Source organism: Synchiropus splendidus, chromosome 8, assembly GCF_027744825.2.
Source record: "Synchiropus splendidus isolate RoL2022-P1 chromosome 8, RoL_Sspl_1.0, whole genome shotgun sequence".
NCBI lineage: Eukaryota > Metazoa > Chordata > Actinopteri > Syngnathiformes > Callionymidae > Synchiropus > Synchiropus splendidus.
Window position 1 is genome coordinate 4028241 of NC_071341.1, and position 72089 is coordinate 4100329.

General features: G+C 42.7%; 1 protein-coding gene across 8 annotated transcripts; it reads right to left on the bottom strand.

Moving 5' to 3' along the window:
- Positions 1-216: 216 nt before the first annotated feature.
- On the bottom strand, positions 217-47739 carry nlk2 (nemo-like kinase, type 2). Of its 8 annotated transcripts, none has more exons than XM_053873438.1 (11): positions 46260-47739; positions 39431-39560; positions 39274-39329; positions 38374-38453; positions 38224-38309; positions 22346-22555; positions 20433-20612; positions 8078-8164; positions 1048-1246; positions 833-926; positions 217-394 (listed from the first exon to the last, which is right to left on the bottom strand). In XM_053873438.1, exons 1-11 carry the CDS (start codon positions 46712-46714, stop codon positions 340-342), a joined length of 1632 nt encoding a protein of 543 aa, XP_053729413.1. In that variant the 5' UTR covers positions 46715-47739; the 3' UTR covers positions 217-339. The 8 variants fall into 8 exon arrangements, with proteins under 8 accessions (XP_053729413.1, XP_053729412.1, XP_053729414.1 ...); XM_053873437.1 differs by having other exon boundaries at positions 38374-38480; XM_053873439.1 differs by having other exon boundaries at positions 20433-20534; positions 38374-38480; positions 46260-47738.
- Positions 47740-72089: the final 24350 nt, after the last annotated feature.

Consider the following 72089-nt stretch of genomic DNA (forward strand, 5'->3'; position numbering starts at 1 on the left):
AAAATATTGCACAGGAGTGCAAATATTTTTTCCAGCAACTGGGAATTGTCAATGGCATTTAGCAGAAAATAAATGAATAGAGAACAGGATGAGCATAGCACTGTTCGCACACATATTTACTTTATCATAACTAATGTACTGTTATGTGTTGGCATAAACCTGGACGTGACAGTTTTGATTTAAAAAAAATACATTTGGTCACATAGTCAAACATGCTTTTCTCCTTTTCCCGCATTTTGTTCATTCACACCACAGATTTGATCCATGCTCTCCAGTGAAATGCTACCAGAAATCAGATGAAGTTGGTGTCGTCTTCCCTGATGTCCTCTCTCACAGCAGTTAATCCCACACCAGTGGGGATGGAGGCATCTCAGAGGGTTGCGCCACGGTGGAGCTACACACACACAAATATGAACAGGAATTGAGTGGTATATGTCATTGCATGTGCGTCATTCCTACAATTCAAGTTTACACCATAAACATTTTGCTGGGTCTGACTTCAGGAGTCACTAGGTGCCATTATGTAAAAAAAATCAACCCTACACATCTATTTCAACCACACCTTTCAGGCTTTATGGAGGAAAAATACTGTTGTGTGTCTTTCGCCGGGTTTGCGTGAATAAGACTTTTATTTTCACTATGGCTGAAGTTTTGATGTGTGGTGTTTTGTTTTGTAGAAGACAGTCTAAGTGGTTGAATAAAAAGCTCTCCAAGACTAAGCAAAGATATTTCCAGATTGTACGGACTGATGCTTCCATTGTCTGTAAATATCACCCAGTATTTTGTGAGTTCTGACAGGTTTCCATGAGATCAAATAGATGATGGTTGTTACCTGATAAAGCTCTTGAAAGCAGATGATTGGGGGTTGATACACAGAGGCACTCGACTTCCCTTCTGCTGTTGCAAGATGAACTGATGAATGATCTCTAAGTAGAAAAAAAGACTTTTGCTTTGGATTTCTTTACATCAAGTGCACTTTTTTGTTTCACTTAAATATTTTTGATTTGGGAATTAGTGAATGGATAAGTATAGAAAACACAGTCTCACCTTTAACTTGTCTCACAGAGCTCATATTTTTTTCAAAACTGTCATCAAATTTAGGATTGGAGACTGGCTCAAAATCAGTGGTGTAAACACGACCAGAAGATGTGGTGGAACAGCATTTGCACATGCAGGTATGATAACGCAACCGTCCCTCATCCAGGTATGGGTGCGCCAGAGCGTCTTTGGCCGAGATCCGCTTTCCCTGCAAACAATAAAGACATGATGGGAAATTAAATTAAATTAATCTTCCTGGTGAAGTGTCTTTTTTGTGTCAATATTGTGTCTCAACAAATGTTAATCCTGTGACATTCGGTGACTCGACTTTCACGTCACATCAAAAAATGTCTGCCTTACTATGTTTGTCGTATTTTTTCTTAGCTTTGTCACATTTGAAATATGACACAGATTCCGTTTTTCCATTTGTGATTTTCTGTGGAATTGGTTAGCTTCTTGTCGGAACGAACTGAAGTTGAGAGTGTGGATTAGTTCAGTTGACCAGGGAGACGTGCATTCTGTTTAGAGGGAGTAAGCGGCTGACATTGACAGGAGCGGATTTGACGACAATGGTTTTTCAGGTAAGACTTTTAATTCATTCCAATTTAAGTTACAAAGAACACCAATTTTAGTCCTTTAGCTAGCTGTCGCAACGTTCAGTGCTATAGTGGACCTGGACTTTGACATTACTCCAGAGATTATTTAGTAGATGTAGTATTGACGAGAGTGTCAGTAATTTGTGACTTACTGATATGACTTTCCACTGAAAGCAAACAATAGATGCTTATCTCGCTAATGATTAAGCAGGGAAAGGGCTGTTCGATTCATCTTGTGATGTTCTTCACCCCAAGCTTGTGACAAACTAAACATCATGTACAATACAATTATTTACTACAGCAATATCTCCTAACGATTCTGGCTGCAAAGAACTAAATATCCAAATATCCAAATGCATAATCAATTATAATTGTCTGGAGAAGACTCCAAGCATTGTCGTGCAATATAAAAACACAACATGTTCAGAGTGTTTATCTGGAAAAGGAAGTGCTGAGATGGCGATAAAACTTTTGTCAGTGTAGTACACTGCAGAGGAACTAGGACCCAATATTTGAGGTGCAGATTAACTGTCCCTTATTGAACTATTCCAGACACAATTAGTTTCATGTTTCCAATATGTCCTGAGTAGTATAGTGTCACTGTAAATTTTTAAGAACCATCACCTTGCCGCCACTTGTTTAATAGTAATTATGAGGTTGAACCAGAGAGTGAATGACTGTCTCCATGAAAGTTGGCAGTAATATGGGAGCCAATACAACAACCTTAGGAGAAGATCAGGAAATACGTGTGTGTGGCTCTTCAAAATAGAAACTCGAGTAGTCATACTGACTGGAATGTCATTATGCCAGTGTCATACATTTTTGTGGTCAATTTCTTTCTAAAAAAATATTTTATGTGATCACATTATGTTATACTGGTCATTTTAAAAATTATTTCTGAATTCTGCACCAAAACTGTGTAGAAAAAAATTGTTTAAAAAAAATCCAGACCAAGAATCCAGACTGTAAAAGTATACACAATATTTACCCTCCCCTATACTCCTTCAACTGATTATCCTCTTGTCAATGTTCAATGTCATCAATTTATATATATATATATATATATATATATATATATATATATATATATATATATATATGGCTAGAGGGTTAGAGCTAAATTTGAGGATTTAAAGTTCAAAATAACCGAGTCAACATGATTTAATTTAAAGGACACAACTTCCCAAGTTCAGTCCCGATCATGATCCTCGACTATAAAAAATGTCAGTTTAAAATACTCCTGTTTTGTCATATTAGTGATCAGAAAATGCCCCTCTGAAGCTCTTTCTATTGCTCTCAGTCTGCCATGAGACATTAATCATAAATGTTCACGACAAAGGAGCCTATGAAACAAATTAAGCATGTTTTAACTTAATAACTGATCCAGTCACGATCCAACTGAACTGACGGACTGAACCTAAAGGCAAAACTCCGGGGAAGAGCAGTTATTAAACAGTCCAAGGTCAAACATCAGATGACAGTCAGACCAGTCAGACAGGCAACATGTTACAGGAAAAGGGCAGTTTCCAGGTTACAGGTTAGAGGGTCAACAGTACCACAATAGCAGTCCAATCCAGGCAGAAGTATCCAGACACAGGCAAGGCAGAAGATCCAAGGTACATGAGCAAGATACAGAGGTTGGGCAAGCAGACAAAGTAACGCTGGATAACTAGACAAGATGGCTACTAGATACTGGTACTGGTATTCCCTCCTGCGTCATCTGGACTTGAGGAGCTGCCAGACTGTGAAGGCAGGACCACCATCAATTAGTCACAAGAGTGGTGGGTGTTTATAGGAGGGCTGAAGTTAAGGTGTGGCTGGATGGTAGCCCACTTGATTCACACATACATTTACGGCTTTTGTAATTTGTCAAGGTCTCTGGCAAAAATGAAGTTGAGCCACCGAGCTCTGATTTTTTTTTTTTTTTTTTTTGCTGGAAACCTAGATAGCGACTCATGCCCATCTTGACAACCAATGACGAAAATAGACAAATGTGGTGCGTTGGAATAGCAGCGTTATTGACGAAAATGGATTCTGCCCCATCAAAGTTATGCTTCATTGGTGAGAGTTTAGGCGTAGGTGGGGCTATGCAAATTGTACCCATTCGTGACAATAAGCTTGAAATCTGGATGACCTAATTTCAAAAACATCAATAACTCAATACAGCATGGATGGCTTTTATTCATATTTCACGAGAATATTGAGGCAGCAGACCTTCAGAAGTAGGTCTGCTGGTCTGTCTGTCCCTGGGGTCCTTGAAGACGCAGGTAGCCTATGAGAATGCCTGTTTAAAAACTGGTTGACTGTACGTGCGTGCGCGCACATGCATGCACGGCAAATAATTTTCATTTATTTCCATAAAATTGTGGCGCAGTCACAAATTTGATTCAGATTAATTTAAATCAATAAAATGCACATACATATGAGTCTGCACTCGTTTTTCTCAGTGAATTTGTCGGGAAACAGAGCAGAGACCACTCAGGAGCGGGAGTGTGAATAAGAACCAAAATCAAAGTCAAACTGGTGAAATTAGTGACTCGTCTGGCTGTAATGTAACAGGTGTCGGAGAAGCTCAAATTAATTGCAGCAGTACAACGTTATAGCATGTGAACGAGCCGCAATTGGAGCCCCATTCATTTTATTTCGTGTTCTACAGAACGTAAACAAGGCGTTTTTCATGACCCCATGCACGATTCAATAGATTAAATGGTTGTGACCACATGAATGAATTGCCTTGTAACCAGGTTGGTACTCGCATGGTATAGGTGCAGCCATTTACCTTGCAGTGCAGGTGGACCCGCTCCAGCGGCTCCTTTGATCTCTGGTTGAGTTCAGTTCAGTTTGTTTCCCACCACGTTGGCAATGTTTGCACTATTTGTGGATGTGTTTACAGTTAATTAATAGTTGTGTTGGCTGGATTGTAGTCTTTATGTTTATTATTACTACATTAATGCTGGATTTGCATTGTGTAGGACACATTCCATTGTACACATTGTGTATATATGCATATTCATTATTGATCATTTCTTCTGTTGCAGAACCACACATACACAGATTAGACTCGAATGCCATCTTCGCTGCCCTACGTGACCCAAACCAGTCTGCTGACAGAAGAATACAGTCAGAGACAGCAGGACAGTATTATGCTGCAGCACTCGCAACATCACATGCCAACCACAGCCAAAGGACACCAGGAAGTTCAAGCGGAGGCGAGAAAGCTAGCACATTGTGACTAACCTTCAGAGGGCTACACCAGAGTCTAGCAGCTATGGTGACGACGATTTAACCAAGGTTGAGGATAAAGAGGACTGGCCAGCGCCACTGCCACCACCACCACCAGACAGCGATGACTATAGAGAGCAGATCATCAGATGGTGCACAGACTTGATCAACTGATGGTGGAGTTACAACTGATTAAGAATCAAACGATCAAGACAGTGAATAATAGCTTCACACAGGACGAGCCTCCAACATTCCTGAGTCTTCACAGCCGGTTAGGTCGCAATGGGAACCATGGGAAACGCAAGTAGACGCTCATCCTCGTCCACATCAGGTTTCAACCCACCAAGCTACGTTCCATCACCTTAATGCATCAGCTAGTTCCCAGCCTTTTGCACATCCTCCAAACCCGCAAGTAGCACATTATGCCAGAGCGCCTGTCCCTCAGCAGCCTTCATACCAGTATCAACCTGCAGCTCAGCCTACAGCCCTCAGAGCTACCACCTATGACGCGGCTTATGCACATCAGCAACCGGCAAAACGTTGCCCGACTGCCCACTCACAGCCCGTTCAAGCAGGAGTGCCATCTTATGCAGCAACATGTATGCCGTGGCTGAATGCAAACCTTCCAGTCCCTACTCGACAAGCTGCGGAGCCACAGGGCCAGTATGAATGCTTCCCAGTTCCACCACAGCGAGACCAGCAGTGTTAACAGAAGAAACGTAGAGGGACCCAGGCCCAACCATTCCCAACTTCATCCACTGGGATCCATTATTGCCCCAGTTCCTAAATCTGCATCCGCCAAATCACTAAATGATTTTAGACCCTTGGCATTAACTTCTCTAGTTATGAAATCGCAAATGTCAAGGAAATACTTCTGACCTGTGTTCAAGACCTGGATCCACTGCAGTTCGCATACAGGTCAGCCAGAGGTTGAAGACACATTAGTCACTCATGAGGGAGTCAAGACTTTTGCCAGTCTTATATTTATTGACTTTTTATCTGCTTTTAACTGCATACATCCACACATTTTAGCAGAAAGATTGAGGGACTTCCACAGCATCGATCCAGGTCTAATAGCCTAGCTAATGGACTTTTTAACTGAAAGCCAACGTGTGAGGAGTCAATGGTGTTCTGTCAGACCCTCTCGTCTCCTCCACTGGATCACCTCAAGGCAGCGTTCTCTCACCTATATTGTTTGTTTTGTACACGAACGAGTGTCGTAGCCAACGTGGGGGGCGTCACATTCTGAAATTTCCAGGTGACTCATTTATCGTGTCCTTGCTGAGCAGTGACGACCCTGACCATGGCCCTGCAGTGAGGGCATTCACAAACTGGTGTTCCTCATCTTATGTGCATCAATGTGTCAAAGACCAAAGAAATGGTGATAGACTTTCAGAAACAACTGTAAGCCACTCATTGAGGATCAAACCATCGAGCTGGTCTATAACTATAAATATCTTGGCACCAGCATTGATGGCAAGCTGTCTTTTGACTTCCATGTTGATGCTGTTTGTAAGAAGGCACATCAACGAGTGCATTTCCTTAGGAAATAGCAGAGTTTCAATGTTCATGAAAATGTTTTATTCCTGTTTTGAGTCCGTTCTGACCTTTTCTTTCAATTGTTGGTACGGCCTACTTTTGAGTGGGCACCGACTAAAAGAGCTCTATATGTCTATATAGCTATATGTTCACTGTACGCTTCAATAGTGCAATACGACAAACAGACATCAATAATTGTGTTGGGACATGAACAAGTCATTTTCGCTGGCAATCGATACACTGACACTGCCAAGTATATCTAGCCCCGTTTTAACACTGCAGTTGATCTGTTTCGCTAAAATATATACTACATTTATCTACAAACAACAAGCGAATACACATTTGTTTCCCTTAAAAAAATGATTTGATAACACAACAGAGACAGCAGTGAACACAAAATTGACTTACGACTTAAAGTCGAGTAAATATATCGCTGCTTCAGGATCAGAAGAAAAGGCCTTTGGAGCTCTCAGTTATTGCCAGACTGTAAATGCATCTACTATATTGACACTTGTCCGGGATTTTGATCTGTCATTCCATTTTTCTGCCATGATGTAAACAAAGGAACTCGGCTTGCTGCCGAGATCACTCTGCCATAAAGTGTCGTGGTGGGGGTGGTGTTGGGGCTGTGATGCCACTCTCAGAACACGCCTCCGGGTGGCTCGCCCAGAGGAAGTTACATAGTCCAAGGGAGCGTTAAACAGAGAGCTGAAGACTCTGACTCCGGGATTTTTGACTGTTCATATTGAAACCTGTCATTTATAAAATATTGAAAATAACCTATTTATGTCTGAATGTTATTCATTGTTGCTTTAAGTGTTTTTATTTGCTTTGAGGAAAAGAAAAAAAAATCCTATGCATCCAGCCTCCTTTTTGAACACAATGATATGTATTGGCGCAGATCCCGACACTTTTGCAGTAATGGAGAAGAAGAAATCAGTCACCAAGACACAATAACAGATAAAAGGTCCTTGCATACCAACAACATAAATAAATGGCACGAAACTGCTGAAAATTCAAAGGCAAATTTTCACAACACATCAGGAGGGATGCAATCACATACATGCACTCAGCACAAAAAAGGGCCTATGAGTTTTCCACGATCATGGATGGAATCGCAGAATTGGCTGATTTTGGAATTTACATCACATGTAGTGGAATTTGACATAATGCTGATGACTGACACTGTTGTCGTGAGGAAGAGGGGGTTGTGTCGTGTGGAGGAAATCTACTCTGGAGGCATAGTCGGCCTGCTGCATAGTCAGAGTTGTGTAGAGCTCTGCCTGTTAGCACGAGAGCAGCTCTCACTGTTTACATGTGTGGACACTGGTATTTATCCACCTTTCAGTGCCGACCTGGGCCTTCGTACAACAGCTGCAATTTACATTGGTATGAGCTCGATTACACATACATATATCACTACATTCGATCTCAGCAGCTGTTCTCCCTCAAACCTTGTCTTCATGATCGTTGTCTTCATAATTTTTATGTGTTTTGTCGTAAAGAACCAGATGCAAGTAAGATGAACTCAAGTGTTCCGCCAAGCAGCACTTTCACTCAGTGAAATGCTGGTGTGCAAGCTTGTATTGAAAAACAGCAAGTTTCGAAAAAAAAACAAACATGCAAAATGCAAAAAACAATAATCAATCTGGTGCTAAATGTCACATAACAAAGTGACTCACCGGATCAAACACCAGCATCCTACAGAGGAGGTGAACAGCTTCATGGGTTGCCTGGCTGGACAGTGTGTAGAGTACAGGAAGTGATGGCTGCAAACACAGCAACACACTAACATTAAAAACCTGCAAAGCATAGATATTGATGCAAATCAAAGGAGCTATAAGTGTGTGTGTGTGTGTGTGTGTTCTTGTACTTCTACCTTTTTGAGAACCGGTATGAGTTTTTAATCAACAGAGTGGGGACATTTTTTCAAAGTGAGGACATTTTGGCCGGTGCTCACTTTGTCAAGCCTCATTTTGAGGATTTAAAATACAGAATAGCTTGGTTATTATGATTGGGTTTTTGTTTTGCTTAAGAGTAAAGGTTAAGTTTAGAAACAACACAAGTGTGTGTGTGTGTGTGTGTTTGTGATTGATTATGTATATGTGTACTGACATTGTAACATTAGACATCAAAGTCAAATTACTCATTTAAAGGGGCTGGATATCAATGAACCTGAAGCAAACATGGCAACTGTATAGTGAAGCTCATGAATGCCACATACTTTGTGTCCTATGTAGTACATAAAGCATGATGATCACTGTTATCCTTTTCTGTCTTCTGTTCTCTTTCACAGAATCACTGTACTGAGACCAGTGATGCATCAGACAGATTCCTCCTTTACACGCAACGTGATATCATTTTCTCTACAGATCCTCAACTGACCATTGTGCTGTATGTTTCATCTGCTAAAGCAGTGCTTGCTAGTAATCTCTCTCTTGCTCAGCGTCGAAATGCATTTCACCAATTGCGTGCAATTTTTACCAGGGTAAAATACAGAAACAAGCTCATTGGGCCTATTCCAAATCCTTAATCCTTTAACATATAGTTATTAGTAATTTGTTTTTTCTAATGGTTTGTTTTGTAACTTGTTACTTGCTATGTGAGACATTCTAGTGGAATTACATAACAATTGTGCCAACAGTACTCATTTATTACAATATTTAATTCAAACTTTACAGCTCTCTTTCTTTATCTATCTATATATATATATATATATATATATATATATATATATATATATATATATATGGTGTCCATTCTCGTTTAACGTTTTACTTACTGTGAATTTGTCAACAATGTTAGCATGTGCCAGTGTTTTCTGCTGCACCTCAACGTGGACACATGGACGTCAAGGCATGTAGAGATACTTTTGTAACTCTTTCCTGTTATGATTCGCTTTTATTTTGGTCTCTGTAACTTCCGTTTTGTGTTTCCCTCTTTCCTGGTTAATGGCACAAGGCTAGAGTTAATGATCTCCTCAGCATCAAGAGCTTAAACACACCTGAACTACAGCAACGCGTGCCAGATCGACTCCATTTGTATCTCTGGTAAATTGGCTCTTGTTCCGTCATTCATTGTTCACTCATTCTAAAATCCTGGTTTTTGCTATATATATATATATATATATATATATATTTGAGTTTGCTGTTGTCAGGATGCCTGATGTGATCCATGCCTCACACCAAAGAGCACTGACAAGATCTATGACCAATAATTATCTACTTGCAGGAAGTTGGAAATTGTCATGTTTGCTGGATAAATATTGCCCAAGTTCAAATGATCTTAGACCCACAGAAGACTCAAACAAGCGAGAGTAAAAGTTAAAGATTTAATATAAAACACGAAAATAATACAAACAATGTAAACTGAAGGCGACGACACCAAAGCGGAGCGCGAAGGACAAACACGAAGTGAGAGGGAAAACCCTGGAACAGAAAACAGTTGTAAGCATACAACCCTGAAAAACAGGGACAACAGAAATCTCACTCGGATCTAAAACTCACAAGGCTGTAATCAAAACTAATGACGCTCGGTAGAGGTATAAATGCACACCCAAACCGAGGAAATAAACACCACGCAGGCAGAACTAAAGAAGCGAGCACACAAACACTATCACGGAGCAAGGGTAAGAACAGACGGGAGGAGAGAGAGACTAAGAGTGAGAGAGAGCACAGAGCGAGAAAAAGAGTGCGGAGCGAAAACACTGAGAATAAAACAGGGACAAGTGAACGGAGTAATCATCAGAGAACGGACTATCTGGCAAAAGCACGCTTCGACCGGGGAGTAGATATCCATGGGAGGACAATCAGCGGAATGAGTTCCAGCTGCATTAAGCTGGAAAGAATCAGATCAAAACAGGAAACACAGAACCGGGAACACAGGAAGTAACAAATAAGAAATACAAACAGGACACGAAACATAACAGAAATGTGCTCAAGACGAGGAGCGGGACCCAAGTGCAGTGATGAAAGAGTCACAGGAGGCAGACAGCTGGGTCAAATACAACAATTACAACAATACAAACGTACAACAAAAGGCGTCACCGAAGGAGGAGAAAAAGAAAAGTCCAAATCCAAAACGTCACAGAACCGGGATGAGTCCACAACGGAATAAAGTCCAACAAAATGCGCCATCAAACCGGGATAACGAATGCAAGCGGAGTCTGTAAATAGAGAGAACAAACACAATGAACAGTGAAACACAAACTAATACAATGATTGTCAAAGCGAACACACGATCAGGGAAAAGCTACAACAAAGAGAAAGCAACATGGAGCAAATAGACAAAACAAGGAAAAATACAAATCTCAGAGCACCAGGGTTTTAGAAAAAGTGAACAAAAGATAATTCAACGAATGGATAAATGAATGACGGAATGAGAGCAAGCGAGGAGAGGCAATTTACCAGAGATACAAATGGAGTCGATCTGGCACGTGTTTTTAAGGTCTTTACGCTGACAAGATTATTAACTCCAGCTGTGTGCCATGAACAAAAACGGAAGTTACAGAGACCAAAATAAAAGCAAATCATGACAGTACCCCCCCTAAGGAACACCTTCAGGTGTCTTACCCGGTTTACTGGGATTCTGACGGTGGAAGTCACTGAGGAGCTTCTGGTCCAAGAAGAGAGAGCTGGAGACCCACAACCTTTCCCAGTCCAGCAGGTACTCTACTCCATGACCACAGCATCTGACATTGGACGGATGGTCATCTAAGACAAGGGAGGGAGGAGCTTGATGGAGGGATTGAGAGAGCTTGGATGGGGTGCTTGGCTGCTGCGGCTTCGATGGCACGATGGGGTTCTGAGAAGGCGTCACCTATGAAGGCAATCTCAGGGGCAGGCGCTTGGACTGGAATCTGGGGATCTGAGGCTTGGAAGGGAATCTTGACTGGTCTGGCATGGACCACAAGCTAGAGTTCCGGGGCACCTCTGGCTTGGACGGCGCTGTGGTCATCTCGGTAGCCTGACCGGATTCTGAGGAAGTGCACTGCTGTCCATCGCACAGCAAGCGAAGTGAGTCCAACCTGGGTATGAGTCACAGGGAGTGAACGAGGGTTCTCGGGACGTACAGGACAGGTCCTAAGAAAGTGACCAACTGCACCACATTATCAACATAACTAATGAGCTAACCGGTACTGACGCTCCCGAGGTGAGAGATGTGTTCTTCCCTCCTGCATGGGTTCCTCTAGTTCTTCAAATATTACCAGGTGTAACGCAGGGACTTTGACCGGCAGGTGGAGCCAGGGAAACGCAAGACTGAAAAAGAGGTTGTAAATCCCTCCAACACTCTCTAAGGCGATTATCAATATTAATATCCAAAGTGATCAGGTCCTCTAATGACTCTGGTTGATCAGTTGGTCCTGAACCTCACTGCTTAAGCCGCTAATAAAAGCAGATTTGAGAGCAGGTTTGTTCCAACTGCAGCGACCCGGAAACGGAGAGAGAAATCTGACACAGACTCTGACTTGGGACTCTTTTTGCTGACTCAGTAACCGACTTGGAAGAGCATGAACAACTCTTGTAAGGAGCATCAAAAACACAACACATCTCAGAAGAAAATGCACGGAATGAGTCAAGAACCGGTGAATGAGATTCCCACAAAGACAGTGCCCATTGAGCCGCTCTGCCCCACAGTAAATTGATCACAAACGCGACCTTGGCACGGTGAGACTCAAAAGAACGCGGCTGGAAGTCAAAAACCAAGTTACAGTGCAAAAGAAATCTGGAGCAGGATCCGATTTCTCAAAAAAAAAAAAAAAAACAGGCAACGTTCCTATCCGCTTCAGAAACAGCGGAGCAAGCACTGGCTGAAACAGAGCGGGAAGAAAGCTGTTCAACTGCCAGCGACTCCAACTCCTTCAGAATAGTATGGGTCGTGTTTTCCAAAGTCCAAACCCTGGTGGCCAGAGTGCCGAGGGCGTTTTGTAAATCTTTCATTACTGCTGGGTCCATGATTTAGGCCAGATCAAAGTGTTGTTTTCGTAATAATACAAACATACAAGAAAAGGCGTCACAGAACCAGAAGAAATAAACAAAAGTCCAAATCCAAAGCTTCACCGAACCGGGAGAACGAATACAAGTGGAGTCTGTAAACAGAGAGAACAAACACAATGAACATTGAAACACACACTAACTACAGTGGTCGTCAAAACGAATGCATGAGCAGGGAAAAGCTACAACAAAGAGAAAACCAGAAGGAACGCGAAGAAAATAGACACAGGAAGGAAAAATACAAAACTCAGAGCACCAGGGTTTTAGAAAGAGTGAACAAAAGAACAATGAATGATGGAACGAGAGCAAGCGAGGAAAGCCAATTTACCAGGGATACAAATGGAGTCGATCCGGCACGCGTTGCTGGAGTTCAGGTGTTTTTAAGCTCTTTGATGCTGATGAGATCACTAACTCTAGCCGTGTGCCATTAACCAGGAAGGAGGGAAACACAAAACGGAAGTTACAGAGACCAAAATAAAAGCGAATCATAACAGGAAAGAGTTACAAAAGTATCTCTACAAGCCTTGATGTTCATGTGTCCACAGTAAGACAGACGGTCAACAAATGGTTCAGCACTGATGCTACTCTCCATTGGTGTGGTTGTCCTTTTACAGATGACTGTCAGAGCACGCGACAGAACGCTCATTGAGGTGCAGTCCACTTGAAATGATCCCTAAACCAAGGGGGTTCAGGAGCTGACTTGAAACGAAGTGGGAATTTGAAGTGTGGATAGATTTCCAGGATATCAAGGTACTATTTAAAAACAATGTTGGATAGGACAACAGGGACAATCTAGTAATGAAGACTACTCTTCCATTTCTTTACTTTCTCTGGTATCACACATTAGCAACCCAAACGATCTACCGTGTCTGACACCATGAACAATACAACATCTATGTCTTTATTTCTACTTAACAAAGAGCAATCACTGCAACATAGGGGCGAAGCCGCCTTCGGCTGCTCATTTGCTCTCCGTTGGTTCACCAAACCAAGTGAGTTTATCAGCGCTGATACAACAGGGTGTTGGCCTTTCATGGGAACTCTTTAGGCTGAAGTCACCGTAATTGATTGGATTGTTGAATGCGACGGCACTTGGAAGCTCCTGCAACACTCCTATCTTTCCTGTGCTCAATGCAGAATAAACCATATACTGTGACTTGTACATAACCTGAAGTCGCACAAGACTGACCAGCAGAAGTTACAAACCCAAAAACTATACTCACGAATGTGCAGCCAAATGCAATTTTTTTCTCCACTTTTTCAGCAATTCACCATCTCAGACTCAGGACATCTCTTTGCTTTTGCATACAGAGGATAGCAACACAACTACAATCATGATGAGACCAAGAAGGTAAAAGTGTATCAAGTGCATGTTATCGATTACCTGTTTTCCTGCTCACCAACACTTGAAGATTGTCACAGAGACCCATTAAAGTGCTTTAAAGACGAGCACTAACTGGTCACAAAGCATCACAAAAGAAACTACTCTCCTGCCAGCCTCAATTAGAGTATTTGGGTCGACACATGTCACAAGAGACGGTCTCAATAACGCCAGTTTAACTATTGTATTCTTCATTACTTTATTCATATCAATTGACTGCATCAGTCAATATTTAGTGCTGATGATGATGATCATGATGATAATGATGATGGTCATGATGATGATCATGATGATGATGAGGATGATGACCCTGTGAATGTTTGCAGCAACTTATGCAGCAACACAGACTCAAACCCAGTTGACTCGGGATTACATTGAGGGTAATGAACTTGAAACGAACTTCTGAAATGAAATGAATGTTTCCACAACCTTCACCTTCATAAGCATTTAACATCTTAAATGCCACTGCTCCTAGGATAGTTCATGATTGTTAGATATAGATAGAGTTATCACAATGGCACTAAATGTGTCATTTCAGCTCGCCTGCACCTTCCAGAATTGGAAGAATTGTTGAGTCTGATAGCAAGAGGGACGACAGTCTTACCTGTGGAACAGCCCCGGGAACAGAGTGTGGAGCTCACAGAACTGTTGCTGGAGAAGACTGGGTTCTGGCAATGATCTTTGTTCGTATGAAGCCACTTGGCCACCCAACAGTATTGGTATTTTTGGAAAAAAAATGTAGTTATTATTGATTTTGAAATTTTTATAGAGCCATTCCTTAACTTATAGCCAGAGTAGAAATATAGTCTTCTTAGAAGTACCATAACTCGGTTGAATTCTTGATCGGCATTAAACCACAGGGAACAGAGTGTTTCATTTCAAATCCATAGAGAGGAAGTGACAAATATAACTGAAAATTGTGGCTTTTTGGACAAAATATTTGACTGTTGACTGTGGCTTTAATATTCAGGCCACTTCAAGTTGTAGAAAGGCACATGCAAAAATTCCAGTCTAGTGGAAATTCACAATTAGCTCCTGTTGACTTGGAAACCACAAGGAAAATTGTCCACGCCAGGAGTGAGTGCCTGATCGGGTGTGTGCACAGGGAATACAGTATATTGCTTTTGGTTTTGACTGAAGTTTGTTTGGTATTCACAACACAGTAACTACTGGGTATTTAGCCAGTAACTCAATGGTGACAGAATCATGTTACTCAGTAATTACTAATCGTAATAAGGAGTGAAGTAAAATTCAACTGTGGTGAAATTACTGGGTATTTAGCCAGTAACTCAATGTTAACAAAATCATGTTACCATTGTTATTGTTGTTGGTAATTACTACTGATATTAAGGAGGTAAGTACAACGAAAGTGTGATCAAATTACTGGGTACTTAACTAATAACTTGGTATTTGGTAACACAGATGTGTTACTATGTATTAACAACTCTGATAAGAAGGTGAGCATCATGAACTGCGGGCATCTGAGAAAATTCCAGTCAAAACTGGTTTTGTGGAGGCAGAGAGGAACAAAAGTTGATGACAAGGGTGTCTGGCTAGCAGATGTAGGTTTGTTGGTTACACCAGTTTGGCTGCTGATGATTTTGATTTTCAAAGCACACAGTGAAGATCATTGTGTGCAGAGGAAACTAGTGAAGAGGATAACACAACTGCAATTTTGCTCCCCCTTTATTCAGGCAATGGTAGATGAGGTGTTCAGTGAGACATATGTGCCGAAAATAATGTGTGAAAGAACATTAAGCCAACAATTGGAAAAATATTCCAGTGCCAGTTGCATTGAGGCATTCTGATTTGAAGGCGAAAAGAATCATCAAATGTTTGTGATCTGTGCGAGCACAAAGTTGAAATGGACGGACTTGATGCTGTTGTTACTAAGTGAGCTATTTGACACTGCAAGAGGCTGACCAATGCCCGTACCACACCGATCGTATCAGAGAACAGTTACAAGCCAAATTGAAAGTAGGTATTCCTAGGTATAGGTAATCAGGGTATTTTTCAAAAGTATATTGATTTCACAGTGTTTAACAGCGTTTCTTTTTTTCTTTTCCCAAGCACGGCTTTGACTGCAGATGTCTTCATTCGTCAGCGGAAATGGCTGGAAGAAAATTTAAGTCGCTGAGAAAATAATTCACGCCTCTACTGAGGCAGCGCTGTTGTCCTGGTGACATTTCAGCATAAGGTCAGCTAACTTAAGCCTCCATGAACCTTTTTACATTGGAATTTAACTGGATGCACTTCCAGGCTGAACAATCTGATGTACTCTATTATCTACTACAGTTGACGCGGTTTGCGTAGTAAATGCAAGCTCCATTTATTTAAAGCGACTGATTGACTAAAATTGGAAACCGTCTCCTCCAAAACAAATATGTTGTGCTTTTGCTGGCTCTGGAATTGCCAGATATGCTCCACCGGGAACATCCTTATTTACAAGCTGGAAGCACACTCACTGTGTGTAACATTGTTTTGTCCACCAATGCACTTGCAAAGCACTTTTTGTGGTGTGTTTTACGGCCTGTTTACATGGCTCCAAATAGAGCTGGATCCGGTGACTGGATCTGGCGTTGCGGATGAAGTGTCTTTTGACACCAACCTCTAACGCACAGAGGTTTGGAGCAGGCCCTGACTCCGGCGTAATGTAAACGCTGGAGATGGGATTCAGTCTAGCACTGATGATTTTGCGCATGTAAACTATACCAAAATTCTCTCAGGAGCACAGTATTTTCTCCTTTTTTACAGCAAAATCCACAGCTCACTTTTCTTTCTATTAATTTATTTATAGAAACCAGACTAGGAATAAGTCACAATTCACAATAAAAGCAGGGAAGAGGGTATGAAAAGTCACCAGACCAAAAAGTCCACATGTTGACAATACAGCTTCATGACAATTGAGAATTAATATAACATAATTAGGGCTGTCGATGGTAACACAGTAAAAAATCAATGTGACCATGATTAACATGGCAATGTAACGTATCATGACACAGAAGTCGGAAACCCTAACACACCTGTTTTTGGCGAAGAATCAATTGGCCAACGGATTCTGAGGGACACGATGGAGAAAGACGAAAAAAGATTATAGGGAAAATTTCAAGAAAATTTTTTTTCAGAACGCTGAGGGACAGAACAACTGACTGAGCAAAAGTTGCATTGGTGCCTTGTACGCGCAAGTTCCGCCAACACAATAGCAGTTCCTTGTTAAAATACCAACTCAACACGAAATATCCAAAAGAAAGCACTACTTTGAATATCTGTGCGCCAACACTCCGCAGATAGAGCTGGGACCAGTTTCAGAGCAGATCGTTATTTTAAAAAAGGCAGTCAATCAATCAATCAATCAATCAAAAAACTTGTACATGACGACATCATCATGCCTGGGGCAGAACCCAGATTACAGGACGATATTGGCAACACATGAAACGAAGTACTTGTGTTAAAGAAAAAATGACAGGTGCTAGAGGGTACATGATGGACTAGACATTTTTTTTAATAAAAAAACAAACAAAACAAAACAATCTTTTTGACTAAGGACAACAGCTTGTTAAACTCACATGGCACTGCAATACCGGAGCACAACAACAAAAAAAGACCCACGTACAGGATCTTATGTCGGATGTGGCAGCCACCTCATTCAGACCTTTGGACTTCCATCGTCTACCCGATGTCCCTCCTCAGCCACACAGTGCACTGGATTAATGCAACGTTTGAGATAAAGGAAGCTGCTCTCTATGCTAAGGAGTTCATGGTACTCAACGGCAGTGCCATGTTGCAGGTGTGAGAGCTTGATTAACAGCAAGTCACAGAATACTGCGCGATATTAGTGCACTCTCAACGACAACAGGTGGCTCGCTGCTCACATCACAATATGAGCCACCACCTCATGCAGAGAGGGGGCCCTCAGAGCCCCTTGACGGTTGACATACCCCACCGTGGTGGGGTCCACCGCCATCAACTGTAACAGATTGATATGAGGTGTGGGATCAGACCATTCTCCTCCAACGCTGTCCCCGTCTAGGCCGCTCCCCTAGCCCAGGAGAGATGCATCCTTAAAGACGTGCATGTACTGATGGACACAGCCCATAGGCGCTCATATGGCTACAGGCACTCGTAAGAAACACCATTAGAGTTCCAGAACACCATGTCCATGCGAGCTACAGCGGACAGGCTTAACTACCTGTTCCTGTCCCGGACTGGGTAGAGGCGGTTACGTGCAAACCAACCAGTGCTGAAGCACACTTCTCATCAAGCCGATCTGCTCCAGCACAACATTTGCTTGTCTAAGAGCCGCACTGTCATCAGGCGATACTCGAGGAGGATCCCCAGGTATTGTGCGGAAGTCGTGGGTCGCAGTGCACTCTTTTGGAGATTAACGACGAAATCGAGACGTCTGATATGATTCAGCACCCTCGCCATATGCTTGAACGCCTCTTCCCTGGACGTTGCCAGAATGAACCAGTCGTCCAGGTGTGTCAGGAGCCTCAACCTGAGCTCCTGAGAGCCTCCAAAGCTGTGTCCAACACCTTGGAGAAGGTCCACAGAGCCAACGAACACCCGAAAGAGAGTTGGTTGAATTGAAAGTGATCACCCCGCAAATCTCAGATAATGTCTGTGACGCAAGAAGACGCGCAAATGAAAATATGCATCTGTCAGGTTCACACACTCGAGAAGCTGCCTGATCATGAGCATCCGTGATGCAATGAGTGTAAACCTTCGAAGATCCAAGATAGGTCTCAACTTGATCTCTTTGGGACGAGGAAATACACAGATTAAAACCCCGCCCTGCACTCCAGCGGGACTCCAGTAGGCAGGGTGTTATTCAAACTCTGAGAGACACCGTGGTTCCACTTCCGTCAATAGCAGTCACATGATGACGAAAGACCTGTGCTGCTTGTGGAGCATGCACAGTAACATCCAACAGATCCTATTCTCAGTAAATTTGGGTTCTGACCCAGAAACTGCCTTATTTGGTATCTTGAACACTTTGGACAAGATGGTTTAAATGTTAATATCGTGGTGGCCTGGGGTAAATTATAGCAAAGAGATGTATTTTGAGAGGAAATCTGACTCACAACTTTAGTGTGAGGCCTGGCTGAGGGAATTGGGAGGAATCCTCCACATTCAGACTGTGATATGAAATGTCCGGTAACTGCAGACATTTTGTGGTGTGTGGGGACCTATCTTGGAATATTTGAAACTATAGTTAACCCACTGAAGGACTATCTATCTTAATATGACTTGATGTACAGAAGTGGACATTAAACTGATATTAAGTTCAGCTCTTTGTGTGTATTTTGATTTACGTTATACGTTTTACGTTATAATCCGCATCAACATTCATCATTTTCATTTCTGTTTTAATTTATTTATCTACTTTTATCACTGTATGTATTTGTGATTACTTTGAATGTTAAGAAAATTAACAATAAAAAGTATTTAGAAAAAAAAAAGAAAGAATGATGACAGCGTCAATGTGAAAGGAAAAAAAAATTCACCCAAACTATGAAAGCACCCTACAGATATAAAATGCCAGCAAATTAAGCTGAAATAGAAAACAGATTTATTAAAGCAGCTGAGATGAATGCGACTTGAACACTATAAACGTTTGTGAAGTGGTTTTTGTACAGCTGAACGACAATGATCACTAAAATGAAATATTTAATTAATCACCCAACAACAAGTCGACCCGCTCTGCTTGCATGGTAAGAGGATTTGAAACAATGGTCTTTGGAAATCACAGTTATGTTTATATATGTGTTTGTTTGGTCGAGGTTAACATCCAATCAGGTGACAATCATCCTCATCCTCCTCATCCTTCAGACGGGGATTTCTGCGGAGTGTGCCAAAATAGTTCAGGGCCTATGTTAACTGACACTGAGGTTCACCGATACTTTTGATACTGTTTTGTGAAACCACTTTCCCTTATACCTTCGGGGGAAACCAAGTCAGGATTTTTAATGAACCACCTTTCTGAAATGGAGCACGGTGCAATAACAAAATGTGGTCAAGGAAAAAAAGTATGTGTTGCTTAGGTGGCTGGCAATTGTCAGTCCATGAACATTGAACATGATCGAGATTTGTCCTAATCTTTACAGAATTTATAAATAAAAATTACATATACCTCTCATACCTCTTTGAATAGTTTTGTGTTTGTCTAGTCTAATACACAGACTGACTCACTTACTCAGCAACAGTTCGTGTGTGTGTGTGTGTGTGTGTATGTGTGTGTGTGTGTGTGTGTGTGCGGGCATGAACTTGTATATGCTATACTTGTGGACTATTTCTTGGAAAAACATTTCTTATGGGGACTCAATTAGTGGATTACAACGTCAATGTAACTGGGACAATATCAGTGGTTAAGGTTAGCAATTTGTTTTGGATGGTTAGGTTTAGGGTAAGAGGCTATGGAAAGCATGAAAATCAATAAGATTTCACCGCAAAACGTAAAAAACATAACATGTGCATGCATGTGGAGGTCTGTGTGTGTGTGTGTGTGTGTATGTGTGTGTGTGGTTGGGGGGGGCAATTGAGGTTTCTCATTATGGCAATGAGAAACATCACAATGTCCCTGCAATGATAGAAAAACAAACGTGTGCCTGTATGTTTTTAAGTTACTATTTGTACGTATATATATATATATATATATTATACCTGCTTGTGTGGTCCGCGGAGAATATGTGCACAAGCACCTTCACATGCTGTTCTCATGGCCTCCATCGACGGGGTCCCCAAAAGATCAGTGATTAAGTCCAGCTGGTAATTATGCATGGGCACACGCACACATGCACACAAATATGCACACACACACACACACGCACACACATGCAAACACTCACATGAACACACAAATGCGCTACAGATAAAAAGGTCATTGTTGCAGGCCACAATTCACACAAAGGAGTGTAAAACTAAGAAGTTTAAAGCGCTGGTGACATTTCTTTGATAACCACCTGCGGGGAGGCAGAAAAGAAATAGGGAGGATATGCGGGAGCCTGATTTGGGATGAAGGCAGTAATGAAGGTTGGAGATGAAATGTGTTTTTCACCACAGCCATCCCTTTCATGTTTAGCATTTTTAGTTAACATTTATTCCTTCATTTTGGCGTTGCGCATATTTGCCCCCCCATTTTACCCCATCTCCCATTTTTCCTGCCAGTAGGCTCAGCAGACACACTGCCACTTTCGCTCTCCCCCTCCCTCTTAAACGCCTGCCAGAAGTTAACTGGCGTCAGTTTGTTGGTTTTCCTCACCCTCGTATGACCCTCTTGGCCTGTACTCCTGCTCTGGACTCCTTGTGGATTATACTTCTCCATACCTTAATCTTTTTCCAAGCACTTTGAGTTTGTAGGGTTTTTTTCTGACTGTTCTCCTATATTGTGTATCTGTTACCTGCGCCTCATTTGCTTCTCCCCCTCCAATCCTGTGAATTTCTTGTTTTGGACTTACTGTGCCTGGGACACTTTGTTTATTTACCCTGTGGGATTGTTCACTTTTGGTTTTATGGACTTTGTCTCACTCTAGGATGGAGGTCAAGTATTGTTCTAGTTTTGTTTGTTCTTTTTATTGTTAAATTGTGCTGGAATTGTCTACTGAACTCGAACCTCCTTCCTGCTACATGTGTCTCACCTGTGATTTTTCTGTAAACCCTAATGACATTTTGTTAATTACTACTCCAAAGGATGTCAAGTTATGTTTAAGTTTGTGGAGTGCTTTACTATCTACAATGCTAGAGTAGCAGCAGCCAGCTAGGGCTAAAGCAGCAGTAAGGAGATGGAAAGTTCAATAAGCACACAATTGTGCTTATTGAACTTTTGGATCTGCTCCACTCGACCGCTCCAGTAGTCTTCCAAACACTGATGTGTAATTTTAATGAATGGTGGATGGTGGGCCCTGTCACAGCTATATAGGTTGGTAGATGCAGGCAGTCTGTTTACTGACAGATTTTATTCCTGTGATCATCCCACAATGGGGAAATCTGTCTCAATATTGTTTGTATGTTTAAATAAATTGTTGGAACCCAAAAATATGTGTAAATTAACTTTTCCCAGGACACTGATTTCTGAGAGGAGAGAGAGAGGCATAGAAGCCTCATCTAGACCAGAGCTTTCGGTCTCTCAAAATGTTGTATAAGAATTATAAATAAGTCAATTATTTGATGTTTAGACAAAATAAGAAGCAACTGCATTTTTGCACACACATGAACTATTTGGGTGTTCAAATGATACAATTCTGATTTCAGTGAGGTTTTCAAGCCCCTCTGACATGTGTGCATGACAGTGAGCACACCGTAGAGCATTCTGTCACTGACATGACATGGCCCGCTGTTTTCCAGCCACTGCTTCACAGAACTCTTTTTAAAGACAGCATTTGGAGAGAAAACAAGTCTGCTTGACTTATAACTGCAGAGACACACTTATTTAATCATATTGCATGATTATACTGTAATATTAGAAGTCAAAATGTGTCACCAGCATTACAAATGTAGTACAGCAATTTACAACAGTGTATTTATAGCTGACAGAAATCTATCTAATATGGCCAAAGCACACAAAAGATTTTGTTTACCTGCTGGATGGGACTCTGGGCTTGGAAAAGGATACGTCGACCAAGTAGTTCGGCAAAAATGCAGCCCACAGACCAGATATCAATCGAATTCGTGTAATGGCGGCTTCCCATCAGGATCTCGGGGGCTCTGTAATATTGTGTCACCACCTCCTGAGTCATGTGCCGTGACTGATCCGACTCCTCCACCCGAGCAAGACCAAAGTCACAAATCTGGAAGACATGGTTAATCAGAACTTGGTTGTTTGAGGCACAGTGTGCTGGAGAATAATCTGATACGTCTCCTCAGGGACACTTGTTTTCCAGCACCAATGGAATGTTGTATAAAGACCTGCTGACACAGTATTTGGTCAAATTTAAGGAAAAGAACCACCATGCATAAACAGAATGTTCAGACAAGTTTAAGATTGTTGATATCTGATGGTGACAATAATATCTGTTTTGTCCAGCAAAAGGCCAGGTCATGATGATTTCGGATTAAGGGAAAAACGCATAACATCTCCAGTAATCGAACAGCCTATAATACAAAATATGGCCATGTGTGTGTGATATAGTGTATCGGATACGAGGAATGCCCTCGATCCAGTCTCCTCTATTTAATGTGTCTGTACTTTGAACAAATTGATGTTAAGTGATGCTGTTATGTTGATGCTGATTTGGAATAAACCAAAGCTTGCATCCCGCTACGTCTGTTCTCTTCCTGCTCTTGACAATAGGCCCTGAGGATTGTGGAACCCGCTGTCCGGACAACACAGTGCTACACAGCTATGACACCTGATCATATCCAACAATCAGAAAAAAAAATAAATAAAAACAAAATCTAAATAAATGTCCCACTATTCAGTCATGCCATTGAGCAATTAAAGGTCGGTCAAGTTTGAGTTGAGGAGACAGAGTGGAGTTTGAGTTGCAAATTGTCACAGACGTTTGGGCTTGGTCAGCAAACTAGAGGAAAAACTAGAGTTGCTGGAGGATCACAACATCTCTGAGAGGTCTGAGACAACACTCAACTCCCCATAACAAACGGCTTGTTGGTTGAAGCGATTCATGATCTTCATGGGTATATAATCAAAGATTATATTGCCCTTGCACGGACGAGGGTCATCAACCTGGACCCAAGCCATCTACTTGGCCAAATGCCAAACACAGCTTGAAAAAAATGATATATGTTAAGGTTGCCATACAGTTTAGAATCCCTTGGAATCATTTCATTCTTGTTTGAGGGAGTTTGTACACAAATATTTAACATTCATTATCCCAGTCTATTCTGTATTTAATTGAACGTAATTATTTTTAAGTGACTTTCTCATAGACATAAACATGCAACTGTTTCACATCAAACAGGGCCAGAGCAACTTGAAGGAGAGTGCGGAGGTTGCTGAAATGTGAGTGGATGAAGGAGAAACTCGAATCCTTAACATTGAAAATCTCCTCTTCCAACTGATTAAAAGGCTGCTTTTTGTCTACTCTAAATTCTATACTCTACGCTCAGGGCTCCTTGTCAGCTCTGCTTCATGACACAGTTTTCTTGCCACGCTCTTTAGCAACTTTTAGAAGACTCCTTCTTGCCGTGTCTCAATGCTGCCTCTACGTGGAAATTGGCTCCACCCGCTAAGAAACAATTCTGTGGTCAGCACCAAATATGTTCAGCTGCGTGACTCACTGATAGAGGCCTAGGCTTTGGCCAATTAGTCATACGGAAAAAGCATTACTATAAGAAAGTGAAAAGTGGTGGGTTCTGCCCCACTGCCAGAGTGCTAGTCAAGGTCTGTCGTGTGTAGGGAAATTGAAGTTGGGTGACCATTAGGAAGGCATCATTCACCATTATTTATTAATTTAAAGTTAAACAATATTTCAGACAGAGTCCATGAAGCACCACAGCAACTTCTGAATACATTGTCCCTCCAATTTCCCTCTAACCATTGTGTCATTTATGTGCACTGCATCACTTCCAGTGAAGGGTTGAGGATAATATCAAACTCATGAGGTAGTGGTACAGAGTCCAATTCAATTATAATAATGATCAACGATTCTGTTCCATAGCAATTCTCATTATTTTCATTGGGAATAAAGGAAGAGTAACAGGAAATTTAGTTTCAATAAATTTGAGTATCATTCTGGAGTTTAACAGTTCCATTTACGATTCTACTGACTCAAAACTAGAATGTAAACATTGTCAGTTTTGGGTTGTATACCATTAACAGGTTGTATACCATTGTAAAGAAACATTCATCTACAGTTCAAAAAAGTCAAAAAAGAATCATTGAAACCGGAATGTGGCATGCTTGGTTCATGAAGAACATGCAGTAGCCCAGTGAAGCCTGAACCATCAACAGTTGACAGAGATCTTTAATGGTCAATTGAACAGTTTAAAAACATTATCAAATCCAGAGCACGTAGATGTGCATCACCAGCACGTAAAAGACCACTATGCATACGTTCACTACGCGCACGCACTCACCCACACACTGCAAACATGCGGAACAGCCGCGGACAGTCTGCATTCTCGCCGTCATTTTCTATACCTCCTGCATGCTCACCTTCAAATTGAGTTTTGGCACTCAGGGGCCGGAAGTGAAGAGACAGCCCACGCTCAATGACTGGTCAGGTCAGAGCTGAGCTCAAGCAGAGAGCTGATCTTTTCCATTTGGCTACAATGCAATTACGTTTGTCTTTACTCTCTGATTTCATGTTTATTTCATCAATAGATGAGTTTCCCCTGGCTCAAAACTCAAACCACCACGTAGCACCTTCATAGCAACCGTTCTTAACTGATGCCACATTACTCACGTCCCTCTTGAATGTCAATTTGCAGATAAAAGTGGGCAGATGGCGACCCCTGTAGGGTAGTGCAAAACCCTTAAATCAGAGTTGCTGACTGTAATTTATATAGCATGAAGAAAAGAAGATGAACATTGTTTCATACATTCTATATGTACACATACAACATTTTCATACATGAATAAAACGTTCTCAAAAACGGACAAGCAAAAAAAGTTTAATGTTAAATTAGCATGAGTGACTGACATCTGTTGATTTGTAAACTCTTTTGAGTTCCAATAACTGATCTTAACAATCACAATGCTATGTTTTGGAGAGCCTTATGGAAAAAATACAGCAAGTGTTCACAGAAATCCCACACAATTTGGACTACACACCAAGTAACAACAACAACATCCAAGTACGAGCTGCTATTATCCAGGCTTTTCTCTTAGATGTGCCACTAGAATATCCTGCCCTGGCCCTGAGTGCAGCCGAATGAGAATGAAGTGATGACGCTGCCTCGCCAGTAGAGGCCCTGCATGCAACGTTACAGACTGAGAAGTTGTTCACGTTGGACACATGCACATACTTCTTATGGTCACAGTATGTTTTGCCTTCTCCCTGACAGAAATCATTTTCTTCTCTTTGAAGAAAACTAAGGTAAGTAATGTTGTTAACACTTTGTATTTGTAATGGCTCAAAGTGGTACTGACACCGTAAGAAAAGGTATAGTAATACAAACGTAGTCACAAAGTCCAGACATGTCCTGGAGCTGTGAGTGCTTTGTCCTCAGTTATTCTTCGTAAAAGGTTCACTAAAGGTGTCACCGTTACCAGAGGACCTTGTTGGTAAGATGCAATAGGTTTGTAAATATTGTATTTTTATTGCTGAAAAATACAGTATGGCCTGGAATATGGGGGATTCACTCATCAAAATCCTGTTAATTGTTAATTTGGATTGCTTCCATTGCACTCAAAATGCATTTATTTACTTGGCACACTCTAACAATCAACTTAAAAGCAAATAACCCAAATGTGTTTAACTTGTGTGCGTTTAAAGAACCTTGCACTGATATAGAGTTTCTCTTACATTTACGGTACCATTTGAAACTCAAGCAAAGTATGTCAATATAAAGACATACTGAAAAGCAGTTCCAGTTGTTATGCCTGTTAAATATCTTCTTGATAAAGACAGTAATCCTGTTGTTTAGGTTCCTATACTAAAAAGTGATGCAGGCTATGTTACAAGATGCAACAAGATGTCATGGACAAGGCAGTGCATGAAAATAGTTGTTTCCTCAGCAGGCTACCACTCATTTAAAGACGGCTCTAATTTTAAAGATAATGTTTGAATGTTGAATTTAGGAATCCTCTCCGACTATATTTAGATAACTTTGAGATTGCTAATCCGCTGGGACCAATGTGGAAGCTACTGATGGTTCGCAAAGATATTGTTGAGCTGGTGACTTCTTCACGCTTCACTGATTAGTCAATCCATTTTCTGGATTGCAAAATCTCAGAACATAGAGAATGAATCCAACAAACATTTCCCAACTACAGGTTTCGTCCAGAAAATGATGTTTCACTCTCCAGTTACATGGGACAGCTATGGTCACGTCATTTCCTGAAAATGCTCAAAGCTTGGTGCTTCAGCACAATGGCAATCAAAGTGCTGTACTTGTTGCATCCACTGCTTTTGTCCATGGTGTTGAATATAGTGCAGATATGGTCATTTGGGTTGGCAGTTGTGCTGGTCTTCCAGAGTTCAGTCAAATAACACACCATGCCGTCATCAATACAAGATCCTGTTCGTAACATTTACATATGAGTTGTGTGTCAGAGGTGGAAGGATGGATGAATGGGCCCCCAACCCATTTGTTCTGGAAAAGGTGGGCGCAGAGATCAGAAAGGTTAAGAACCCCTGATCTCGATGCTGAGAGAAAGCTTCTTGTCGATGAAATAACAAAACAGAATCCTAGTGGAGCAGATATTGCCTGGATATTGCCTGAAAATGGACTAGCCCGGACCTCCACTGAAGGAACGTTGGCCTGCTCTTTTTAAGACAGGTGAGTGTTTGAGGGGTATTTAAGCATAATCAGTGCAACAGTGACCCCTGTCAATTAAAGAAAACATGGTCATACACGATAAAATGGTTTATACATAGTTATAATTTTAACATATAAAATTATTTGTTATGTTATATATTTTTTCACAACTGTTTTATAGATATTCAAATAGCCACCACAAACCTTACAAGTGGACTTCTATGACACACTCACTTCTACTTTACTTCTAATGTGAAAGACCAACATTTACAGTAAATGGATGGCCGATCGTGAGAGTTTATTGTACTATTAATGCATTTAAAACAGTGCTCATCAATGATAAACTTAAATATTGATTTACTTGTTTGTTTTATTTTTGTACATTTGCACGGAAAAGCAGAATAGTGCTCTGTTGGTTTACTGTATGGCGGCACCATACCGGACGTAGCATTCATGGTCAAATTACATGACTATTTTGAACTGTTCCTGTCTTGCATCTCTCATTGTACCATTTTCACTTAAGATTGGTGACAATGACTACACAAGAAAAGCAGCATTCATCTTAAGTTTTCAAAAATTGGAGAAAGTAATGGATTTCATCAAAGCAAATCTTTTAATAGACATTATTTTTTATTTGCCTTGCAAAAAGTTCCCTGAACAAACAGCTATCTGCGGATATCTTTTTCTTGTTGGACCAAGCTGAGGAGGTCATACAGTTTCATTCCAGAGGATATTTATTGGAGCATGGGGAGTAACCTCACAGTCGAGTGTAGAATTACAGAGCTGCAACAAAAAAAGTTCAAATGAATAAAGGTTTTTAAAATGTGGTCCTCAGTGACGAACCTACACAAAGAAGTGTCCTACCACACAATGTTTTCGTTTCTTAATCTGTGTCCTCATGATATAATCCCGTCCTTGCACTCCATCAGATTTTCATTGTCAGCTCCCACAATCTTTGAAAAACACACAAGCAATATTGATATTACAACAATAAATAGTGCTTAGTTCCCGCATTTAATTGAGTCAGTTCTTTTTTGAGTTCCATCAGTTAAGTGTCCACAACGCCCTTTTTAGATATGGATTTGTGGTTCTCCAGTAGATATGGAGCTATAACGCACTGATGGCAAATACAGTATCTCATCTACTGTAAATGCAACTCAGTCATCAAGTGGTAGGCCATGTAAACTGACGGAGAGGGGTCAGCGGATGCTGAGGCACATAAATGCAAAAAGGTCGCTGAATTTCTGCACTGTCAATTGCTACAGAGCACCAAACTTCATGTGGCCTACAGATTAGCCCAAGTACAGTACGCAGAGAGCTTCATGGAATGGGTTTCCACGGTTGAGTAGATGCAACCAAGCCATACATCACCAAGTGCAATGCAAAGCACCGGATGCAGTGGTGTAAAGCAGGCCGCCACTGGAATATAGAGCAGAGGAGGCATTCTCTGGAGTGATGAATGACGCTTTTCCACCTGTCAATCTGATGGACAAGTCTGGGTTTGGAGGTCGCCATGAGAAATGGCACTGCATTGTGCCAAGTGTGAAATATTCAAATTTTGTCAATGAACAACTTACATTAAAAAAACATAAACAAAAGGCATTATCGAAATAAGCTTGAGGTTCAAAATGAAGTCAAATGTTATTGTCATCAGTCCGCTTTTATTTTGGTCCCTTGAGTCCTGTTTTGTTTTCTCCCGCCGTTCTTCCTGTTCCTGTGGCACACGGCTGGAGCCAGTCAACCCCTGATGACCTGAGTACAAGAGCACCTGGACTGCAGCAATGTGTGCCAGATCTCTCCTCTAGTTCCCTTTGGTAAATTGGTTCTCCTTGTTTGTTCTCTGTCTGTGCTCTAGTTTGCTCATTTTTGACTACACTCTTTGAAACCCTGGTGCCTGAGTTAGAGTTTAGTTCCTTCCTCTGTTTCCTGGTTTATTATGTGGTTTTACTATCTCTGTTCATTGTGCTTTTGTCTCGGTTCGGTTCGGTGACGCTTTCTGTTGGACTCTTATTCATGTTTATGGACTTCTGCCAGCTTGGTGACTCTGTTTTTGGACATTCAGACTTGGCTTTGTTTCTCCCGGGTCGGTGACGCTTTCTGTTATGTTTTTTGTTAATGATTAAAATTATTTGACTCGCTCCTGCCTCCTGTGACTTTCACCACTGCACTTGGGTCCCGCTCCACGTCTTGACTCGTGACAGTTATGTTTGTAAGAAGTTTTCTTCTTACTGACAAGAGTATCCAAACATGAAGGAAGATCTGTGGAACCCTTTACATTCAAGATTCGTGGGGAAAACGTGTTAGAATGTGAACAACACGACTAACGTTTCCCTGCATGAGAGGACTTTCTAGGGACTCCAGAACACCAGACAAATTAGCCAGAGGACAAAAATATTTAATTCACTTATCTGTCATTTTGAATTCTTGGGTCATCTGAGAGTTGCTTGCTCCCTTCTGCAACAACGGAAGAGGCATATTTACTGAACATGCGCCACAAGTGGCTTAGCATATTTTTCAAATTCCCGTGTGGAGTGGGGAAGAGTTGCAGTGTCCCGTCTTCCTTGAACTGGTACAGCATTAACTTCCCACCTGCAACTAATTTCTGATAAGGACCTGTGTCTGCGTCTGGTGGCACAATACAGATTTTTCTTTGACTAGATCCTCCTACAAGAGAATCATTTACATGTAATGCTCAACTCGAAGACAATAAATAGTGCCATTGAAAAAAAAACCATCAAAAACACAAAACAAAGAGGAAATCAATCTTCAAAATCTTACCAACATCCTTGTATAACATCCAAGCCCCCTTCAATGCGGTCATTTTGGTGAAAGTCACATCATGTTTTCTGGACAACTGTATAAATTGTAACATAGTAGCCTGCTGCTTAAGAAAACCCTGTGTGCAATGTGTATAGTTTAGCATTTGCATTTACTTTTTGTCATAGGTGTGTTTACATGGAAAAACTGTTCTGCAAAAGACTGCTGTACTGTCATTTTCTATGGGAAAAGAGCTGCATCTTCTTTTCACAGTTGCTTTTCTTAAAAATAGCTAAGGATCAACAAAAGTAAATAAATACAAAAGCAATCAGAAGCAAAGTAAAGCATGTTGAGAAGTTCAATCAAGAATTATTTTTTTTAATTGATTGATAATAAATCCTAAAATTTAAACGTCAGACAAAGAGCTACAGAGCTTCAGTCGGGTTGTTGCGTATTGTTTTCCAAACCTGTTTGATCTTTGACAGCAAAGAAGAACAACATTAATCGTAATTATTGTGATAATATTCCACCTGTAGTTCTAAGAAAAATTATACTGATATGGCATGACAATTTTGTGTTAATTCATCAAGAAATGCATTTAGCACGCTAATAAAACATAATGTTTAAACAATAATGCCAACAATCCTCACTGTTTCTGGGTGCCTGCTTAGACAGGGCACTCTGCAGCAAGGACACTAACCGCTACGCTGCATTCTGCAACTCTCCCTGTCATAACAATACACTATGGAGTGAAATATGTACCAAAGCCAATAACAAAACAAAGATTACCTTGAAAACAACCATAACAACACAGGGTGTTCATAAGGACTTCAACATTAGGGATCTCTGCTATGTCGAGTCGAAGTGTCTCCAATTAAACAGAGTTTCTATACATCTTCGTGCTGACATTGCAAACCATCAGATTTAGTCATGTGCAGTTAAAAGTAACTTTGTTTTCAAAAACATTTCGCAACTTACCTCTTTTCTCTGTGACATGTTTTGTTAAATTTGCTGTTTTCCGTAAAATTTGCCATTTTCCATACTTGAGATAAGCCGCAACGCTATAGCCTGAGCTCAGCGATACTTGGCTCAGACCTAACCAATCAGACGACGTGGGCTGAGCACAATGTCGATGTCAAGCGTGCAGGATGTGCAGGGAGTGGCCGTGAGCGCACATGGGATGACAAGTGTTACTTTAAAGGACCCATTGCTGCTGTGTGCAGCTGCCGTGTCGTATGAAGGTGGCGCATCGTTAAATTGTGTTGTGTTACAGCCCGAAAGCACATATTGAGGGGCGTGTAAGGAAGAGTGTGGTTTCATCATGCAGGCACTCAAACCAGGAAAAAGAGCACTCATCACCAGAGAACTTTGTTGGGTTGGTTTGTCGTATGAAATGATTAACTTTGACGTCGATGTACGTCTAAACTTGGGCATCCATTGATGAGTTTAAGTGACATCGTGGTCAGTTAACTAAAGGTTGCCGGCTTACGTCCCATGTAAGCCATGTATGTAACTCTTTTAGATGTAATCCATTCTAGCGTGAGCCAGTTCGGAATAAATGGTCTGTCAGATATCATCCAGGGCAAAACCTAAAACTGTTATATAAAGCAAACTTACTGGTTTCAGAGTTGTCTCACAGGAGAGGCTGTGTTTCAGTCATTGTGCACTGCCTGCTCTGCAGGCTGGTCTTTTGGTTAACTGTTAAAATGCTGTAGAAAACCACATGAAATAAACTATGCAGTTACATGACGGCTGTGCAAGTGTTCAGGCAACTGCAGCATGTCATGTTGAGTGCCCGCCCCAACTGAATTAAAATGACTCTGCACCGATCAACGACAGATACACAAGTTTTAGTCACAACACAGTGAAACACTGAACTTCTTATTTTCCTTTCGGCTTCTCCCTTGAGGGGTCGTCACAGCGGATCAGGGGCTCAGAGCTGAGCCTTGGTGCAGCCAAACAGTCTACTGCCACCTCTCCTAAACACTTCCACACCTCCACAGGTATATCGTCAGGACACACTGCCTTTCCACTCTTCATCCTCTTCAATGTCCATCTCACTTCAGCCTTACTAACGTCCTGATCTACGATGGTCACTCATTCTACACTTTCTTTTCTCTCATTTTCCTCATTCATCAGCTCATCAATGTACTCTTTCCATCTCAGCAACACACTTCTGTTATCAGTCAAAACATTCCCCGCTCTATCCGTGATCACCCTAACCTGGTGCACGTCGTTCCCATCTCTATCTCTCTGCCTTATAATCCTAAGTCTTTTCATGCTCAATGACCTCTATAAGTATGTAGGTCAAATGTGAATCCCCGACAGAAGGAGTGACCTTTGAACCTCGATTAATGTCCACTTTTGAATGCCCACAGTTAGTCAATACTTGGGTTTTTGGACATGAGACCAAGTGACCAAGGATGCTCTGAGAGTCCACTGTGCTGTGGGCTTCACTTTCAACACAGGTCTGCTCTTTCATGTATAATAATAATAATAAAAATGCATATACATAATACTTTAAATATTCTCTCATGAATCTTTCCCATGTGTCCTGAAAGCTCCAGAGTTCGACTCATATTGTTAATGTTTGTTTACCTTTCAATGAAGAGAATTTGAGGTAGTATGTAAAAACTACTCCCAAGCTAGACCCTTCATAACTGGCATCAGCATGGCCGCCATGTTTGTAGTCCTTCAAACACTTTTTCCTTAACATAGACCCTTTTTTTGTTTGCAGGCTGCTGTGAAACACAACGCATGTGGTTTATACAGTCGGGCATGCCTTGTTGATGGTAGAGCGGTGTTTTTATGGACGTCCTTGAAGGTGAAGACTACTTTGTAGTCCACACCCATACCTGACAGACAGTGGAGGGGCAGTGACAAGAAGTAACGTGGCAGTGGAAGTGGCTTGGACGACAGTGATGCTGGTGTCCAGGTCCAGATCAGCTGGCAGACTGGCTTCAGCGGCAGACAAAACACACTTATACCAGGGTAGAATCCCGACGGCTGCAGTGTGATGGACAGCTGGAGGTCGTGGATATTAGGTCGGCTCGTTGCAGACGCGTACATGAAGACCCCGAAACAGGATTCAGTCTTGAAACAGTGGTGTGATGCAACGTGTTGACAAACACTTGAGGAAACTGACCAATTTTACACTCAATAACACATCCAGAGAAGCTTGAAGTGTTTTATTCAGACTGAAACCAAAATACATGAGCACACTATTGATGTACAAAACTGAAAGACGTGCAGTAATTACTAGTAACAACAACTTGGTCTGTTTTCATGAAATTTAATCAAAAACGAATGAATGTTCATCTCCATCTCGTCTAACACATTGTAAATGCCCTACAGGACAAATTGTAAGACCACAACATAACATGGTTTCATTCTTGTTACTACTTATTATTACTTACTACTTATTACTTACAATTCAGCCAGTATTTCTTAAAACTTACGTTTCTCAAAGGTTGAAAAGGAGCAGGGACAAGTTCTCATTTCTGCCCCTCAATACCATTTTTCCTGAATTTCCTGAAATTCATGATTTTATCAGAAAAGACCATAGAAGAAAATCCCTTCTTTACACTCTGGGATGACAAACAGCAGATCTCTCCAGAAGCCACATGTGATATCACCTCAGAGGTTTTCTTGGACCGAAGATCTGTTTCACCAATTACTGCATCCACCTGTGAAATAAAGAGGAAAAAAATCGTAAGGAGTGAATATTTAAAAATGATGAACTGCTGCTATTTTTCATCACAGATCACCGCATCAACCGTCCTCACCTGGTCCAACCTGCCTGCACTTTCCTCTTCACCCCTTTGAATCTGTCCATCACTCACTATGACTGGTCTCTAAAACCTGAATTTTTCACTTCTTCTTCTCCCTCATTATCTCTCGTGTACACACGTTTATTGTTCTGCATCTACTGAGCTTCATTCCTCTCCTTTGCAGTTCGTACTTCCACAGCTTCTCCTCTCACCATGTCATTCCCGGTGTGATCTTCAGATCCACTTGCTTCTTCTCTTAGGAACTCTGGGAAGCTTCCTCTTGAACTACAAAGACCAGTGTAACTCCTGACGTTCTGCGTACCTTGCCATAAACATCCACAGTGTAAACACCACAGGCCAATGTTCTAGACATGTCCTGAGGTAGTCAGGACCTGTCTACCTGGAAGACCTGTCCCTCTCCACACAAAGTTTGCATCAGTTATAGAAAGGTGCTTCAGCTAGACCAGTGATTCTTAACCATAGGGCCGGGGCCCATGGTTGGGCCGCGAGTGCCTCCTAGAGGGCCGCGAAAAGTTTTGTTTGTTTTACACCTTTGGGCCACGAAGGCCACAAGATGCTCAGTTATAATACATTAGCCACATATTGTGTCAGTAGTGTGTCACTGTATTGACCTGGCAGCTGCAAATCTGTGATAGTTAACAACTTTGGAGAAGTTCGTAAAAAAAAGATAACGAAAGTGATGCCAACCCCTCCAACAGTAAAAACTGTTAATGTAAGCACCTGTTGAAGCAGTTTTGAAAATTAATTACAATATTCGATCGCAATACTTTCATTTTTTATTATTATTATTATTTTATTCAGAATTTAATTCAGTTTTTCCAATTTTCTCAACAGTTTGCATCATGGGTATTTTTTTCGTTTGTTCTTAACCTGGTTCTGGTGCTGGTTGGACTTTTCTATGACAAATATTTTTGCAATGATCACATGGTTTCATGTCATTTCACATGGTTTTGGTATATGTGGAAGTAGATTAAATATGGTTAATGATCGCGAATGAAATTAACAGTAATGAATCAGTTCTATTATTTGAATGGGCCCTGGGCCCATTTGTTCTGGGAAAAGTGGGCGCAGAGAACAAAAAGGTTAAGAACCCCTGAACTTGACCATGTACAGTATAAATAAACACACATTTGCACATACGCATTAGACTTTCTATCTTAATGAGGAATGTCAAGGACATAACGCTTTCCCCAGCTTCCAACTCTTTACTTAAACATCCAAAACAAATGGTTCACCTTAATCTTAATCTAAAATTGTATTATAATAACCTTGTTCTTTTACAGTTATTTACCTTCAAAATGAGGGTTGAAGAAGTGAGGACCAACCTAAAAAGCGTACAACCTAAAGCTCAAAAAAGTCATGACGCTTCACTGGCACTGGACAAAACTGAAACAGTTACACGACACAAATACAGAGTTGGACAACCGTACTGGAGCACTAAAATCAATTATATTAACATCGGAGCTGCACAACTTACCTGTTCAGAAGTAGGTCCCCTGGTTTGTCTGTCCCTGGGGTCCTTGATGACGGAGCAGCACTTCAGTAGCCGATGACAATGCCTATTTAAAAATGAGTTGACCGTGCGACACGCACATGCATGCACAGCAAATGAGTTTCAGCTGACTGGATAATGTTCAATATTTATTATCCTTCACCTTCTTCTGCCGCTTATCCGGGGTTGGAACGCGGAGGCAGCATTCGGAGCAAGGAAGCCCAAACTTCCCAATCCGCACAAACCTCCTCCAGCTCATCCCGGGGGATCCCGAGGCGTTCCCAGGCCAGACCGGAGACATAATCTCTCCAGCGAGTCCTGGGTCTTCCCCGGGGTCTCCTCCCGGTAGGACATGCCCAGAATACCTCCCCAGGGAGGCGTCCAGGGGGCATCGGGATCAGATGCCCGAGCCACCTCAGCTGGTTCCTCTCGATGTGGAGGAGCGGCGGTTCCACCCCGAGCTCCTCCGGGATGACCGAACTCCTCACCCTATCTCTAAGGGTGCGCCCAGCCACCCTGCGGAGGAAACTCATCTCAGTCACTTGTATTCGCGATCTCATCCTTTCGGTCATTACCCAAAGCTTGTGACCATAGGTGAGGGTGGGAATGTAGATCGATCGGTAAATCAAGAGCTTTGTCTTGTGACTCAGCAACCACTTCACCACGACGGTCCGATACAGCAACCGCATCACTGCTGCCGCTGCACCAACCCGTCTATCAATCTCACGCTCCCCTTTTCCCTCACTCGAGAACAAGATCCCGAGATACTTAAACTCCACCACTTGGGGCAAGAACTCTCCACCGACCCGGAGAGAGCAAACCACCTTATTCCGGTCGAGAACCATAGCCTCAGGAGGTGTGATCCTCATCCCGGCCACTTCACACTCTGCTGCAAACCGCCCCAGTGCATGCTGAAGGTCCCGGTCCGATGAGGCCAGCAGAACAACATCGTCCGCAAATAGCAGAGATGAAATTCTGTGGTTCCCGAACCGGATCCCCTCCGACCCCTGGCTGCGCCTCGAAATTCTGTCCATAAAAGTAATGAACAGAACGGGTGACAAAGGGCAGGCCTGGCGGAGGCCACAAAGCACATGTGGACTGGTTGGGCGAACTCCCATGAACCCTCGAGCACCCGATGGAGGGTATAGAGCTGATCCAGTGTTCCACGACCGTGCCGAAAACCACACTGTTCCTCTTGAATCCGAAGTTCGACTATTGGCCGAAGTCTCCTCTCTAGTACCCTGGAATAGACCTTTCCAGGGAGGCTGAGGAGTGTGATGCCCCTGTAGTTGGAACACACCCTCCGGTCCCCCTTCTTAAACAGGGGGATCACCACCCCGGTCTGCCAATCCATAGGCACTGTCCCCGACTGCCAGGCGATGTTGTATTTATTATTATTATTATTATTATTATCTATTATTTTGCATTTATATCAAAACTGAAAATACAGAAGTTGCTCTAGTCACTGGATCTGTTGGCATGTGGCTATCAAGTCATTTTTTCCCTGCCGTTATTTCCATGAAGATTTCTCGTCACGAGACGATTGACTGTGAGATGACAGACAAGTGGGTTCACCCTGCTTGTTCCGCTGTGGTACATGTAGAAACGGGCCTAGAGATGCATCTGATACAATGCAGAGTAAGCCCTGTCAGCGCACAAATATGGGGACACAAGGGCTGCAACTTACGATTATTTTCGTTGTCGACTAATCTATTCATTATTTTTTCGATCAGTCAGCTAATCGCGATTAGTTTGTTTGGACCATTTTGAATTTCTGTTTAACCTAAAGTTGCTTAAATCATCTCACTGTCGTACTCAGACACAAGACATTATTAAATAAATATATATAAATAAATGACACAATCCAGAAACATGTACTAACCCTGTGACGTATGAAGCATAAAACAGTTGATTGAGAGCTCCAGTTCTTTAAAACTGTGGCCTTTATTGGTCTAGTAGCACAGATGTGATGTGTGTGACGTCATTAAAAACACATCAATCTCCTCTTACAAGTTAGCTCCGCGCTAACCCACATGCTAGCTGTTAGCTTGAGGGTGTGCAGCGTCACAGACCTAACACGGAACACTCTCATCAGTCTACCATGGTGTTGAATGGGTTTGCTCATCCTTGAGACCTGTTATCCTCACAAACAAAACAAAACCACACTTTTGAACAATACGACCAGTAGCTGCTCAAACTCCTCCGTTACTGCGAATGTGAAATTTTCTTATTATTGCTTCTGAATAATAACCAGTTCTCAATGTCCATCCTGTGGCCTGTGTGTGTTTGCACCAGCCGCAACATCGACACACAGATTTTGACGTCGACTAATTTTTGTTGTCGGCGTAATCGATGATGTCAACCAATCGTTGCAGCCCTACAGGCCACCACTTCTCTCTCGCAGGCAGCAGCATGGAAGTATATCAGTGCCAGAAGATATTCCATGCACCAGCAGTTTGGGCACAGGATTTGTTTTTTGTCACAAGTCATCAAAACATCGATTTGAGTCACATTGACTCCAGTCCCACTTGCCCTTTCACAACATCTTCTGTCTCTACACAATTCCATGCAGACACACAACTAAACTGCACAGAGCTATAAGACCAGTGTCAACACATCAAACATCATCCACTTGAAGAAGACTAGTTTGTTGCTCTAAATCTGTGTCCACTGTCAATTGAAAATCAAAACAAATGTAAACAGACATTTTGGCGATCACTCTTTTAGAAATGGTGAGTGCATGTAATTAGGTTTACATAGAAAAAAAGCTGTATATATGTCAGATGTAGTTTTACAACAGCTTGCTATTACACTCTCTTATCAGTGTCGCAGCCCAAAACAAAAATACCTAAAATACATAATGCTGCTTGACTAATTAGTTAGTGTTCATTACATCGCTAGTCATTGCAGCCTTAAACAAACCTAACCTGAAGATACAGATCAAATGGACATAAATAATGTATTGTTTCTGCTATTAGATTAGAGTTTATGAATTGCTGCTTTTGTTGCAGTCAAGAGTTTCAGGGTCTCCTACCTTTAGCACACAGTTGCTGTTGACCAATAGGTTGCCAGGTTTGATGTCTCGATGTAAAATACCAGCCGAATGAAGGTATTTGAGTCCTGAAGTTGGAAGAATACAGTATTAAAATGTCCAAATACATTCAGAATAAAAAAAAATCCTTACCTCTGAGAATCTGATACAAAAAAACTTTGGCGTGATCTGAGCTCAGGGCCTGTGGTGACACGATGATTTTATGGAGGTCACTTTGCATCAGTTCAGTTACAACATAGCTGATTTAGTAGTTAAAACAAAATGTTCCATTGACTAGTGTGCAATTTACACCTAAACTTTATTTATGGGAGGAGGAGGAACAACACTAAATGAAAATTCATTAATTTAATTGTCATGAAAACAAATAAGTAGGGAAATGAGGCATGCAATCACAACAAGTCTGATCTTTTTAGGTATCTTTTTACGTCAATTACAATTACAATTACAAATTTCAACATCAGAGAATATTTGCCACAATATTGTCTTCATTGCTGTAAGTTGTAAATCAAGAGAATTACTGTGTGTTTTCAAGACCATGCTGAATATAGCTTAATATAAACAAAAATATATTGTACGTATTTTTTGTGTTAACAAAATCGTGATTTCTTTAAATGCAGGTGATGCAATTTTGCGACCATGGTGCTTCTTCACACATAGACTTCCATAATTCATGATGTTGCACAACCATTGTGTCATGCGGTTGATCTCATACCGGACCGTTTAGAACAATATACAAATTAAAACAACTCAGTCTGACACACACAGCTGCAGCAATCACGTGTTTGAAGACTGAAAGTAGTCAATTGTCAGTATGGTGTTGGAACAAAAACCTACACCCATCGCAACTCTATGAGGAACAGCTTGATTATCCCTGTTTTAAACATTCAGAATTGTTGATGGCATGAAAATAGGGGAGCTAATAGGAGACCTCGGGATTAAAACAAATCACGAATAGAAACCATACATCAAATCAACACACAACATTTTGTGTGTTGATTTGATGAACAGAAAAAAAGCATTGCTGAAGGATACATTTCTTCAAAGTAGTCGATATGCGGAGGTTGCAATATGTCCAGAGCAGAAAGAACCTGTGAAGCAACAGTAGTTGTTAGTTGTAAAGAAAACAGATGAACTAATACCAAAACACATAAATGAGAACTCAAAAAGTAGAAAAATGAAAATTACTTACATTTTCATGTTTAAAGAAGCTGAGCATCTTCAACTCTCTAAATACCCTCTTGCAAGAAACAAGGTTTTGGAAGACATTAGGCATTTTTTTGAGAGCTACTCGCTTTCCATCCCTGGGGTCTGTCACTGACCTGGAAGAAGAGGCAGACCTTACCAGCTTCAGAATTATATACTGTATATATATTCAGGATGTCCAATCTTGACATTTTGCCGATACTGTTATCGGCAATAATACTTGAATTCCGATATCAATGTATGCAAATGATTCCAGGCCACAACATATCGGCTGTCATGAAATGTACACATTAATTATTACTACCAGGCTTTTAGCGAGGAGGGCAGTGGCATAACATGAACAATTGGACGCCCAGTTTTGCTCAGCAGGGTGTCCAAAATGTCAGATTATTAGTGCCTGTGTAATGCTGTACTCATAGTGTCATCACACTGGTTTCCTTGAAAAGGGTGTTTCCGCCCAGTAATTTCGCTCAATATGACAAAATGATATAAATTCACAGATTGTCAACCCTTTTGCAGCCAAAGCTTGGTCATCACGGTCACCATGTAAGTTTACCGGTGTAACCTCACGGTTATCTGCATCTTGTGAGTTGAGTCTGCTGACGAGATGGAAATGAAGATAATATATATATTCCGGACTATAGAGCGCACCGAATATTAGATCCACCCACGAAAGAAGGAAAATAGATCCTTTTCGTAGATAACCCGCACCAGTCCGGTCCTGTATGTATGGGTGCATCATTTGATTCAGTAATATACCACATTCATTCAAATTGAAAAATGTGGCTTCTTGTGGTAAATATTGTTATACGATTAAACTGCGGTTAATTGAGATTAATTAATCACAAATTCTGTAATTAATTTGATTATTTTTTAATCACATCCCACCCCTAATATATATATATATATATATATATATATATATATATATATATATATATATATATATATATATATATATATATATATATATATATATATATACATACATACACTGTTTGAATGAATGAATGTTGAGAAAAATGTGTGAAAGCTCATATAAGTATATGCTTGTCTTGCATAAATACATGAAAGAGGAAGATCAAAACCGTAGACACTTGTAGTAAGGGAAAGAATTGTTATAAAAATATGTATTTTCTTTTAATTAATCAGGATCAGCCAAGTGAAACAACTGACCAGGAAACGCTGCATCTGAAAGTGTTGTGGCAATAGCTACAGCAGAGTTTATCTCTGTTAACGATTATTTGAGTCAAGTGATAATTTGTTGTTTATTAATTTATCAATTATTATTTTGTAAGATAGAAACAGTTTCATTTTTACAAATAAAGTTGTTAAGTCAGTCGTTGTCATTTGATGTCGAGAGGGGAATGGATTGGGGCATGGTTATGTGCTGGAGGCGGACTTTGGACGCCCAGTTTCAAAATCCTAGCTAAAAGCCTGTATTAAATCTTAAAAACACTACATGAACCAACATTACACAAAAGCATGGGACAGGGATGACAAGAATGCCCAAACCTTTTCAGCTTGCTAGGTACTTACAAATGATGTCACAATGACATACCAACCATAAAAATGCAAATATTTTAAATTGAATATTTTGTGTTGCTACTCTTTGTGTTTCTTTCACTCTCCCTGCTGGTTCAGAAGAACACGCTACAATTCAGAAGCAGATACACAATACGCACAGCAAGTTCAAACTGCAGAAAAACGCAACAAAAATATCAGACGAATAAAATTTAATCAGAATAAGTTCATTTTGTATGATAATGAAACAAAAGGGGAATAGGCTTTACATTTTTTCACATTGCTGTTTCAAAACAGGGGGTTGCATGAATGCAGTAGCATGAGTGCATGAATCCATATTACATAATGTAAATCTGTTCACTGGTCTTCTAAGTCTTAAAAATGGGGAGGATCGGACATCCAGTTTGGCAAGTGAGAATACAGGGTTTCTGGGGGCATCAGCAAATCCAATTTAATGCCCCTTTACATGCCACTTTAAACTATACTCATGCCCATGTCCAACTGCAGATACTTTCACATTAGGGATGGGCAACGTGGACAAAAAAATATATCATGATGAATGATGACATTTAGGCATTATTGATAGTTATCACGACAAACACATTTTCATTCTATGATAATTATCATGAGAAAACCATTTTCATTGTATTCCATGTGTCAGACACTACAGACTCTGTTGAAACCTTTTGTTTGAATGATGTCATGACATCATTTGTTTATGTTTAAATACAATAGTTAAAAGTGACAAGAAATTCAATGCTTCACATCTGTCGTAGAACCCGGTCGTATCCTACAAACTGCTCCTCCAGCTTTATTTAGGGGTTAAATTGAGCCGTCTGTCTGCTGTCCCCAATGTATCTCATGTCTCTTAACTGTTTACATTCACTACAGACACATTTCTTAGATTGAAGTATTATAATGTGAATTATTGTCGTTGTAATTACAATAAAAACTATGGCTAACGCAGCAGGAGACCCCTGCAGGTGTGTATGTGAACCAAGTCAGATGGCCAACTTAGAAAACCTATCAGGACCACTCCACTCCTCATAAAACAAACACATATCCAGAGACTTGTCCAATGTCAGTATCAAAAGTTTAAAACTGCGATCGTGAACCAATGTCCACCAAACTCTCCACAACTGCTTCAATTGGCATTCATGTAATTACGTCTCGAACACACCCCCATGGCGTGTGACCAAATAAAGAGCTGTTCGAGACAACAATTCATAACATGTAGTGACCCAACTTCATCGTATAAGTCGTTCCGCGCAAAAACGGTTGAAGACATTGCCAATATCTCATACATATTTCTATACATTTCTATTTGACTTTTTCCCCAAATCTCTCCTGGCACATTCAGAAGAAATTCACCATGTGAAGAACTCGATCAATCAATCATGAACCAGTTTTGTGTGTGTGTGTGTGTGCGTGCGTGTGTGTGTGTCCGTGCGTGTGTGAGGGTCATTTTATGTTTATTAGTAGAGAGCAGTGTTGGGCAAGTTACTTTAAATTAGTAACTTAGTTACAGCTACTAGTTACCTCATTCAAAAGCACTTTGTTTCTTCAAGTTACTCATTACTTTCAAAGTAACTAGTTACTATCAAAAATAACTTTTTTAAACTGTATTTTAGGGATGGGCGATATGGACAAAAAAGTTATAACGATAAATGTAGTAATTTACCACGATAAATCCATTTTAATTCTATTCCATGCGTTGTACACAGTCTCTCTTGAAACTCTTTCATGATGAAAATTATTGAATTTAATTATCTCAATACATGATCATTTACTTATATTCTATTCTCAAAATCATAATACAAACTGTCAGTCCTTTCTCTTGTGTGATGAAAATCATTTTCACAATTCTCTCTCCTACAGTGGTTGTTCTTCTTTGCCTTATTGAATATTTCACAAATAATTTGAACGTTTTAGAATTTGTTGATGGTCCCTAACTGATGCCAGGTCGTGCCGTGTTCGCGATCAGCAGGCTTTTAGCTAGGAGGGCGTCTAGGTGTCTGCTAAACATGAAAAAATGGACGCACGATTCTCGACCGTAGCTTGGCCGTCAGATACCACCATATCCCATGGTAATCTGGCGGCCAAGCAACGGTCAAGATTTGGGGGTCAATTTTTTCATGTTTGGCAGACGCCCAGACATCCTCCTTGCAAAAAGCCTGGCGCCGCACTCTCCAGCTCCACTGCGTTTGACAGTTGACACCGCCGTTTGACAGCTGTGGAGAGTGTGCTGAACTTTGGTTCACAATCCTAGTTTTAACTTATTTTTAATAAAGGGAACATTTGATAAGGACATTGGTCGACTCTGAGTCTCTGGATCGGTGTTCATTTTATTAGATGGTTCATATCAACACATGCAGGTTGCCCACAGCGTTGGCGCCTCGGGGAAACACCGTGGTGAAAATAGTTGCATATTGGACGGACCTCCGCTTCGGTATTGGCGGCGGCGTCCTCTTCCGCGTCCCCGATTAGGGCTCACTGGCTGTCGCGGTCCACGAGTGTAAGTCCAATGCAGCGAGTGTGTCACGTGTTTATCAAATTTATCGTGAGATGCAGAATTGTCATTGTGGAGATTGTGTTTGGCGATATATCGGGTAAGATAAAAATCACCCATCCCTACTGTATATTATAGCTGACCTCAAACATAATCATCTTAGAACAGTCACGACCATCTGGCTGGAGCGGGAACAGGCAACATTGGGACGGAATCTGGCCCATTATCGTTACTTATGCCTGCTGAACTACATAGTCAGGTAATAAAGGCTATCTATAAGCCATAACTCACTTCAAGTGCAATCCTATTACAAAGTCGCCACTTAGTGACCTAAAGGCACAATGGCAATTTGAGTGGAAGTGAACGAATGACAATATAGAAACTTTTGATGGGTATATTTATTGTAATCATTTAGATCAGACACTATACTTTTAGTGGTGCAAAAAATCCACTCTTTTACAGAACACTTAGTAGTAGCAGGAAAAAACAATAGTGCAAAACCGATGCTGATTATCATTTCAACAGCAACACAATTAAGCTTTTTTAAGTTGGCTCGATATTGACCGTTTAATTAAATCATTAACGTCAACATTTTAGAACACATATCTTAGCTCTCACAGATACATGCTCTATCAATTACAGTCGGATTTTAAGCGTAAACGTCCGTTGTGTTGTCTGGATGAATTACACAGATCTCTGTGCAGACAGGTAATAAGAAGGCCCTCAAGGGACTGTCCTCTAATGACAGACATGAAAATCAGTGTCTTTAAAACATATGAAGAACAATGTTAATGGTTAACATATACATGCAACCCCTTGGTGTTACTACAGCAAATAGTTTCTCAAATTTCTGTTCTCAATATTTTTCACAAATATTTTAATCAGATTTTTATTCATATTTTGTAATAGCTCCGCAATTACAAGGCTGATGGGCAAAATATTCATGTCACTTATAAAGTAGCTTCCCATGGTGTTACTACAGCAAATAGTTTCTCAAATTTTAGTTCTCAATATTTTTCATAAATATTTCCATCCATATTTTGGAATAGCTCTGTAATTACAGGACTGACAGACACAATAGTCATGTCATTTATAAAGTACCTCCCAATAGTATTATAACAGCAAGTAGTTTCTCAAATTTCAGTTCTCAATATTTGTCACAAATGTATTCATCAGACGTTTCTACATATTTTGTAATAGCTCTGTAATTACAGGTCTGTCAGACATCACATTTATGTCACTTATAAAGGACCTCTACATGGTGTTTCTCCAGCGAGTAGTTGCTCAAATTTCTGTCCTCAATATTTTTCACAAATGTATTCATTATATTTTATATTCAGTATCATCATAATAACAATTATGATGTTTCAGTGAAGCAGAAATCGTTAACTCATTTATGGAAATACATACTAATTCAGTCAGCTTATCACAGTTTCTGATATGAGGCCATTTCACCTAATTAAGAAAAAAATGATTTTTACAAAGATTTTTACAATAACATGAATATGTTGCCCATCAGCCCTGTATTTTCAGAGCTGTTACAAAATATGCATGGAAAATCTGATGAATACATCTGTGAAAAATATTGAGAACAGAAATTTCAGTACTACTCGCTGTAGTAACACCATGGGGAGGTCTTTAATGAATATGGTCATCACCAGTCATGTAATTACAGAGCTATTACAAAATATGAATGAAAATCAGATGAAAATATTTTTGAAAAATATTGGAAATAGAAATATGATAAACTACTTGCTGTAGTAACACCTTGGAGAGGTCCTTTATCAGTGACATGAATATGGTGTCTGTCAGTCCTGTAATTATAGAGCTATTACAAAATATAAATCAAAATCTGATTAAAATATTTGTGAAAAGTATTGAGAACAGAAAAGTGAGAAACTATTTACTGTAGTAACACCATGGGGGAGTGACAAGAATATGGTGGCTGTCAGTCCTGTAATTACAGAGCTATTACAGAATATAAATGAAAATATTTATGAAAAATATTGGGAATAGAAATTAGAGAAACTAATTGTTGAAACAATACCACGGTGAGGTCCTATAAACGTGACATGAATATGGTGTATGTCAGTGCTGTAATTACAGCGCTATTATAAAATATTTATGGAAAATATGATGAAAATATTTCTGAAAATTATTGACAACAGAAATATGACATACAAATTGCTGTAGTAACAGTATGAGGAGGTCCATTAAAGGCGACATGAATATGGTGACCATCAGCCTCGTAATTACAGAGTTATCACAGAATATGTATATATATAAAATATGATAAGCTTAATTATGAAAAATATTGAAACAGGAAATTACTTGCTGTATTAATACTATGGGGAGGTCCTTTTTAAGTGATATGAATATGGTGACCATCAGTAGTGTAGTTCATGAAATATGACATTATTTTACGTTTTCGATCCGTTTTGGACCATCACCGACTGCAGCCATTATTTTTTTCACATGTGCAGCGCTGCGTCACGTGACTAATGTGGGCTTCACGTCCAACATGGAATCTTTTAATGCATATTATGGACACTGCTTTTTGAACTTTTTAAAACAGTTATGAATGTGAAGTAATGAGCATGTTTAACTCACAGTAATGATAAACCCGTTGGTACGCGTTATGGCGAGAGACTGCATACTAAACAATGCAGAGTAACAGTGCAAATGTGTTTTCAATACAGCAGCCAATAATAAGTTGAAGAGGGTTTGAGCCTTTTTTTTTTTTGAAAGACTTTGCAAAACAGTGAACACAGGTGACACTTACCAGACCACTCCAAATGCTCCATAGCCGATAGGTCTGTCAGGCTCGATGTCCAGCTGTGGTTGGAGTTGCTGATTGTGCTGCTGTTGGTGGTGGTGGTCAACTTTGCCAGGAGCAGCAGCTTGGATCTGAGCAGGTGCTGTGGCTGCTGCTGGGCCTGGGGCTTGTCCAGGAGCAGGTGATGGGAAATAGGGCTCCTGCAGGTCTGAGTTTAGCATCACTGCTGCAGCAGCAGCTGTAGAATTATGCAGTTGCACAGTGTGCACACCAGCAGCAGACCCTGGGTGCTGCAAATGATGCTGGCCCACATGGTGATGGTGGTACTGCATATGAGGTGGTGGGAGATGCTGGAGCTGATGGTGGTGATAGGGATGATGGGCAGCTGGGGTCGATGAGCCACCACCGTATGCAGCCATCATTTTGGGACCATTTGTAGTCGATGGACCACAAAGAGCCATTCAAAGGGGTTCAGGTGCTTACAGTGAGCAATCGTGACTACAGCTCATCATCAACTACTTAAAGTCCACAAAATGAAAGTTCTGACTTAACTTTCTAAGCATTGGTTTAAATTCAGTGTGCCATAGATATCAGGCCATCAAGAATCTAGAATCTACCTGAGATCATTCACAAGCAATACAAGAAGGAAGAGATGTATGCAGGGCCCACCAGTGGCCACAAACCGAATCTGTAGTCAATTGAAAGTCCATTAAAAAGAAAAAAAAAAGAAAAAGAAAAAAAAGAAAACTCAGTCTATACAGTCCTGTATGTCGCCAATGCAAATAAAACTTGCCATTGAATATGCATGCTTGTCAGAGCTCTAATTTTGTCATGAAAGAGGAAATTGGAGTCGTCAGATTTGTGTCGGGACCTGAGAGTTGATTCTCCGGGAGGGAAAATGGCTTCGAGGTGATAATCTCTCGGCGTCACAGCGCGACTGACCAGATGGAGAAGCAGAATCCTCTTGGCCTTAGCAGGATAGCGGCCACAAGCAGGATGGCAGGCCCCTGCATACGCGCACTCTTCGTTCTCACATGACATCGGTCCACAGAAACGCACACACCTCCATCAAGTAGACACATACACGAAGCCTTGACGAGGAAGCAAATCCTTGCAGTCAAACCGACGGCGACTCTTCTCCCACATTGACAGCTTCAGAAAAAAATGAGCAGGTTTAAGAACATCGAAAACTCCTCAAAGTTCATATTGTAAAAAAAAATCGGATCCTGCTCCCCCTGCGCACATCCATTCACTGACAGCACGGAGTTGCTAATGAGAATCCACGTCTTCGAACCGGCTTCCAGCAGCAGCGACTCTGCAAACTGTTGTCAACGCAGGAAGGAGATGACACGACTGGGTGCACGCCTCCACCTCCGACACGCAACGGCTAATCCAACACTGCATGAACTGTTGGTCTCCGGGATACAGAGGTGGCCACTAAATCCAACATGGTGGCCAAAACATTCGTGATTCGGCGCTGCGCTTATCCAGATAACTTGTCCAACCAAAGAAAGCCTTGCCCTGACGTAAAACGATCAGTTTTGAATGACACTGTGAAAAGCCAATGGCCGAGGCGGACGCAGCACCATGCGCAGGACAGCCCGGGGCGCAATGCAACCTGGTAAGTGTCCACCGGCCGTGACGTAACCACGGACGCCAGTGTCAGAAGTGACGCCTGCAGACAGGAACCGAGGCGTCTGAGCTCGCCTTACCACTGCCCAGCTCCCAAGACGTGCAGAGAGAACGAGTGGAGCGGGTAACCTGATTGGCTCTGGTCTTTGTTGACAGCGTCATGTTGATGCCAGAAACGTTTGATTGATTTCTGTGATTGGACTTTATAACTAATTTTAACAATGATCACTTGTCATGTATGTATTGAGCAACCATGGTGTTTTCAGGTCATCATCATAAACAAATTAACAGATGTGTCCCTAATGCAACAAAAAATATATTTTTCATTGCATTGTGTGAGAATGTATTTCAGGAGTGTTCATATAATGGGAAATTGCTTCATGTTATATATTTATATTATTATGTAGTATACCTGCAAGTGACCCATAGTGGTACTACAATGGTACCTCGGTTCTCGACCACAATCCCTGCCAGACGGCTGTTCGAGAAGCGATTTGTTAGAAATCTGATTCAATTTTTCCCATTACAATGAATGGAAAAAGAAATTATGCGTTCCAAACCTTAAAATAGGCTTTTGTAGGAGTGAATGTAGCGTGTCTGCTGCAGGTGCGCTGTTCGTCTATGTGTGTGGCCGCTGCATGTGGGAGGGGTTGCAGAGTGAGTGACGTCTCTCCAGAAGTGAAGAGGTGCCAGTCATAAACCAAGTAACGCTCTGTCCGAGACTCGCCTCATCCCTGTCCGAGCTCCAGCCGACAACAAGACATCAAACCCTGGAGTGCGCTCCAACTTTATAGGTGTTGAGAGCGAGCACCTCCCCTGTGACACTCTACCATGGTCCAGTGCGGAGACAAGAAAGGTTTTACACCTCAATATGAAGAAAAAACAGTCAGTAAACATAGCTAACGGGACATGTCTGCATACAGAGGCTGCGTTATACACAATAAAAAAGCACGTCTTGGGTCAGCTGATCGGTCCGCGCTCTATGTTTTTTTTTTCCGGCTTTTTTCGGGGACGTTCGAGTTCTGGATTTTCATTCGAAATCCGAAGAAAAAAATCTCTAAATTTTTGTTTGCTACTCCGATTTGTTCGAAGTCCGAGACGTTCGAAAACCAAGGTACCACTGTATTTGAAAATATTGCAATTGTTGCTGTTTTCGTCGATTGAATAAATATCTACTAGGTAACAGCATTGAGTATAATGTTCAATATATTGAAATACCGGTACATCCCACATTACATGAGCTTGAAAACTGACAGCAAGTAAATATAAGATAATATCTGTAATATATTCAAATTTATATGTGATTATCTATTGAATAAATGCATAGATGCACTGTGTAATTTATGGTTATATGTATATTGAAATTTGTCCCATATTATGAGATTTTTTTAAGTGCATTTGTAACACTTTCCATTGTTTTGCACTAAATCTTAAATTCATGGTTGTCTAACATAGTCATTGGTAGGTACATTTAGGAGATTCAAATCACAAACGCATTTCGAAGGAAAAAAATCAACATGTATTTAAATCTTAATGCACGCACTCACACGCACACACAATATAAGTACACATACAAAATGGCAACAATGATAATAATGATAATAAAAGAAACAATCCACAAACAAAACACCATCACTCGTCTCTACAGGAGGGAAAAAAATGAAACAAAATTAAAAGCATTCTGGAAGCTGTTTCTTCCCTAGTTCCCTGGAATTCCAAAATACGGTCCATCGGTTCAGGAAAAGAAATAAGATGACTCAAATCTCACAGAACCACAGCACAACACACCAATTGTCTCTCAGAGCGGTTCCTATCCCTCTCCCTGGGACTCAACGTAGAGCATAAATGGAGGGTTTAGAGCAGCCACATGGTTCTGAGCATTGAGCAGGTTTCGGACAAGCAACCAGGGTCCCTCTGATTAAGGTTGGGTTTCCAATTTTGTGTTCACTGCTGTCTCTGTTGTGTTGTCAAATCATGAAACAAACGTCGATATGCTTGTTGTTTGTATATAAGTGTAGTATATATGTTTGCAGCGAAACAGATGAACTACGATGCTAAAACGGGATAGATATACTTTGTGTATGGTGAAAATTGTATTTCAATGAAATGACTACCAGTGAAAATGACTTGCTCACGTTCTAACACAGTTATGGATGTTTGTCTGCTGTTTGTCATATTGCACTGTCGAAGCGTACAGTGAACATATAACTGGCCAAACCGATTAGCCACGATGCTAATAGGGTCTATAAAGCATTCTTTGTGCTTACCGCGGGTCTTGGGTGTGTTATCTACATGTAAGTGTGTGTTTGTCTTTTTATTGTGTTTATCACGGTGTAATATAGATATATCCAGCAAAATGTTCCTGCTCCAACATTAGCCGCTGACGGCTAACATCTGTAGCTGTATCTGTAGCTGCTGCCATTGAGTCCTCTGATCTGCAGACCTACTCGGTGCTGCTGAGAGACCCGACCAGCGCCACATTTCATCATCCCTGGCGAGTGTCGAGTGTTCTGGAACTGATTGAAGAAGAATAGTTTCTAACTCTGACGTCTGTGTCCACAGTCAACTGGAAATAAACAGACATTTTGATGCTCACGCTCTGATCGCTATTTGTCTTCTTCTTATTGAAACACATGACAGTCATGATGTAATAAAGCCAGAGGAAAAGAGCAGCTCCTTCGCTGAAAACAACAGGCATGACATTTTTCTACATGCTTTCACGGAAGAATCACGTAAGAAACATCACAACAACTAATGTCCATTGCTCACTGAGCTCAAGTGTGCATTCAATGCATTCCAGCCAGACATGTGAGGGAGACAGATCCGAATGACGTTGCATCTTTCAGATTTATCTATCATAACTAAAAGATAGCGGGGTTGTTGTCTCTTGTCACCTAATCAGTAAATGTTCAAACTTTCCCTTTTGCTTCATTCTGAAATGTGCAGTCAAAATAAAGTTTCATTATCTGGGTCCGTCTGTCTTGCAGCTGCTTCCGCCTCTCACTGGATCCTCCTCACTGACTGGATGACTGCATGAGTTTGATCTCTGATGTCGAATGATAGATGCTTCTAGAGTTGCTAGAGAGACAGTGTTGTGTGTATTATTTTCTGTGATTACATTTATCACTGTTTCGTCACAGTCTTTCCTCATAAACAAACGTAGGATGGGGGGCGGAACCGGAGACCAAAATATTCCAGGACTACGCAGAGATGCTTTAAAAAAAAAAAAAAAAAAAGGACAAATTAACTAGGTTTCCACTCCACCCCTCTAAACTGCTTGGGTCTCTACATGCTCACTCAAGGGTCTGGGTAAAACATAGATGAATTCAGATTTACGGCCGAACACGGTCCAAACGCTGTCTCCTTCCAAGATTTACACAGATTTTACGGTTCTGTCAAACCTAGCTTTGTTCCTCAGCCCCATTTAGAACACTTTGAAGGTGCTGCAAAGCTCTCTTGCAGCCTCTTACGTAGTCCTTTAACAAACTCAGAATGAACATGGCGATCTCCCATGTTGGGGTAGGCCTCGAAAACAAGGTCAATAAGCAATCGTGGCTCTCTTCCAAACATAAGTTCATAAGGAGAGTAGCCAGTTCGAGTGCAATGATTAAATCGCTCCACGGGATTTCCACATAGGTGAGTGAGCAGAGCTCGCTGATGGTTTTAGACTAAAAGTCCCTACCTTGATCACATAACATATAACATATGATACATACGACTGGGAAATCCATAGTGGACAATAAAGCTGTCCTACAATGTTTTGGCAATTGTTTTAGCCTTTTGGTCCTTAGTTTTATGTCCTCAGTCTAGGGGAAGGTGGACACAACATGATTGTCTCCATTCTCCAAGCACTCCAGCAGCAAGAAGGGGAAACACAAATTTATTCAATGTTGACATAAAGCAACCATTTCTATACAACATGAAACAAAAGCAAAAGACATAGTCCGCAAATGAATAAATGTCCCCTCCCTCTCAAGTCACAAATAGCTCTCGGTGAAACTCTCAGTGAAACTTTAACGGATGCGAAGATGACTGTGTTACATTACAATTAGCAAACGAAAGGTACTTCACATACACTGAACTCTGGATATTTGTTTGAACTTAAATTGGGGGATTTGACACAAATAAAATGCAAAAACGAAAAAGAACAAAAAAAAAATACTAACACTAAGCAACAAACCAACACAAAAGAACAATCACAGGAGCACAGAACAACACCTGCTGCTGGCTTGGGAGTGGTTGGAGAGGAGCGAGAGTGAGCAGGCAGCAGCAACAGGTACTTACAGATATCATCTGGCCATGCCCACAACCACACACTGCAGGAAGCAAAACTACAGTCTGGTTTGTTAGCAAATTATATGACCCTGGGATCATAACGGTTGGTACTGCTACTGCAAATGTGTGTGTCTGTGTTGTCAGGTTCAATTGAAAAATAGTCAATACACAAAAGTTCAAGTGGATATGACGCAGAAATGTTTAACTTGCAGAGGTTCAACACATATCATCTTGTGAATGGCACGTGTAACAATCGTGTCATCTGCGTGAACGTCAGTCACAAGGCACTCACACTATAAACATCAGTGACAGTGTAAAGGTTGACAATTCAGCACAGTAAGTTGGTCAACATGATGCCTTTGACAGATTGCTGAAGAGTCATAATTGACTTCATTTCTGTCATTGACAAGACGTCGTTTTAAGTTGTGCCATCGTCACACGATGGGATCGGTCTGCATCATAATTTGCTTTTCTGGTCTATAGTTGATTTTGAATTGATAACTGAACAGGACAGCTAACCACTAATGACTTGTTGCATCTAGTTTGTTAGTACGTATGTGAGTTATTGTCAGTGAACACCTGGAATGTTGCTCCATAAAGGTAGTCATTGAACTTCTCACATAAAGCCCATTCCAGTGCTAAAAATTCTAGTTTATGCATAGGTAAGTTCTGTTTGGTCTTAGAGAGACGTCTACTCGTGTAAGCAATGACACTGAGCTTGTCGTCCTGTTCTTCACCTCGACCTTCACGACACACATCTGTGCGCAAAGCCAATGGAAGATTTGGATTGGCAAAAGCTAAAATAGGAGATGATGTTAACTTTGTAATTAAGGTTCTAAATGCAGTTTCGCATTCATCTGTCCACTCAACAACAAAAGAAGTATGGGAATTTGTAGACATTCTTGGATGACGTTGTTTGTATAACCTACCCTTCTTCTTTGGAGGATTATAACCCATTGTTAGATGGCAAAGCGGTTTTGCTATTTGGCAAAATCCCCAACAAATACTCCATATTAGCCAGCAAAACCTCAGTATCTCAGAGTAGCTAGTAGTACTCCTTGTGCATCAACAACATGAAGTACTTGACAAGCATTTGCATTTTTCAGATGACAGATTTAACCCAAAACAATTAAGATGATTAACACTTTCATCATTAATTCTCTTTCCATGTTCTTCTAAGGTGTCAGAAAACACAATCAGGTCATCTAAAAAGACAAAGTACCTCATTGCGGTGAAGACACACTTTTGAAAAGTGCTTGGTGCGTTAGTGACACCATGATGCATACGATACCTGCAACCTGAAAATACCCAGACTTTCAGGTCCATAACTGAAAACCAGGCTTTGAAGCTGAAGTTGGCAAAGCCTGTTTTGAGGAGCATGAAGATCTGGACAAGTGAAGCTAGAGAGGAGCTGCAGTCTTGTATGGAGACCACAGACTGGGAGGTGTTCAGGGATGCTACCAATAATCTGGATGAGTATACAGACATTGTGACTTCATGGATCAGCTACTGTGAAGAATGCATAGTTCCAATGCGCACCAAGGTGAGTTATGCAAATGACCTTATGCAAAACCTTGGTTCACAGCTAAACTCAGCCAGATTAGAAGGGGGGATGAGGCAGCTCACAAGAGTGTTGACAGGAATTATTTCAAAGAGCTGAAATATCGGTTTCAGTGGGAGCTGAAAAAGCTAAAGCTGTTTACTCAGACAAACGTAGGCAGCGGTTCTCAGCCAATGACTGTATGTGCTGCAGTGTGGCGAGGGCTCAAAGTGGTCACAAACTACAGACCACGTGCCCCCCCCACCCTGAACAACCCTGCTCTTGCACAGGACTAGAACAATTTTTACTGTCGCTTTGAGCAGCCATTTTGCCCTAACACCTCTGTGGTCTCTCCAGGCCCCTGTTCCACTTTAAAGCAAAGGACTATCCTGTCTCTTAGTGACACAACTAAAGGTACGTTCACACCGAGCAACACGATTGATTTACGTATAAGCTCAATGGATCAGCGGCTACCAACATAGCTGTGACGCTTCTGGAGTGGGCAACACTATGCTATTTGAGCTTCATATTCCTTTGAAAAAGTGAAATAGGCTGTTTATCAGCTGATCAAAAGCTCAAGGCCATCGCTCAAAAAATTACTCTCCAAACCAGAACAAAAAATATTCTCAGTAGGACTCAGTAATAAGTAGATCCGTTCTTGTTAATTACTTCAAAAATTCACTTGGGCATGCTTGATGTGAGTGTTTCCAGGAGGCTATTGGGAACATTATTCCAAGTGGTGAAGATGGCATCAACTGTCTGGAACTGATGGCCATTTTATAAACTTCCCTTGCCAACCATCCCCAAATGTTCTCTATGGGATTTAAATCAAGGGAACATGCGGGATGGACCAAAACAGTGATGTTATTCTCCCTAAAGAAGTTCATCATTCCATTGGCGTTAGGAAACATCATACTTTAACTTAAGTGTTGCACCGGTTTCTAATGAAATTTATTTGTTTATTCTCCAACATATTCCCTCCTTTGTGGGTCTTCTGGCCTACACACCAACTTAGTAAGCAATCCCTTTTTATTTTTATCGTGAGTGATGTAAGAATATTGCAAAGCAGTGACAGTATATTGAAGATAAGGATATGTGAAAGGTAAAATGAATGATTATAGTTTAAACTTGAGTGATTGATAAAATACTGAAATTCTTCTGAACCATATAACAATCTACAATTTAAATCACACATGGAAAGCTCAAGTAGTGAGTCATCTTGTGTCATATCAAGATTTCACTGCTTACATTGTTCCCGTAGGGTCTGGGCACGTTCTTCTGCCGTGTGCTTTTCAGCAATTACAGTGGGAAGCTCCATCGGTGCTTGGCGTACAAATTGAACTTGAATCGTAAAACTAACCCATTTATACCACTCATTTGTCTGGGCTAGATACCACAGTCGATCTTCCATAAGTCTAAAGCTTCTTTGTCGCGGTATAAAGTGTTCTCTCCTAAGATCCTCGTCATCTGACACATTGACCAAATCGCAATCGTCACATGAATTGTGAAGACTTTCTATCATGACTGCGTGGTTTTATCACCTCTGGCGTTTTTGTGGTTTCTAGTTTTGTGGTTGCTGCTTGCATAGTGGTGCAAATTGTACGCCGTGTTAACATAACAGGCAGTGTTATCTTATTGGAAGTAGTGGTCATAACTTTAGCTTCAGCTGTCGTTAACTCTGGTTTGGGAATACCTACTTCTGGAACGGGCATAACTCTATTGCACAATTTAAAGGAGTGACAGTAGATTCAGGATTGTTTTATGATCGTTTCATTAGCAGAAGTATTACTTTACATTCTTATAAAAATACTACTTTTAAAAAGAGAAATAATTCTGTGGTAGAATTAAATGATGGCACATTTTATGAAATTATGACCTTGTTTGCTTCTACATCTGACATTGGGGGCACATTCCCATCCACTCACAGTTTTTGCATTTTAGCAAGAGAGCTTTCTAAGGATGGAGAAACTGTCTGTCGAGATATTCAACAAAAAATATCTTCCACTTTTATCACCGAAGTGTCTCACACCAACAATGTATTTGCTGTATATCCTGAATCTATCAGACGTAAATGTTTTATGGTTCAGTCAAAAGACAGTATGTATGTAATCCCTCTTCCAAATACGGATGAATGGTATATTAATGGCAATTTGCTCGTTAAAGGCTTGAACTTAATCAAAAATGTTTTCTTTTCTTTACTGTTTTATATTTTACACAAATGTTATTTTTGATGCATTTTACAACTGTGAAATGGTATTGGCTAAAAAATATTTTAATAGTTAATAGTTCATTACTGTCTATTTATTTGTTTATATTACGGGATATTCTGTTCACAATGGGTTTGATATGTGATAAATGTACTAAAACATGATCAGTGATAAAATACAAATGTTGAGGTATATTATTTAAATAATGTATTTAAAATATATTAAAATGTGTTTTCAAATATGTTTATATATCGATATACTTTTTTCTACAATCTTCAAATTAATATTGCACAAACATGCTGCAAGTACACTTAATTTATATTACAAAAAAATTTTGGCGGTATATTAGTATGAATGAAATGTACTAGGGGAAAAATAAATGTGTTAAAGTACTTGTTTTTCACCTGGGTTATCTCCTGGTGACAACCAAACCAGACAACTAATCACCACAAGACACCTTGTCATCAACATTTTGAATGCGTAAGTCATTGACTTCACTGCCCTGAGTTTTTTGTTTTGTTTCCTCCTTTGTTGTGGTGCCTGGTGCCCTTGTGCAGTGGTTCAGATGGTACCACGTGGTGCTGCCTTCGATTTGGACAGCTGTTGGTGTTGCTCGGACCACGGTGTATGGACTCTCTTGTCTCGGCTGGTGCCACTTCCATGGGAGACTTTGATACACACTTGGTCACCAGGAACCATCAGATTGCCAACCTCTCGATCGACCTCGAGTTCTCATATTTCCTCCTGCAGATACTCTTATGGATAGCAGTTAGTTGTCTCACATAACTTTTCAGTTCAGATTGTAACTGCTCAAGTGGAGGCCCTCTGTAGAGTCCTCTCAAATGTGGTGCCAGCATCGGCCGTCCCGTCAACATCTCATGTGGTGTCAAATGTGAGCTTCAATGAGTTTGCATGTGATAACTCATCAGTGCTAATGGCAACGCATCACCCAGCTCAGCTTTGTGCTGGCACAGACCTCATTCAGTTTTCCTTTTAAAGTTCTGTTTATCCTTTCAACCATTCCCTGGGTGATAAACAGCACCCAACAATTTTTTTTACTGCTTCAGCACTCAAGTCTTTTGATGGTGTTGCTCCAACCCAACGACTAAACCGATCGATCACCGACTTGATCATGTCAACATAGTCAATAACAAGATGTTTGAATGGACCTTCTAGGACTGTAATGTGACCAATTGGTGTCTTGATGCTCTTTCATACATTATTTTCTGCACAAACCTCACACTGGTTTAACACTTCATTTGTTGTTGCCTGCAAAAATGGGGACCAATATCCCTGCTGTCTGATTTTCTTCATCACTTGTTCCCTTGCAGAGTGATCTGCAATGTGCACCTCAGAAATCACAATGGTCAGTAGCGGAGCTGGCGCTACAAGCAAACCTTCATGTGATCACCAGAGACTTTTGCTGTCCACAGTTGCACCTCTTTACTTCCACAAAACCTTTTCATTCTCACTGGCATGTTTTTGGCTCAAGATTATGTCTTCAGGTGTGACTGTGGGCTCTAATGACACCATGGATGCCAAAATAGCTGTTTTACACTTTGAAGCTTCTTTTGCTGCTTCGTCTGCGGCATAGTTTCCTCTGATGACATCTTCACTTCCTTTCCTGTGTGCTTGACATTTGGCAATCGCTAGTATTGTTGGCAAAATCACTGCAGACATTAAGGCATTAATCCGTTTTCCATGCTGAATTGGACTGCCATCCATCTTTCTAAACCATCTTTGCTTCCAAACTGCTCCAGACAATTTCTTTTGTAATTAATTAAAAATCCTATGAGGATCTAATAGATAAATGATCCCAAAAGTTCTTTGTTGTCCAGTTGTCTTTTTGTGCAACATAGATGTTTGCAACTTTTCCCTTAGCCAGCTTGCTAAGATGAACACGGCTGATCACAACTCTCACCTTTCACTGTCACAAACTGCTCTTCTTCCTGTCTGACAACAGCATAACCAGCATGGCTTCCTTGGTGATCCCTGAAACATGAGCCAACAACAAAATATACTTTTTCTGCATTGATCAATGGAGTCGACTCTAAATCTGGTCTCAGCCTTGTGTATTTCATTGTTTCTGCAACACATTCATGTGGCTCTCCCTCAAAGTTGAAAGGAATGACATTTTGCTGGATTTGTTGTGGTGCATTTGATGATGATGTCCTGGTATGTTGGCAGTGGCATGAACTGTAGACACCTTGCTTGTGTGACCACAAACTTCCCTTGGTTGATCGGTTCTGTGATCTTGTGATGAGTGCAGATTGTCAATGGGTAACCCATGGTTATGATTGTTGCTTTCTCATACGGGTATTGTACTGCTAACCCTTGATAGCATGGCGGCCAGCCTTGAACAACATTGTCAGGTTTGGTGTCGTAGTAGGCGAGCGGTTGTTTCTGTCTGCCACTACATGTCTCTTGCATTAAAACTGCTGACGAATACATGTTGTGTCTGTTCGCAACATACTGTCACGATACGAAGGGACGAGGGAGCTAAAGCCACGTATAGGAGACGTGGTGTAGGACCCAAGTGCAAATGGTTGTAGGCACAGGAGGCAGGAGGGAATTATAAATAATATTTAATAATTAAACAAACTAACATAGAACAGAAAGCGTCACCGAACCGGGAAGAAACAGAGCAAACGCAGAGTGTAAAAACAGTAATGAAACTAACAGAAGTGCACAAAAATTAGTAAAAAGTCAAAACAGAAAGCGTCACCGAACCGGGAGTTAAATGAACTTAAATCACAAATGAAACCGAGAATAAACTACAAAAGAAAACCAAGAAACACGCGGCAAACAGCAAGAAACCAAAAACACTAACTCAGGACAGCAGGGTTAAACAATGTAACAAAAGAACTAGCAAGCGCACAGAAGTAAAAGCCGAACACAGGGAGAGAGACACAAGAACCGCAGAAGCCGAACACAGGGAGAGACACGAGAACCGCAGAAGCCGAACACAGGGAGAGACACGAGAACCGGGAGTTACCACAGGGGATCGAGAGGAGTCCAAAATCACAGGAATCACCACAGGGAACGTGGAAACACACAGGGACTAGGAGAAGTGGCAGGAAACAAAGACACAACGATCTGGCACACGTTGCTGGAGCCCAGGTGTTCTTGAAGACCGTAATCAGGGGATAATCGGCTCCAGCCGTGTGCCAAAGGAACAGAGGGAGAGAAGCAAAACCAGGACTCGGAGCCTGGAAGCGGAGCCATGACAGTACCCCCCCCTTAAAGAACACCTCTTGGTGTTCTACCAGTCCTGGATGGACGGTCGTCGTAGACGAGGGGAGGAGGAGGCCCATTGGAGCGACTGGAAGAGCCGGGCTGCAGCGACCCGGAAGACAAGCTGGGGTCCTGGGGAGGTGGCGGGTGGGAAGTCACAGCTGGGGTCTTCGGGAGGCCGCGGCGGCGGCTTGGTAGCCACGCTGGAGACGTCGGGAGGCCGCGGCGGCGGCTTGGGGGTCACGCTGGAGACGTCGGGAGGCCGAGGCGGCGGCGGCTTGGGAGCCCCGCTGGAGACGTCGGGAGGGCGAGGCGGCGGCTTGGGAGCCCCGCTGGAGACGTCGGGAGGCGGCGGCGGCGGCTTGGGAGCCCCGCTGGAGTCGTCGGGAGGCGGCGGCGGCGGCTTGGGAGCCTCGCTGGAGTCGTCGGGAGGCGGCGGCGGCGGCTTGGGAGCCCCGCTGGAGTCGTCGGGAGGCGGCGGCGGCGGCTTGGGAGCCCCGCTGGAGTCGTCGGGAGGCGGCGGCGGCGGCTTGGGAGCCCCGCTGGAGTCGTCGGGAGGCGGCGGCGGCGGCTTGGGAGCCCCGCTGGAGTCGTCGGGAGGCGGCGGCAGCTTGAGAGCCGTGCAGGAACGTTTGCGAGGCGGCAGCTTCAGAGCGGCGCAGAAGTCCTCGGGAGGCGGCCGCTTGAGAGTCCTGCAGGAGTCTTTGGGCGGCGGCTGCTTGGGAGCCCCGCTGGAGTCGTCGGGCGGCGGCGGCTTGGGAGCCCCGCTGGAATCGTCAGGAGACGGCGGCCTGGGAGCCGCACAGGAGGGTTCGGGAGACGGCGGCTTGGGAGCCGCGTAGGGGCCCTCGGGAGGAGACGGCGGCTTGGGAGCCGCGCAGGGCCCCTCGGGAGGAGACGGCGGCTTGGGAGCCGCGCAGGAGGGTTCGGGAGACGGCGGCTTGGGAGCCGCACAGGAGGGTTCGGGAGACGGCGGCTTGGGAGCCGCACAGGAGGGTTCGGGAGACGGCGGCTTGGGAGCCGCGTAGGGGCCCTCGGGAGGAGACGGCCTGGGAACCGCGTAGGGGCCCTCGGGAGGAGACGGCCTGGGAGCCGTGCAGGAAGGTTCGGGAGGCGACGGCTTGGGAACCGCGCCGGAGTTTTTGGGAGGCAGCGGCCTGACCAGGGGAGGCGCCGGCTGGAGAGCCGCGCCGGAGACCAGGGAAGGCGCCGGCTTGAGAGCCGCGCCGGAGAACACGGGAGGCGCCGGCTGGAGAGCCGCGCCGGAGACCAGGGAAGGCGCCGGCTTGAGAGCCGCGCCGGAGAACACGGGAGGCGCCGGCTTGAGAGCCGCGCCGGAGAACACGGGAGGCGCCGGCTTGAGAGCCACGCCGGAGACCAGGGAAGACGCCGGCTGGAGAGCCGCGCCGGAGAACACGGGAGGCGCCGGCTTGAGAGCCGCGCCGGAGACCAGGGAAGACGCCGGCTGGAGAGCCGCGCCGGAGAACACGGGAGGCGCCGGCTTGAGAGCCGCGCCGGAGAACATGGGAGGCGCCGGCTGGCGAGGCGCCGGCTGGAGAGCCGCTGGCTGGAGAGCAGCGCCGGAGAACACGGGAGGCGCCGGCTTGAGAGCCGCGCCGGAGAACATGGGAGGCGCCGGCTGGCGAGGCGCCGGCTGGAGAGCCGCTGGCTGGAGAGCTGCGCCGGAGACCACGGGATGTGGTCCGGCCAGCGGGGTATACACTTCTCAGGGCGTCGAGTTGGGAGCGGAAGAAACCACAGAAGTAGCGGGATACAAGCTTTGTTTTATTCCACATCAGCGTAACATCATCTCTTCGCTTGACATCGCTCAGTATCAAATTGTTCAAAGTACAGACACATTAAGTAGGGGCTGGATCAAGGGCGCTCCTTGGACCAGATACGTCGTCACAAACATGCATATTCACACTTGGCCTTCTGTCTGAATCGCAAGAGCTTCTGGCAGCTCCAGACAAAACATACATTCCTGTCTCCACCCCAAGGTAGCCATCTCTGGCGTATTTGGAATACAGAGTGGGTAGATATCTGTTAAACATTCCATTGGTACTGAGAAACAAGTCATCCTTGTAACTCTAATGACACAGGTCAAATTATTCCACAACATATCCCCCCTTTGTGGGTCTCAGACCCACACACCGAATTTAGCAAGCTATCCCATTTTATTTTACTGAAGATTATTTAGTACTGTAACAGAGCAGTGACAATATACTGGATGTAAGGATGTAGAAAATGTTAACTACATGATTAATATAGCTGAAGTTAGTTCAATAGGTTTACTGCTGTCTGGTTAAATAAAAAATCTCAACCGCACGCATTGTTAGTACCCGTCGCAGGAAAGTGTTAGTCAGTTCGCTTCCGGAAGCGTCAAAAGTTTTCCCGAATTGTACTCTTACTTGCTGACATGATGCATGCTGAACTAATTTGAACTTTCTTGAAATCATTTTGAATTTGTAAAACCCGAACACATGGATTGAACACAAAATTAACCAAAAACAATGTGTGAACATAAACAATATGATGAATTAGAACACATGGTTATGCAATCATATTACAGGACAATGAAACATAATGAACACCAAACAATAAAAATGTTACTACCTAAATGGTATTCTCTTTTTTTCTGGAAGTCTATTTTCGCTTTTGTTGCTTCTTGTCATAGGTGAGACTTCCCCCCTTTTTTTTTTTTTTTTTTTTTTTTAAACAGTAATCAAGCAATTAATTATACCAGCAAAGAAACATAAGATCATGAGTTAAACACATTTGTAATGTAATCATAACAACACCTCCTTCTTCAATCACGTCTGGAGTATGATGAGAGTCCTCCAATTAATCAGGTGATGGGTACAGATGTGGTCTCTCAGTCACCACGAGAGCCAGTTGTTCAGCAGGCATCATGTTCAGCATCTGTGCGTTCCAAAGTCCCGTCGTGACTGCTAACTGCTTCTCGATCATTCGCAGACACAGTTTCCTCATCATGGGTACGATGCAACATGCCAGAAGAAAAATGACAATTAGTATGAATGCAGCCGTAGTCCCCACTTCTGCAAAAAATGCTCCCCATTTTCCTAGATGTCCATCTAACCAATCCCAGGCCCAACTTTTAGCCCCTGCATGCTCTTTTATCTCATTTTTTAAATCTCTAAGTTTATCCATTGCAATGGCAAATGTTCCATCAGGCGCGGTGTTGTTAGGAATGTAAGTGCAACACTGATCTCCAAACATGTGACACACACCACCTTTTTCTGCTAGTAACCAATCTAACACCTGACGATTTTGTAACACCATTTTACCAGTTTCATGCAGTTGTTCTCCCAGTAGTTTAAGTATTTCATAAGTATGGTTTGTGTATCTCTGCGCATTATAGTAAATATAATTAATCCAATCCACATTCTTATTAATTTGTACCCAAGGGAGTATTGATTCTAATCCTGCTCTAGCTTCATCTAATGCTTTAAACTCCTGTGGAACACCTCGAGGTGAGTCTGCCCAATTTATATAGATGTCTTTGTGAAGACTGATTCCTCTTTTTTGCCTGTCTAAGTTCAACTCACCTCTCATCCTTAACATTGAACTTACATCTCCATATATGAATGTTGTTGGCATCCTGAGTCGAACCAATGCACATAACCCCACCCAGTAGGATGGCAGCGCATTGAGTAAGATATTGTCTCCACACATCCAATAGCTATCAGCAATAGCAACGGTCTGCGCTTCATACAAATGAACCAGCGGAATGCTCATTGTTATGTTTTCACAGGTTTGACTTAATTCAATTGGATTTTCAAACCACACTGGTTTAGTGGGGAATTTAGGATTCATTCTTGCTTGCGGGAACCATGAAACTACCCATGTCACATTACAATTAACTGTTGTGTTGCCCACATGTCTTGCTAGAGGAAAATGCTGGTATCCTCCACTAGCAAAACATTCATATTCTAGAAGTTCATTTACCTTATAATCTACTGGCGGCTCCTTTTGAGTTGTTTGTATCTCAAAATCTTCACACCTTTCACGCACTATACTGTCCTGGTTGTCCAACATCTTACGCCCTTCTTTTGATCCATATAAAAATCTGCAGTTTAAACCACACATGGGAAGTTTGAGTAATGAGTTGTCTTGTGTCATGATTGCAAAATTTCCCTGTTTGCATTGCTCCCTTTGAGTTCGAGCACATTCTTCTGCTGTGTACTTTTCAGGAATTACAGTAGGAAGTTCCATTGGTGTTGGTGTACAAATTAAACATTCAACCTGCGTCATTTCTTTAGCAGTATAACTAACCCATTTGTACCATTCATTTTTCTGGGCTAGATCCCATAGTCGATCTTCTGTGAGTCTAAAGCTTCTTTGCTGTGGTTTGAATTTCACTGTCTTGAGTTCCTCGTCCTCTGACATGTTGACCGAGTCCCACTCATCATATGAATCATAAAAATCAGGATCTTGCACATCAGAACTGCGTGGTTTTATAACCTCGGGTGTCTCTGTCAGTTCTCTCGGAAACCCCTCAAAAGGAGTTGTCATGACTGTGTCCAATACCTTCCCATGTGGAAAATACATAACAAATTCAACTTCGTATATTTTCCCTGGCTTCAATCTATTTGCCCTAATCCCCAATGTCCATTTTGTGAGATTTTTCTCCAATGACAGATCACACTCTGGGTCACCCATTACCCGTTCCTTAGACCTTATTACTTCCCACCCACAGATCATATTTGAACTGCCAGATGCTGTTTTTTCAATGATGTTAATTCCTCTTCCAACCATCCCACCATACATGGATTGTTCTGGAATTTGGATCTTGACTTTTTGGGACAGAGTTAAACTAGTGGTTGCATTCAGGACGTAACGAGTGGTTGAGTCTGAGACCGGACATGTGGTTTTATTACAGATAGGACTAGTGGTGGTCAAAACTGGACGGTCATCTTCCTTTCCTTTTTTTGACTGTGGTGTGGTTCCAAGTTTGGCAAACAGTGTCTTACCTAGAGCTCCCTGACCTCTGACCTGGATCCCACTTTTACTCCGCCTGTCCTGCACCAATACGCTTAACGGTTTGTGTTTCTGGGCATGTTTCACACAACGGGTGATCGCATCGTACTTAGCTGAGTCGCTGTTCTGCTGGAGTTTTTTAGCTGGAACTTTGGGTGTCACGGTCTGGACTTTGGTCGGCTGCTCCGGTCTCGCGGTTCCCGTCCGTCGCTGCGCGAGCTCGTCTCCTGGTGACAACCAAACCAGACAACTTATTATCACAGCAAGCCTTGTCATCAACATTTTGACTATCTAAATCATTGACTTCACTGCCCTGTTTTCTTTCCTGTTTGGTAGTGGGGCCTTGTGCCTTTGTGCAATGGCTCAGATGGTACCAAGTGGAGCTGCCTTCGACTTGGACAGCTGTTGGTGTTGCTCGGACCACGGTGTATGGACCTTCACGTCTCGGCTGGTGCCACTTCCTTCGGAAGACCTTGATATACACCTGGTCGCCGGGAACCACCAAATGCCCGACCTCACGATCGGCCTCAAGCTCCCGTTTTCTCTCCTGCAGATAGATAGTCTTATGGATAGAAGTTAATTGCTTCATATAACTTCTAAGTTCAGATTGTAGTTGCTCAAGTGGAGGCCCCTTGTAGGGTCCTCTCAAATGTGGTGCTGGCATCGGCCGTCCCGTCAACATCTCATGTGGTGTCAAATGTGTGCTTCGATGAGTTTGCATGCGATAACTCATCAGTGCTAATGGTAACGCATCGACCCAGTTTAGCTTCGTGCTTGCACAGATCTTGTTCAGTTTCGCTTTCAGAGTTCCATTTATCCTCTCAACCATTCCCTGACTCTGGGGGTGATAAACGGCACCCAATCGTTGTTTGATTCGAAGTTGCTGCAAGATGCCCTTCACAACCTTTTGTACAAATGCAGCACCGTTGTCTGAGCTTATTTCTGATGGAATGCCAAATCGAGGAATGATTTCTCTGGTCAGGAATTTGATTACTGTTTCAGCACTCAAGTCTTTGGATGGTGCTGCTTCAACCCAGCGGCTAAACCGATCAACTACCACCAACATGTAGCGTTTCCCTTGAACCGTTTTTATCATGTCAACGTAATCGATCACAAGATGTTTAAATGGACCTTCTGGGACTGGAATATGACCTATTGGTGTCTTGATGTTTTTTCGTACATTGTTTTCTGCACAAATCTCACATTGATTCAGCACTTCATCTGTTGTTGTCTGCAAAAATGGGGACCAATATCCCTGCTGTCTGATTTTCTTCACCACTTCCCCCCTTGCACAGTGATCTGCACTGTGCACCTCAGAAATCAAGATGGTCAAAAGTGCAGCTGGAGCTACGAGCAGGCCTTCATGTGATCGCCAGAGACCCTTATTGTCCACAGTAGCTCCTCTTTGTTTCCACAAAACCTTTTCATTTTCGTCTGCATTTTCTTGGATGGGGATTTTCATGGGGAGGTGGGTGGCATACTTTGGACTCACGCAGGTGTAAGTGGCTCCAGTATCAATTAACATTGGAACTTGCCTGTCTTCCAATTTCACTTGAATGATTGGTTCTCTGCCAGCTTCTCCTGTTTGGCTTGAAAGCTGGCCCTCCCCGGTAGGATTCTCCATAATTTGCACCTGCCCAGGGGTTTGCTGGTCCTCTTTGTTGTATGGGCTGCGTCTGTGCCACTGGCATTCTGGGGCCGGTCATTTGGCAGTTGCGGGCTAGGTGACCAGGTTCACCACAGCTCCAACATAGTCCTGGGGGGCCTTGCATTTTTGATGGCCTTGTCATGCCTCTTCCCCAAGTTCGAAATTGAGACTGTCTCATTTGTGTGGGTCGTCGCCCGAACGGCTGTTGTTGATAGGCATTGGCAACCGGTGGCTGATGGATGGGTGGCGCTGTTGGCTGTGTTGCTGGTGTTGGTGGCTGTGGCGGTGGTGTTGACCCAATGGTGGCACCTTGGTCCATCACGGCGGCTTGAATCTTTGTCTTCAATCTGCTCTGGAGATCTGTGAGCTGCAGTTGAGTGAGCTTTCTTTGTTGAGCCCTCTCTTGTTCATCTTGTCTTTGCTCATCTCTCCGGTGTCTCTCGATGGCGTGTACAACGTGGTCGCGGAATTCTCTGTGAGGCATGGATGTCAACCCCACGACGTCTTCCAGCTTGCTCTGTACTTGTTGTGGCAGGGCTTCGATGACGTAGGTGCGGAACAGAGTTGATAGCAGAGGACTGTTTTCGGCTTCCTCCTCTGTCTCTTGTTTCCATCTCTTCAGTTGCCTGCTTATGTACGCAGCTGGGTTCTCGTTCTCTCCAAGTGGTTCTCCTTTCAGTGCCTTTGGGTCAATCTTGGATGGGAATTCACCTCTCAACACTCTCCACAGCATTGGCCGGTATGGATTGAACTCGGTCCCGTCGGCCATCATGTCTAACATCCAGACATTTCCACTGTGACGTAGGAGGTTCTCCATCGCGCTTGCACCCAAACTCTTAGCCAACACAGCCTTGATGTCGCCAAGGGCCAACATCTTGCCAACGGTCTCCTCCTCAAACTTCCTGATCCATTTTCCAGCTCCTTCGTGGATGTCTGGCAGTCGGGCAATCAGTCCTGCAAGGTCGAGCGTTTGCCACGGGATATAGTGACCTTTGTTGCCCTTGATCAGAATAGGAAACTGACCAGGGTCTGTGTATCTGTCCGGCGGCTTGATGTTTGGTCGGTATCTCAGGTCAACCCTTCCAGCTCCGCTCGCCCCCTGCTGTCTTGTCTTTGTTTCACCCAACTTGTCATGTTTCTCATCCAACTCCATCTCGATTTCTTCGATTATTGTTCGGTTTGTTCTGCGTTCAGGGTCGACACCCACATGGTCTAGCTGAGTCCAGTATGACTCGCCACCGATCTTCCCTCTCAGTGTTTCATTTCGTTCGGCGTAGCAGTCCAGGATTGATGATTTCACTTCCCCACCTGTTTTCCTCTGGGTGCTGCAGTGCTTTGGGATGGGCTGGTGTTCAGGACTCAGCACTCTGCCCTCTTCCGGTGGAAATTGATTCGGGGTATCTCTGTGTTTGGATGCTGATATTCCAGTTTTGTCATCACATGCGTCTTCATCATCTGTGTCATCGTATTTGAAGTCTCCATTAATCTTCACTGTTCCCACGAGTGATGGATATAATCCAGGGGTGTCTGGGCAGCCTTTGTTGTTGTTGTTGCTCTTAACAGATGTTGCTTGCATCTTTTTTTGTTCCATCAATCCTTCTCTGATGTTTCTTCTGTAGCGTTGTCCTTCCATTTTGAACATGTTTATAATGTTGTGTTCATATTTTCTCTTTTCCTCACGTTTCTTGCTGTGATCTTTTGCTTTGTAGTCTTCGATCCTCACCTCCATGATTTCACACATATGTGGGTCGAATGTGCCTTCTTTTGGCCAGCTTTGGTTCAGCTTTCTTGTTCTTTTTTCCCATTTAGTTGACAGTTTTTGGATTTCTTTTGCCTGCTCAGGGTATTTGGCACTCACAATGACAACTGGTGTGACGCTCATTTTGATCTTGGGTTATCACCTGCAGTATTGATTGTGTTATTCTTCAGCTTAATGTTGTGTCGTAAATGTGTGTTTTTCTTACTGGGTATGGGTCTGAGTGCGCTGAAGGTCAGGGTGTTGACGAAGCTGCACACACACAGCGACCGGAGTGGGGGGGGTTGAGTCCTCAACGGCGACTCCTCTATCTCCCTCGCACACCACCTATGTGCAGACACAATTATTTGTATATCTTTTACGGTGGATGAGTGACTTTGCGATCACCTCCTGTTTGTTCCACCTCTGTATTGGGAAACGAGCAGTGTTTATGGAGGAGAGGACAGTGCACACACACAATCTCAACTTCCAGATTCCGACTGCTTGGAAGTCAGGCCTAGTTGTACAAGCAGCCGGCTCATGTGGGGGTGGTACATAGCGGAGGCAGTGCGTTCCCTCCAGATGTCTGCAACAACTGCACAAATCTAGTAGCGTCTGATCTTACTTTCAACCTTGAGCAAACTCAACTTTTGACTTTTTTGTACTATGCATCAAGACACCAATATGTTTAAACTGCTTATGGTTTCTGGATAGAAAACGAGAAAGAGAGTTCCAGTGCTTCGAGCCCGTTTTATATCACTTATGTTCCTTTCCTTCCCTTTCCTCCCTGCTTTTTTTTTTTTTTTTTAACTCCTGTTTAAAACCTGCTATCTGTTCAAACCTTCTACTGTTGATTCTGTATTTCTCATCCCGTCGCACGTCAGCGCGCCTTCACACACACACACACACACACATTGCTCTGTTCTTTGTCATGAAAATTGCATACAGTACAAGTATAGTCTAAAAGGTAAACTTCGACACTTCAATCCACAACACCCAATGTCAATAATATCAATAACAATATCATCCACACATCATGGCCATACACATATACCCACACAGCTCTCTCCGTTCTGTGGCATGAGAGTTCTACGTAGTTGAGGTAGATAAACGTTTTAAACTTCACACCGGTACACACACTGTCACACACGTCATGACTACACACACATACACACACAGTTCGTCTGTCCTTATTTTAAGTGGAGGTCTCTGTCCTGCTCTTTATATGCAGCATTTGTTCATAGTAATAATAGCATCATTGATTATGAGCCCCTAGTGAGTGTGCTGTCGTTTATTCAGGATCTCACGACCTGGTTTCACAATGACTGGACGTTTGTATTTTTCCACAACTTATCACAGGTTGTCTCCACCAGATTCTCATCCGTGGTATTCTTTTAGAGATCTTGACGTGGAAGAGTGAAGATCTCTAAAGGAAACTAGAAAATATAAAATATTTTCGTATATACATTATAGGCCACGCCTAGCTTGTCGGTATGGAAGCCTTAAACGTTAATCAGCTAGCCCCTGAGAGCATCGGTCATGGCAACGAGTGGGTGACCAGTTTTTATCAAAAACTGGAGGCCACGGGCTCATTTCGTCCCTTATCCAAATAGTCACACTCCCGCATCGTTATTCACCGGAAAAACCAACCTCAGGCATCAAGGCCTGCGCAGTAAACAAACAATACACGTTTCTAAAACTTGTTGCAACTCACAAGCGCATCTCAATTTACAGCGCTTTCACAGAACACACAAGCACTTCTCGGTATGCAAGTGCTTCTCAGTATCAAATAGCCTTTTTGTTGATGTTTTTTTGTGTACACATCGGTTTGGCACTACTTCTGTGGATTTCCGTCTCCCCACTCTCTGGTTCTTTCACCGTGAGGTCAATTCTGCATCCAGCTCTCACCCAGCAGCACATTGAGGAAGAAAACGGTATCTTACCTCAGGGCGCCTTGTGCTGCGGGGATCGAGTCAGACGTTCCTCAATCCTCGGTGCGAACGTTTGGGCGCCAATTATGTGGTCCGGCCAGCGGGGTATACACTTCTCAGGGCGTCGAGTTGGGAGCGGAAGAAACCACAGAAGTAGCGGGATACAAGCTTTGTTTTATTCCACATCAGCGTAACATCATCTCTTCGCTTGACATCGCTCAGTATCAAATTGTTCAAAGTACAGACACATTAAGTAGGGGCTGGATCAAGGGCGCTCCTTGGACCAGATACGTCGTCACAAACATGCATATTCACACTTGGCCTTCTGTCTGAATCGCAAGAGCTTCTGGCAGCTCCAGACAAAACATACATTCCTGTCTCCACCCCAAGGTAGCCATCTCTGGCGTATTTGGAATACAGAGTGGGTAGATATCTGTTAAACATTCCATTGGTACTGAGAAACAAGTCATCCTTGTAACTCTAATGACACAGGTCAAATTATTCCACAACAGGCTTGAGAGCCGCGCCGGAGAACATGGGAGGCGCCGGCTGGAGAGCCGCTGGCTGGAGAGCTGCGCCGGAGACCACGGGAGGCGCCGGCTTGAGAGCAGCGCCGGAGACCACGGGAGGTGCCGGCTTGAGAGCAGCGCCGGAGACCACGGGAGACGCCGGCTTGAGAGCAGCGCCGGAGACCACGGGAGACGCCGGCTTGAGAGCAGCGCCGGAGACCACGGGAGGCGCCGGCTTGAGAGCTGCGCCGGAGACCACGGGAGGCGAAGACGGGGAAACACAAGAGTCACGAAGAAAAAAAAATTCACGGGCGGGAACCGACAGAATTGGCTCCGACGGAAGAGCAGAAGAAGCAAGCGGACAGAGCAGAGCGGGAGGAATGCCGTGCAACCGCCTCAGACATGGAGTCCAACATCTCAGAAATAGACAGAGTCATCCTCTCAATATGACTCAACCTGGTGGCCTGAGTGTCTAGTTGCTCCTGCCAGCCTTTCACCACTGCTGGGTCCATAATTATGGCCAGATCGTTTCTGTCACGATACGAAGGGACGAGGGAGCTAAAGCCACGTATAGGAGACGTGGTGTAGGACCCAAGTGCAAATGGTTGTAGGCACAGGAGGCAGGAGGGAATTATAAATAATATTTAATAATTAAACAAACATAGAACAGAAAGCGTCACCGAACCGGGAAGAAACAGAGCAAACGCAGAGTGTAAAAACAGTAATGAAACTAACAGAAGTGCACAAAAATTAGTAAAAAGTCAAAACAGAAAGCGTCACCGAACCGGGAGTTAAATGAACTTAAATCACAAATGAAACCGAGAATAAACTACAAAAGAAAACCAAGAAACACGCGGCAAACAGCAAGAAACCAAAAACACTAACTCAGGACAGCAGGGTTAAACAATGTAACAAAAGAACTAGCAAGCGCACAGAAGTAAAAGCCGAACACAGGGAGAGAGACACAAGAACCGCAGAAGCCGAACACAGGGAGAGACACGAGAACCGCAGAAGCCGAACACAGGGAGAGACACGAGAACCGCAGAAGCCGAACACAGGGAGAGACACGAGAACCGGGAGTTACCACAGGGGATCGAGAGGAGTCCAAAATCACAGAAATCACCACAGGGAACGTGGAAACACACAGGGACTAGGAGAAGTGGCAGGAAACAAAGACACAACGATCTGGCACACGTTGCTGGAGCCCAGGTGTTCTTGAAGACCGTAATCAGGGGATAATCGGCTCCAGCCGTGTGCCAAAGGAACAGAGGGAGAGAAGCAAAACCAGGACTCGGAGCCTGGAAGCGGAGCCATGACACATACAGCAGAAATGGTTTGGTAAAGTCTGGTGTCGCTAGAGAGAGTACTCTCTGTTTGATTGTATGAAAACCCATCTCAAGCTCCCCCTGGAACTGCAACCTTATCGTGGTGGGGGAGTTTGTGTACCTTGAATGATCCTAGGAGCTATGTTGTCGGGGGCGTTATGCTCCTGGTAGGGTCTCCCATGGCAAACAGGTCCTAGGTGACGGGTCAGACTAAGAGCAGTTCAGAAGCCCCGATGACAAAACCAAAAACATCAAGGACCGTGACGTCGCCCGGCATGGCGCAGCCGGGGCCCCACCCTGGAGCCAGGCCTGGGGTTGGGGCTCGAATGCGAGCGCCTGGTGGCCGGGCCTCTGCCCATGGGGCCCGGCCGGGCCAAGCCCGAACGAATGACATGGGCCGTCCCTCCTGCGGACCCACCACCCACAGAGGGAGTCATAGGGGTCGGGTGCAAAGAGAACTAGGTAGCAGTCGAGGCCGGGGGGCCCGACGACCTGGTTCGTGTGGACATTCTCTGGCTCTTGGGACATGGAATGTCACTTCGCTCGAACCCAACTCCTCGCGAAAGGCTGGACCCTCTACTTTTCTGGAGTTGTCCGCGGGGAGAGGCGGTGGGCTGGCGTAGGCTTGCCCTGAGTTTTTTGTTTTGTTTCCTCCTTTGTTGTGGTGCCTGGTGCCCTTTTGCAGTGGTTCAGATGGTACCACGTGGTGCTGCCTTCGATTTGGACAGCTGTTGGTGTGGCTCGGACCACGGTGTATGGACTCTCATGTCTCGGCTGGTGCCACTTCTATGGGAGACTT

What these genes read in the sequence shown, in the direction of transcription:
- nlk2 (XM_053873437.1), bottom strand. Translation starts at nt 46,714, where the DNA reads ATGGCTCTTTGTGGTCCATCGACTACAAATGGTCCCAAAATGATGGCT. An exon ending in GGATGCTGGTGTTTGATCCG is followed by an intron (nt 1,247 to 8,077) that starts GTGAGTCACTTT and finishes TATTGTTTGCAG; the next exon opens with GGAAAGCGGATCTCGGCCAA. An exon ending in CTCTGTGAGACAAGTTAAAG is followed by an intron (nt 927 to 1,047) that starts GTGAGACTGTGT and finishes TTTTCTACTTAG; the next exon opens with AGATCATTCATCAGTTCATC.